This window comes from Motacilla alba, chromosome 5 (assembly GCF_015832195.1).
Source record: "Motacilla alba alba isolate MOTALB_02 chromosome 5, Motacilla_alba_V1.0_pri, whole genome shotgun sequence".
Lineage (NCBI taxonomy): Eukaryota > Metazoa > Chordata > Aves > Passeriformes > Motacillidae > Motacilla > Motacilla alba.
In genome coordinates, this window is record NC_052020.1 from 52,084,720 (window position 1) to 52,155,668 (window position 70,949).

General features: G+C 46.5%; 2 protein-coding genes across 9 annotated transcripts in view; one reads left to right on the plus strand and one right to left on the minus strand.

Annotated features, from left to right (window-relative positions):
* Positions 1–17,331: 17,331 nt before the first annotated feature.
* LOC119702071 (exocyst complex component 3-like protein 2) lies at positions 17,332–41,482 on the minus strand. Of its 4 annotated transcripts, none has more exons than XM_038139523.1 (12): positions 41,029–41,482; positions 39,086–39,680; positions 37,315–37,432; positions 33,697–33,771; positions 31,479–31,579; positions 30,423–30,515; positions 28,978–29,110; positions 27,929–28,039; positions 26,014–26,169; positions 22,919–23,040; positions 21,280–21,465; positions 17,332–19,380 (listed from the first exon to the last, which is right to left on the minus strand). In XM_038139523.1, exons 1-11 carry the CDS (start codon positions 41,312–41,314, stop codon positions 21,285–21,287), a joined length of 1,971 nt encoding a protein of 656 aa, XP_037995451.1. In that variant the 5' UTR covers positions 41,315–41,482; the 3' UTR covers positions 17,332–19,380; positions 21,280–21,284. The 4 variants fall into 4 exon arrangements, with proteins under 4 accessions (XP_037995451.1, XP_037995454.1, XP_037995452.1 ...); XM_038139526.1 differs by lacking the exon at positions 41,029–41,482 and adding an exon at positions 40,008–40,337; XM_038139524.1 differs by lacking the exon at positions 30,423–30,515.
* Positions 41,483–66,869: 25,387 nt separating this feature from the next.
* EIF5 (eukaryotic translation initiation factor 5) overlaps positions 66,870–70,949 on the plus strand; it is a 7,602-nt gene continuing 3,522 nt past the window's right edge. Inside the window, exons 1-7 of one of the 5 annotated variants that reach the window (XM_038138779.1) lie at positions 66,870–67,009; positions 67,177–67,369; positions 68,675–68,869; positions 69,396–69,675; positions 69,936–70,017; positions 70,249–70,421; positions 70,723–70,834. In XM_038138779.1, the coding sequence (XP_037994707.1) occupies positions 69,604–69,675; positions 69,936–70,017; positions 70,249–70,421; positions 70,723–70,834 (439 nt within the window). In that variant the 5' untranslated portion in view covers positions 66,870–67,009; positions 67,177–67,369; positions 68,675–68,869; positions 69,396–69,603. Of the gene's footprint in view, positions 67,010–67,068; positions 67,370–67,942; positions 68,253–68,674; positions 68,870–69,395; positions 69,676–69,935; positions 70,018–70,248; positions 70,422–70,722; positions 70,835–70,949 lie in introns of those variants that run through there. The other 4 variants (XM_038138777.1, XM_038138778.1, XM_038138776.1 and 1 more) reach the window with 4 other exon arrangements.

The following is a 70,949-nucleotide window of genomic DNA, read 5'->3' on the forward strand; positions in this document are numbered from 1 at the left end:
TGCATCACACATGCACACAGCGCCCCACACATGCCACTGCCATAACAGCTGTTTTTCTTACAGACACACTGTATCCAGCCTTTTGCCCAGTTTCAGCCCTTCAAATAACAGTTTTCTGGAAATTCAACACTTTTCCTCCACAGAAAGTGGGCTAATCAGAATATTTTGTTTGGCAACTCAAACCGTGAAGTCTGGGACCCAAGAGCTGGTTGTGCTGATGTGTGAAATCCCCTTTCTGTTCCCATGCTCTGCCACAGCGTGGCCTGAGATATCGGAGTCCCAGCATGGGCTTTGGTAGTACTCCTGCTGCTAACTTTCTCTGCAAGGAAAGTATCAGAAAATTCAGGCCATGAGAGCTCACAGCTCACAGTTTTGTAGGAGCTTTAACATATTATGGCAGAAATGCAAACAACATGCAGAAGAATTTTCTGTCCTGTCCAGGTCCATGAGCCACCAAGAACCTCAGTGATCTTGATGTGCAGCTCCTGCCTAACGTAAAAAATTACTCAAAACCCAGAAAACATGCTATCATCTTACAATCTCTACTATCACTACTCCCAGTATTCAGGACTGTCAAATGGGCAGTCCTGAAATTCTGAATTCCCTGCATTCTGAAGCTTTTGCTGTACAAATGCATGCAGGGTATGCCCAAAGGACAAGGTGGGTGTCAGTCACTTCACCTTGCAGGCTGAGGTGGCTGCTCTCTTGAGCCAGTGATGAGCTACGTGGTTGGTTTTTTAGATATTTCACCTGAGTGTCATTGGGGCAGCCTGTAAGGTCTGGTGCAAGAGGTGTTCTTCTTTAGGACAGGCTGAGAAGTCACTAGGGCCAGGGGCAATGTCACCTCTCTTATCAGCAGAGCTCTGTCAGAGAGGAGGAGGTGTAAGATGGGAAACAACCAGCACTGCAATCAAGTGGTTGTCCATCTCCTTACTAAGGAGGGAACTGGAAGAGTTCCCAGGAGAAAGGTGACACATGTCTGGACATCCTGGGAGGATGTCAGAGGAGGGTGGCCGTGCTGTGGAAGGGAAGGGTGACCTAGCATCAGCACCAGGAAGGGAACCCAGAGCTGGTCTCTGAGCAAAGCTCTTTAAATACTGCATCTGTCAGAGGTTCCTGATGGGTACAAACATAGGAGCAGGAAGAGGCAGGAAACCTTTCTGGTGGAACATTCGTGCGGGTTGTGAGTCAGGCAAGCCTTTTGTACCTTCATTTCCATCTCTCATGAGCACAAGCCATGGAGCTCTCAGGTGCAAGAACAGATTATGAACACCTAGCTGTGCTTGTGCTGACTTTCACCTGGCCTGGGTGGCTGCAGCATGAGGTGACTGGGTAGCAATGGGCTCTCCCAATCAGACCATGGCATTCCATCTCCAAAGACACGACGAAACCACACTCAGGGGCTGAAGCACTGTAACACAGTGACCCAGCTCCCCCAGACCCTCCTAGCCAAGGGCGTGACACATGAGGTCAGCAAAGGTATATCTCCTGGGAGCATGGGTGTGGGTCTCCAGTACACAACACAAGCTGGGGAAACTGTCCGGGAGAGCACAGGCAGAGCCACGGGAGGGACATCAGAACTGTGAGTGAAAGCCAGGGAAACACAGTCTGCAAGGTCAGATGATGACCAGCCTAGGACGTGTGGCTCTATATTTGGCAGCGATGCAATCAGCTGGAAGCATACACTCTTTCCCTTGAACCGTAGGCAAGGCAACAGCTGCCAGAGCTCACATGAGCACTGCCAGTGACAGATGATATGTTGTCAATGCTCAGACCATCTGACTCTCCAGTGTTTCTGTTCTCTTTAATGCATTTTCGTTTCTCTTGGAAAAACACAAGTGGAGAATGGGTTATTTCCCTCCCTCTATATAGTACCAAGCATGGCAAGAAATGGTGTGGTGTATCCACAATGTGAGGCAGAGGTTTCTTTCCCCAAAAAGTATTTCTTCATCAACCTACAAAGCTTCAGTGCTGTCAGCCACAGCTGTGCTGCACACAGAAGCCAGTCTGAGGCCAGAATTGTATTGAGGGTAAAGATTCAGGTAACAGTGTGTGACAAGCCAAAATTGAGCTACATAGCAGGAGAACATGGAGCAAGGAGTGCCCTAACCAGCCCTCCACTGCCCCTCTGCCACAGCAACCACAGCCCTGCAGATACACCTTCACCAATCTGTAAGTGATCAGTCCCACAAACAGAATCATGCCCTAAACTCAGCCCTGCCTTCAGTCACAGCATCCAGAAAACAGAGGCCCTTCTTGAGCTGCTTGGCCAGAGCTCTTTCCTAGCCCTGATTTTAGAGCAGTTTCTTTCAAGCAGAGGCATGTGTTTCTCAGCATAGGACTGCTCTCCCATCTGTCCTTCATGCAGTTGAATTAAAATAATGCCACTAATGAAGGTCATCAATCATCACTTATCACCTCCTATAGCCAGACCAAACTGTCTAAATGCTGCACATTTTGAAGATCAGTTGAGGGGGGAGCAGGAAGGAGATGACCACAGAACCAGAAGAGTGTTCACATGCACTGCACAATGCTGGGGCAGAAATGTCCCTGACTTACACCAAGCCAGAAAATGCTGAGCTGTGTCTGCTGGGGTCCCAAGGAACCCCTCCCAGTGGGCATTGATCCTGCTGGCACAGGATCAGCTGATGGACTGGTTATCATGGGGATCAGCAGCTTCCATCCCCATGGGGTCCTGATGGATGTTTCTACCTTGCTTACTTCTGACAACAACCCACCTAAGTCAAGAAGAAAAGGAAACAGAGGAATGAACTGTGTTTGTGCAGTGTGGAGGGTTGGCCGTGGGGAGCTTGGAGAGTGCCCTGTTTTGATCTGGGGCTCACTGAAAGAAGAAGTGAGCACCAAGCTCACTTGGTCATTGTGTCACAAGGTCATTGTGTCCTTGGTGCAGCAAGACCACAGCTCTGCCTCCTGAAGCCAGTGTCAGGGACACACAGTGTTGGGCCCAGAGGGGACCTGGTAGCTCTGGAAAGCAGACTGAACTTTCTCATTTATCACATGGAAAAAACAGATAATTCATCAGTGGTGTGAACTTTTGAAATCCCCAATGTGGCTGCTCAGCTGTGAAGAGGAGTAAACCTCTGCAGTCAAGAGTCCAGGTAGCAATTGCACATTTGGCTAAAAAACTCCTCCTAAGAGCTACCTAGAGAGATCATGACGGACAAACAAAGCTCAGAGGTGCACAGGGAGCCCATGGCAGCTGAACATCCCTCAGAACAGCGGCTGCACAATTGCTGTCCTCAGCCTCCTTGGCATTGTGGGCGCTGTGTTTACCCTGCAGAGAACCAAGACAGATGGCAATTTCATCAGCCCAGGAATGCACATGCCCTCTCAGCCCTTGGTCTCATGTTTCCTCTGCTCTCTCACTTTCCTTTCCTGCCCAACACACTCTCTAGCCTGTATCTCTGTGGGGAAGAGGCCATTTTGATCCCCAGCCAAGCCACCTTTCTTGGCACAAGCAGAGCTGTCCAGTGTCTCTGAGCAGTACACACATATATCATCATGTCCTGGTCCAGCTGACATCACAATGCGTGTCCAATAGGTCAGCCCACATCAAGCCAAAAATAAGGACATAAGCATTATTTTTATTGGCTTTTCTCCACACAGTTGAATTGTGTTTGCTTCACTTTGAGTTTGTTTGCTTTAACTTATCCCTCATTACAAGAAAACATTGTCAAGAGAACTTTGAGCAATCTCAAGTCTCCTTAACAATGGCTGGGAGAAACCAGATGCAAACAGCCTGTATAGTTCAGTCTAAAACCTGCAAGTTGGCTCAATATAATACAATCCATATTTCTATATCTATACTTGGTTTTAGCTACACAAGTGATTTTGAGTCATTTTTTTCTGCATAGATTTAGCACATAGATAATCTGGACAGGACTGGCCTTAAAAATCTTTGCTACAAGGTGCTGCCTGCTTTATATCTCCAGTGCAAAGCATTTGCCTGGTACCACTGAAACATGCTTCAACTGCCAATATAAATGGAATCAAGCTAAGCCAAAAAATTCTTCAAGAAGTGGACTACACTTTTTTTCAGACCAGATGCACAACAATATCCCTGCAGAAATCCACCCACTCAAACCCCACTGCTGTTTCAGTGGGAGAGGAGGTTCTTGCCCTCATCCCTCCTTGGACCAACTATCTACTGAGATGGTCCCTCGTGCCCAGGATCAGAGCTCAGCGATGAGTACTTATTCTCTCTGTGCACTGGGGAAAGGGGCTGTTCTGCATTTCACAGAGCAGGACATGAAACACAGATGTGGGCAGCCCCAGGACCAGTTGTGGTCTTACAGCTGGTTTTTGAGCCCTGGCCCAAAGGTCCCTAGGCACTCTTTGGCCACCAGACCAGCTTAGATTTTCAATCAGGCTAAGGCAACAAGTTTGGAAATGGAGAAAACTCTCCCACCACCCTCCTTTCTGATATCTACTGTGCAACACTTGGGGCATTATGATGCAAAAGGTGCCAGCAAGGAGATGCAAGATGTGACTTGGAAAGTCCCAGCGTTGCATGTTGCTGGGGTGTGGACATGGCAGAGAGCATCCCTGCGGGAATTCTGAGTCTCACATTCCTTCCCTGACCACCCTGAATGGCTGGGTTTTGTTTGCTTTTTTCTTCAACTGTTGCAAAACTAATGTGGCAGGGACAGCAGTGCAAATGAGGAACAGACAGCTCATGAATAGTGCCAAGCACTGTAATCACACTTCATGGATGGCTTCAGTTGTTCTGGACCATAGCCATTCCAGGACTCTCATCAGACAATGCTGTTACCATACACTGCCACCATCCCTGTTCATCTCCTCTCCTCCCAGCACCTCTATCATCATCCCTGACCAGATGCATGATGGGATCTGTGTGAAAAATGAAGAGTCAACCTGGAAGAGCTGTTCCAGCTCTAGCATGATGAAACACACCTCACCACCCTTGCAGAAGGACCTAGAGATAATATTTGCCTTCTGCTCTTGCTGGCCCACATGCCTCTGGTGCCAGTCTTCACCTTTAAAATCAGTCATATTCAGGGAATAACAGAAATTATGGACACAGGAATCAGAAAAGATGTAAAGATCCTGCAATATCTTGTTGGTGCAGCAAGACCACAGTTCTGCCACAACAGATCACTTCCCCCATACTTTCCCTGTTGCTCAGCGGATAACACCCAATTTTTCTCTTGTTTCATGCATTTCAGTTTCACTTTTCTATCTCAAAGTTTCCAGCCTTGAATAAAGTCAGTGAATTCTTACCACAGAATTTAACACAAAATTTTCCCTTCTCCCTCACCATGTCTGTTCATGCTGCCAAGCTGAACCTGCATCTCAATCAACACAGGCTAATTGGCCAGAAAATACAGGGCAACTATTTGTGCTGGGAAAAGACCAGGATATGGAAGGCTGTTAGGTCTTGAAACACTGTATTTTCCTACAGAAGGTTAGCTCCAGGAAGTCAATGCTTTGTGATAGAATTTTCTTCCTGGAACTCCTTGGTGTATTCCAGAAAGGTGTTGGCCTTGCTGAAGGCTGGATATCACAGCCCTAGAGGCTTTTACTTCATTTGTAAATTAGCTTTTGCAGGCTGGGACAAGCAAGTTTTTAACTCCCTTACAAAAAGGAAGGGATGTAGAAAGGTCATTGTGTCCTTGGCCAAGGAGAGCATCGCAGCCAAGCCAGCCTGGAGGAAATAATCCAAATTCCATCCCATGCCCCAGGGCAGCTGTCCACCTTCACTCCCATTCAGGGCCTCGGGACCCACATAAAGAAACTCTACAGCTTTGGAACAATTTTGTTTCTGGCAGCTCCTGGAAATCTGGCAATTTAAATCATTTTCCTATATTCAAAGCTGTCTGCATCTCACTCTGGAAGCTGTCTGCATCTCCTCCCTGGAACCCATGGGCTTTGCACTGCTGTAAGCCAACAGCAGGGGCCAGCCCCACATGGGACACACCAAGAGAGGGTGACTGTCACATGAACAGCAGCCCCAAACATGTGCACTCCCTCCCACTCACAAATGGGTCATTACCCCACCACAACAAAAAATACTGGTTTTATCATTAAGTAACCCCAGAAAATAATGTTTTCCTCAGCTATCATCTGTGTCATTTCCACAGATACGCTTACTCTCTGCCACAATGTTCCCCTCACATATTGATTTCCGAATTTGAAAAAAAGCATCTACAGGATCTAAAGCTGAGGACCCTCTCTGTACTCACAGCTTTAGCTTCAAAGCCTGTCTGCTTGAAACTGAGTGAACAACCTCCAGGATCATCAGAAGGAAGGAGGAGCGCCATTGTCATGGGTGCTGTGGGTTCTCCCCATGGGCTGTCCTCCAGACCACATCTGGGACATCCCTGGTGTAAGGCAGCAGCCTCACCAGCAAGTCCCCATCTGCTGCTCTGTGATTCTCATGAAACAAAATTCAAAACACTGGGCACGGCAAGGAGGCAACCATCTTCCCTGACATGCAGAGCTCAAATGTAATGTGTGGAAGAAAGAAGAGCAGGTCTGTGATATGCTTGGACAGACAGGTGTCAAAGACTTAGGAAACCTAGTAGATCTGTCTCCTTTTGGAGCAGATTCAAGTGGGAAGGGCCTCAATCTGTCGGTGAGCCTTGGAGGAGCACAAAGCACCAGTACCCCATTGCAGTGTGGCTCCATGCCCAGGAAGTGTCCTCCACTGGAGCAGGGACCAGCAAGCTCCTTCCAGAGCAGGGTCTGAGGCAGGCACAGACCCTGCAGCAAGGGCAGCTCTTGGATGCCCTCAAATAACCTGGAAGACACCCACAGAGTCTGGGCCCCTGTGTCAGGTGTCACCAGCACCTGGCAGCCAGCTTTCTGGCCTGTCTCATGGTGATTCACCAGGGAAGAACCAGCCCAGCTTGGCACTGCAGCAACCCCCAGGGGTTCGGGGTGGGGGAAAGGAGCACAAGGGAGAGGCTGTAGCCTACTGAGGCTTCCAAAAAGCATTTGGAAAGTTCTTGCCATAGGCTCAGAGAGAAACTAGGGAGCAATAGGTGAGTGAGAGGTTCTCAAAAAGACAAGTAACAGAGCAAAGACGGGAAATAAGGTGCAATTTTGATATTGGAGGGTATATTGCTCTTCTATGCAGGGTTGTGCTGGGATGTTTGGACAAGGTGGACAGGCAGGTGACAGCTGTTGCAGATGATACCAAATGGCTCATGGCAGTAAAGGTGACCTTATGATGCTTAGCAAACAGGTGTTCAAGTGGCAGAGGTGATTATGTAATGGGAAGCAAATTCTTGTTTTACATACAAAACAGGAGAGCCAAATGAGACCCTGGGCATTAGGTAACATTCCTAGCTCTGTAGAAATGTTACCTAATGCAAGGAAGAGAAAAGAAACCTCAAATTAAATGTGAGGAGTTACTAAAAGAGGGGGGAAAAGTGAACAAATCTGGAGCAGAAAATCATGTCATAACAAAAACTCATGGCAGCCCCAGCTCAGAAATTGTGCCATTTGGGTCCCTTCACCTTGAAGATGTGATAGCAGAGGAGAAAGTCCAGAGACACAGCAGAGCTTCTGTATGAGCAGGACAGGAATCCTCAGGCAGGAAATGGGCCAGCTGAGGATGGGAGGCTGCAGAATAGTGGAAGACTAAACAAGATGAAAAGAGGAAAACTGTCTCTTCCCACACAAGAGGTTTCAGATGAATGCAGTAGGTGCATAACCCAAAAACAGAAAACTGAAGCTTTTTTTGCACAAGGTGTAATTAGGCTGCAGCACCTCCTGCTGCAGGATGCTGTGGTTACTAAAAGCTCAGCTGAAAGCAGGAAACAGTCAGGGATGGAGAAGGAACAAAACAACATTGAGAGCTCTCAAACACAGACACTGCTCTGGCTCAGGAAATGTGTAAGCTGAAAAATGTTGGGGTATGGGAGAGTATAAGAGGGTGGATTATGCCTCTCCCACCCCTCCAGCTATCTCTGGGCACCTATTCTTGACACTGGCATGGAGAGGATGCTGGGCTGCTTGGCTTGAGCCATGCTGCCATCCTGCACCCGCTCCCAGATGCCCAATATGTTTGAGATTTGCAGATTGGATCATTTGGCTCCATACTATCTGAAATTTGTGTTTATTTTAATAATTTTGGTGTAGTGCCGAGATTCAAGAGAAGCAGAGAGTGACACTGCGAAAGGTCACCCTCAGACATTGCCAAACCTCATTTTCAATTCCAAAAGCAGTGTAAGAAGTCACATTGGTAAATCAGCCTTCCCATATTTCTCCACTGAAATTGTCTTCTGTTCTCTTTCTTCTTGTCACCCAGTAGAAAAACAAAACAAAGATGACGCTATGTTAAATATAGAAAATATCTTTACAAGAGACCCTTTATAAATTCCATAAATTGCATTTATTAATTCCAGTCAACTTTACCTCATAAAAAACTCCCAAATCTTTTGCTCTGGACTTAATGGGCGCCTGGAGCTCTGCCTCATGTCCTTGTGTGCAGCTGGGACATGTGTTTATTCTTCAGTCATGTCAACAAGAACAAACATTCCAAGCAAGCACCACTTCTTGGTTCAATGACTTAGAAAGCAGGGCCTTGTGGGAAATTCCAGCCTTGCCACAGCCTCTTGGGAGGCCCTGCTTCCCAGGAAGCAATACAAAAATGTAGGTCCTTGATGCGAGCATGCCTCAGACTGGGAAGGACCATTCAGTGACATAAGGAAATTCTTATCCTTCTATTCTGCTTTTATCTGGTCTCTGGTAGGGACTTGGTCTGTCCCACATGGTGTGAGGTGAAGAAAAACACTCCTGCCTTTGAGGAGATGCAAACTCCTCTAGTCTATTATGTTGTCCCTCTCCTTGTTTGCCCTTTCTCTTAGTACAACAGGTCAATGTTACAAAATTACAGATGTGTCCTTCACCCCAGACCTCTGCTCCATCCACCTCCCTGTTGCACTGTGCTTGGGAAGAAACTTGCCAAAAAACCCACAGAGCCCTCACCTCCTGTTTATTTTCAGTCAGGTGAGAAGTGATGCTCCATTACATATAAATACTCACACAAGCTCTAAGTCAGTTTGGCCTGGCCATGGGGCTCACAGGATGACACCACTGCTGGAAACGTGCTCTGGAGGCTCCACTCCACCTTCCCATTCAAAACAGGACCACTGCCAACACTGGCTCAGGTCATCCCATGTCTTTGCCTGGAGAAGTCTTGAACAACCTTTAGGCAGCAAGTCTGCCACCCCTCTGGGCTGAATCCTTTCCTAGGGAAGAAGTTTTTCCTTGATGTTGAACCTGAACTTTCTGAACTACAGCCTGTGCCCATTTTCTCTTCATGTATCACCTGCTGATACTGAGAAAATTTTGACCGTCACCATCATAAGCACCTTTTATGTGAGTTGCTGTCAATTTGTCCTTTGTCTTCCCTTTTGCCAGGTTAAGTAAGCCCAGCTTCTGCAACCTCTGTTCATGGTCTAGACTCATCTGCTGCACTCTTTACTGACCACACATTCATTACAGGGACATGTTTCTCCTGCACACAGGCACAGAGTGAAGACTTCAGTGGAGATCCTTCTGGCCAACAACAGTGCCTTCCCCAAGCCAGTGGCTGTCAGAGGACAGGCTGCTGGCCTTGTGTCCGAGCCCCCTGACACCAGCCCTGAGCACTGGGGGAGATGCTGGAGGTGTCAGCTCAGGCTGGGAACAGCCTTTGCTCTTGGTATCAAAGTCTCAGCACATCAGTGGCATGGCAGTGCTGCCCTGCCTGTGCTGGCAGAGCCTGAAAGTCCCAGGAGACCCTGGCCAGCACAGGAATTGTCCCCAGCCCTTACTTATGGCCAGGAGAGAGGCACCCACTCTCTGAGGTGAAAGGGAAATTTCATCAGTGCTGAAAACATAGCAGCCCAGCATTGTGCAAAACATTTGAGGCTAACATAAACATCTCTGCTTTTATGAAAATATAAATCAGATGGCATCTAAATGAACGCAGAGTGCTGTTCCTCCAGCGCAGTGTCACACACCCTCCAGGGCAGTGTTCTGTCATTTGTCCACAAATGGGAGAACTTGGATCTGGATTTTCCAAGCAAATGACTCAGGCCGCTCTCTGCGTTTGTTGGTAGCTACAGCCTTGCATCTGGCACGGTGCTTAAAGCATGCTGAAATCTGAGCTTGTGTCATGTCTGGCAGCCTGGACAGTTTCAAAATCCTTGAGACGCGTGATTTACCAGAATCGCTTCTTTTCCTGCATCCTTACAGCCCTTCAACAAAGCCCCAGCATTCTGCTGGTATTGGAGAGGGACAGCCCAAAACAAATAGCTTAACCCAGGGATTTGGCAGCTCAGAGTCTGCTGAAGACCAGGACACAAATGAGCCAGAAACCAGCTTACATTTGCCTGCAGGGCCTTGCAGTGAGACAGGACAGACAAACTCTTCCCACAGCGGGGACACACCTGACAAAACACAGCAGGACATGCAGCATCGGCACTGCAGCTTTAGAATGGAAACTGAGGCACAGCATTGATGTGTGACAGCTACGCCCAGGGCCACGTGCCTTAGTGTCTCCAGGGATCCTGCAGATTTTTCAGCCTGAAGCTCAGTTGCAGGAGTGGTTTATCTGGAGTTCACCCATTCAGGATAGTTCCCATTCCCAAAATAGCCCTGTGCCGGGCAGAGCCTGTCAGCATTGGAGGCACCCATGTGGGTGAGGCATGGCTGCCCTCAGCCTCTGTGCTATCCTCCTCCTCAGACTTCTAATATTCCCCCAGTCTGATGTTCTGGAGAGACCACACTTTCCTTCCAGGGTCCCCTGCTCTGCTGTTGTCCTCCCCACTCCTTCCACAGAAACTCGATTTAGCCGTACATTGGGGCTGCCCTGCTTTGACTCTAAGGATGCCCTGGGAAGTGCTCCTCACCCCTGCACTGAGTACACAGGGCTCAGTACTGCTTTTCTGATCCCACTCTTCATGGGTGGGAGAAAGGATCCAGATCAGGGCAGAGGGAAACAGGACCAGAGAAATGTGAATTCTCAGAACAGAAGGAACAGGAAAAATGAAGGAAGTGAGGGCAGATTACAGACACGGATAAAACAGGGAAGACCCTGGGGCATGTTGGTCTAAGAGGAAAGAGGAATTTAGATGAGCAGGCAACTCCTCAGAACATAATATTAAAGGCACGAAGAAACCTCCCAGTGCAGTAGGAGGATGTGCAGCATGTTGGGAATTCAGCTGAATCATAAATTCCTTAATCCCTTGAAGTTCAAGAAGGAATTACATGAAGAAAACAAGCTATTCAAATTCCAGGAGATGAATGTAAAACTGTGGCACAGGCATCTGGGGAGCAACTGGAAAGCTGAAGCACAGATGCTGGTACTGAGGCATGAGAAACACCACGGGAACACAAATTTTAAGTGCTCAGAGGTGCATCTGCTCCAGCAGCAGCCTTGGCTTAAGCAACCTCTGTCATCTCCCTCACCACTTGCCCCGTCCCCAAAAGCTGCACTAGCCCAGGGGAGGTCACACATGCAGAGGGGGCTGCTTATGCCAATGATGCTGCCAAAAAGTAAATTAAATTAGATAACACTAACAAATTGTGCCCCCATAGCAGCCTAAATAAACCAGAGGCTTACAGAAGTGGATGACACCTACCCAACTTGTCCCAGCACAGTGTATTTGGAAAAGCCCTCCTGCAGCCATCCACCTGAATGGATGAGAGGGAGGCAGCTCCCTAGGCAAGAGCAAGCAGCGCTGATCTTAAAAGACATTTCCTAGAAAAATATCAGTAGAAATAAAGAGTTTTAAGCATGAGAATGATACCAAGACTGTTTTAAATTAAATTTGTTCTGCGTAAATCTATTTGCTTTCCCTCCAGGGCAGGAGTTTCATTTCCCTGAAAGCAGAGCAGCTGTGGATTGCAGAATCATGGGATGGGTAATGTTGGAAGGCACCATGAAGGTCATCCATTCCAATCTGCCTCTCAAGCAGGACCTGGACCACGTTACTCAGGATCAGGTCCAGGCTCCTTTTGAAAATCAGTGCTTAGTCACCCTCACAGTGAGGAAGTTCTTGTTCGTGGTCAGGTGGAATGGTTGGGACTGTTGACTTTAACAAGGTTTTTAACACTGTCACAAGTACCATTCATGTAAATAAGTGAGGGCTGACTGTGGCTTGGCACAGGTCTGGGAAGCACCACACCTCTGGGCATAGAGACCTTGGGCTGGGGATCTGCTCTTGAAAGCTTTTGGGAAGCAGACACAAAACTGGATAGAGATCCATGATCAGAGCAAAACTGCAGGGGGTATTGAGTGCAAGTCCACAGAAGCCTTTTCTGAGCTGGACTCATTAATGATTTGAATGCTGAAATGCAGAGAATGCTTACAAGAGATCCAGGGACTGCAAGCACGGTGACCAGGAATAGGAGACAGAATCTGATCTCAGAATTATCCAGGAAAATAAAAAAACCAATAGGATGCAGCTCAAACACAACAAGAACAGCATATGGCAATGCAACAGAAGTAAACAACTGTACAAACACAGGGAGGAAATTGCCCATTCAGTAATAACTCTGCAAAAATTCAAACACATTCTGCAGTAATGACAGGTCATGAACTGGCTGTGTCAGCACACTGCTGTGAAAAAGGAAGCCTATAACTGGGAAATGCAAAAAGGAGGGACACCAGCACAACACAGAAAGAAACTCCCCTGCTCCAGCTGTTATTGCCAGAGCTTGGCTACTGTGCAGTGTTCACTCTTGGCATTCGAGTCCAAAAGGCAAAAGGGAGAATGACTGACAGACCAGAAATGTGATTTCTGAGAAAGTACTGAAGGAACCAATACAGCTTAATTTAGAAAAGAAAACAGGTCTAGACTACTTTGGCCTAGACAACTACTATGTTGGCCCTCAAAGAACTAAAAATTGCTTCTAGAAAGAAATGGGAAGTGGGAAGGGAAGGCAAGGCAAGGCAAAGCAGGGCAGGCAAAGCAGGGAAGGCAAAGCAGTCTTCAGGGAACTTCAGCTCCACAATGGCTTTGATACCAGGCCCTGTCCTGTGATGGCAGTTCTTCCCTGATCAGTCTCAGAAACCCCTCACTCAACTCCTCTTTATGTGTTGGGAATGCCAAAGGTTTGCTGGCAACTCCACATTCTGCCAGGGTCCTGTTTTTTAGGTAAGCTGTGGGGGAGACGATGCCAGAGCTCTGCTTCTTGAGCCTCGGTCTGCCTCACAGGACATGGGCACTTGGCAGTCACTGCCACTTCTCCTCCCTCCCTGCAACAAGTGTTGGGCATGCAGAGACACTTCCCACTGTGCCCACAGTAATCCCTGTCCATGTGGCTATCAGGCACTCTTGGGGAAAACATTTCAGGCATGACTATTTTTGATTACAATCCTGTGGCCTGAGCTCCACCAGCCTGGGCCTGTTTGGTTTAATAAGGAGCCAAGAAAGTGCCACTGACAGGGCAGTTACCAATGACCACACAGGACATGAAACAGCAGAAGGCTCATCCCCGTTAGCCCGGGACAACTTCTATAAAGAGACCACCACAGGTTTGAGCTATGACACAGTGCACCCTGTTCCTCATGGCATTCTCCCCTTGCAGCACAAACTGCTGTTCCAGGACTCCCCAGGACATGTGCTGTGCTCTGGGCACAGCCCGAGCCAGGGACAGCCAGGACAGCTGCAGCAGCCCCGGCGTGACCAAAGCCCATCGAGGCCAGGGACCTTGGCTGCAGGGCTTTCCCCACGGCAAGGAGGGAGGCAAAGCAAGGATGGGCACAGCACTTTTGCCAGGGCTGACATCTCAGGGAGGAAAGACAAGTAAATTGACGGGAATTTGTGGAAGATCTAAGTGTAAACACAACAGGAGAAGGAAGCTCCCCCAGGCTGAGGGACCAGGGAGCCACCCCAGGGCCCAGCTGGGTGTTAGGACAGAACTCACGATGGTCTGAAGAGGAGGCAAATTTCTCTACAGAAGCGAGTCCAGCTCCGCTGTCCTGAGTTTTTAAGCTGGAAGTCGGTGGGACAGGACTCGGGAATATCAGCTACCTTTTGCCAACGGGCAACAAGGGCGCTGGGCCATGTCCAGAAGGAGAACGCTCCCGGGCCAGCCCTGAGGGCCATGCCCCGCTCCGCGGCCCCACGCGTGGGCTCGGCCCTTCCCGCAGGTTTTACTCCCATCTAGCGGCGGATCCCGGCTCCACACGGCGCTCGGCAGCCCGGAGGAGGCACCCCGGGGTCCGCCGCTCGGCTCGGGCCGCGGCACTCAGAGCCCCTCGCTGCCGAGGGGACGAGGTGGCACAGGCAGGGCAGGGGCTGGGGCTGCCCTGAGCGCCGGCCCTCTGCCCGTAGCCTGCACGGCTGAGGGGCCATCCCGCAGCCTGCGGTCTGAAGGGATCGCCCCCCTCTCCCTCAGAGCTCTCAGTGAAAAACTCGTGTTTAACATCTACCCCAGGTTCTGCCCGAGCTGCAGCACCTCAGTTTGGGCTTATCCTCCCCCATCCCGGACCCTCCTCTCTCTCCAAAGTTTGGACCACGCTGGATGAGATCCCAGCAGACATGGGCACAATGGGCCATGGACCATGTGGCACCATCAGCAGCCAGCGTCTGGGAATGAAAATTTGGATCTTTCTCAGCACTGGGCAGCCTGAAAGGAAATGAAATTACATCATTCTTCACAGCACAAGCCCATTTTGTTAGGCACAAAAGACCAGTGTGGAGAAGTTCAGAGGGTAGAATCCAGTGAAGAAAAAAATCTAATACTCATCTGTGAACCAAGATAGGCTTTATAATTTTTCCAAAACCCTGCAAGGTTGTATGGTACAACAAACAGTTCCAGTCTGCTCTTGCAAGTACTTTGTCCCAGCCCTGAAACACAGGGGTTTTCCCAGCAGCTGCTTTAAACTCAGTCCATTTTTTTAAACTGCTGGCAGACTGGCACTGCTTTTAGAACAGCCCATTGGGGCAATAGGCAATGGTCCCACACAGGCTGTGTGAGCCAAGTTGGACAGCAGAGGCAACCACAGCCCCTGGAGCAGGGGGCAGCTCGGGGATGGCAGCTGGGACCAGGCTGAAAAGCAGGATAGCAATAGGATACAGGAGAGTTAGAAGGTGTGAAGCTGGCAGCTGGACCTCAGAGAGATGGAACCAGGGGTCCTAAAAAGCAAATAGCAAAGGCAAACACATGCAGGATTATTTCTTTTGGCTGCTAATTTGCTGTCAGTGGAGCCATATGATGAGGTGGTGTCATATGATGAGGAGTGAGGGCAGAAACCCATCTTGAGGTGCCCATATGGCCTTAGGTCAGATTAAGCCAATTATAACCTTATCCTAAAGCCCTTTACTGCAGCAGGAAGCCCAGCTGCTGTGGAGTGGGAAAAAAAAATCAGGTCCTTGTGTCCTGGCTCTGCAGCACTGCCTCTCAACCTCTCCTCTCCACACTCACAAGCTCCAGCTCTTTCTGTAAAGCACAGGGCACAGCCCACCTATCCTGATCATCACTGTCTTTCACAATCTTCCCATAAACCTGCTGGTTATTTGGCAGACAGACACATCTAAGTGCTCTGTGCATCCTACTTTACAGCAGAGTTGAGTTCCCAGTGCTTTGTTTTCCTGCAAGTCTCACTCTGGTAAGGGGCCCCTCACAGCCCACACAATTTATACATCACGTAGGCATATTTCCCTGTAATGCCCCATAATAATAACACAAATAATAAACATGAAAGAGCCACGGCCCTTTCCATGTCTCAGTGCCACTAGATGGCACCAGGAGTGTACCCTTCCCAGCCCGGGTGTTCCCAGGGCCACCGGGGAAAACTGGGGGAATCCAGCCCTTCCTTGCTGCAGAGTCAGAAACCTCAGCACTCGCGTCCTCCTCATCTTTTCTTCATGGACCGTGGGGTGCTGCGGTAAAGGCAGGCATTTCAGCCTTCAGTCATGTGCTGGGGGTAATAGCCTGTGGTGGCTTTTGCCATGTTGCCTGCCACACACATCCCCCCTTTCACCACCTGTGGACCAGGCATCGCTCCCAGCTGGGCACTGGAGAGGAAAGCCTCAAAGGTGGGTGCAAGTTCTTTTGATTAATATTGGGATTAATGTATGAGTTTCCCATCACTGACACGCTCCTCTTGGGAGGAACAGGAATAAAACACAATTTACTGTGTAATTTTGCAGTCAGAAAGTTTGCCTTCTCTGAGGTCTCACAGTTTTAGGGATTGATTCTCCTCATACACATTTGATATCCAACAGAGCTCAGCATGTCCCAGAGTATTACCTGTGTTTTTCACCATCAAGCCCTCCATTCCCTGTCACATCCTTGGCAAAGCCACTACATAAACCAGGGAAGCACAGGCAGCACCTCAGCAAATGTCAGGTCTTTCCTCAGACCTTGCAGCATAATTGAGGAGCATCTGCTTTCCGCTGCCCTTGGCATCAGGCCCTGAAGGTGACCCTCAGAGATGGCAGCTCAAATGAGGGGAATCTGGTGAGGCCCTGTAGCAACACTTCAAAGCAGCCAGCCAAACCCTGGCCCCGAGCAGTGTGGGGCATTTAGGTGACAAATCATTGCTCATCACACAACACTTCTGCCCAGAGCAGAGCTAGAGAGGTGATGGAGCACAGCTTCCAAAAGAGCCAGAGCAGCTTGTCACTCCTTCCTGCCCACATCCCAAGCTTAGTGTGTCTGGGTGATGGGTGAGCATGGCAGTGGCACAACTCTTGTGCCAAGGGGATCCCAGTATAACCTCAAGTGAAAAGGGAGCGAGAGAGAGACTTTGTGCAGGGAGCCTCTGAGTGATCCTGTCCTGCTCACAGAGGTGGAGTCACTGGAAGAAAGGCCAAGTGGGACATACATAGCACAACTCCATGGTGGCGCTGGCAGGCTGGTGGCAATGGCATGGCTGTCCCAGCCCACATCCCAAGGCCACAAGATAATCCTACAGGAGGATCCTGAGTGTGACCCTGATTCCCAGCCCTCTTCAGAGAGTGGCACAAATCCCACACAAGCGCTTTAACCCCAGGTTAGGGTGAAAGCTAGAAAGGAGGAGGCTGGATCACTTGGGAAGTTCAGGTCACACAATCAAGTGGGTTAAAACCCCTCATCCACTCCATCAAACAAGCCAAATCCCTCATCCTCCTTCCCTGTAGCCTCTCCTTCCCTCCCTGATCACCTCAGACAGTCCTAGGGAGTGACCCAGCATTCCCTTGCTACTGCCTCCCCTCCAGGGCTTCTCCCCACACACCATCTGCTCTCCGCAGGTGACTTCTGGGTACCCAAGGACATCCCTCCCACACCATCTTCCTCCACATCAGCCGGCCTCTCCCCATCACCCCTAGCCAACATCCCTGGGCCCTCTGGCTCTGGAAAATGTCATTAAACATCATGGACAAACTCAAGTCTTTATTTGGTCTCTCCATGAGTGGATGTTTCACACATGGTGCAAAAACTTGCTGCTACAAAACCTCATTGATCTGCACACAGCAATGGCAAGCCTGGTGCCCCTCAGGGCTCCCAGCTGCTGATTCTAAGCAGAACACACCCTTGGCTGGCTGAAGATGTCAAACAGCACAGACAGACATCGGCATTGACATGTGCATGGCCAGAGCTGTCCACATGCTGAAGGATTATTTTTAGCCCAACAGTGATGGAAATGTCAGGGAGGGTTTTATTTATTTTCTCTAGAAGGCTTGTTGCTTGAAATCCCCATTGGCAGAGGCTGACCCTGACCTTGCCATCACAATAGGGTCTGTCATCCAGGTCTGACATCCCTTCCCATCCTTGCAAAAATGTGCAATTCAGCAGGAGGGGAGGGTGGCTGGCCCACAGTGCCTGGCAGGGCTGACAACCTTCAGAAAGCAGGTGCTCATCCAGCCCCACAGCCCAACCCATGCCCACCCAGCCAGGTTGCAGCTCCCCCAGATTCCCCAGCCTTCCCATATCCCACAGAAGGTCTCACTGAAGCCACAATGGATGGCTATGAAATGTTAGGGATACCAACACTGGCCTTTTGAGCAGCCGGGCAGTCAGGAAGGCCAGGCAGGCCATGGGATGCTCTCACTGCCCTTCAGTGACAAGAGGGACGAAGTGTAACAGAGCCAAGGTCTCCTGGTGCCCTGAAAGCACACAGAGGACTCCATGGAGATGGAAGCAACCTGTTTCTTCTCCTCAGACACTCACCCTGCACTCAGCACAGCACCAGGAACAAAGCTAATGACAATTACAAATCTGCCCTGGCTCCTTTCCAGCTCACAGGACCCCATCTGCACTGAGGGCTTTGGGATGGGGCACCTGAGTCCCTGGGGTGATGGCACACCACTGTAGAATGTGGCAGCACCCAGATGGGTCTGCATTTCCCACGGTACCAGGGCATGACATGTCCCCTGCTACACACATTGACAGGTTATGCAGAAATTTCCTTCTCCTTGTTAGGGTAGCAGACTTGAGGGGGAATGGCTGCTCAGAAAAGCACTGGTGCATCTGAGGTAGAGTTTCTTGCTTGGTTGTGGTGTCAAAGGGGAGCAGTAATGGCCTATATTCATACAATACCAAAGGAGGGCCTTGAAGCACATCCCGCTTGTGGCCTGTGACCAGTCCATAGATAACCAGGAAGAAAAATCAGTGTTTTTCCTTCAGAACTGCCTATTTACATCTGAAAACTAGCAGAGACCTTGCCCAGAGGCTGGGACAAACAGCTCCTTTTACTGCCTGCTTCCCATGAGGTTTTCTCCTCTCTCTCCAAGAGGAAATTTCCAGTAACTGAGGTATAAAAATTAATGCAAGACTATGCTCCTGAGCCAGCTGTAAAACTCATACAGGAAGAGCTCCCCGTCCCACACCTCACCATGGCAGGCTGCCCCAAAAGAAGGTCACAGCCTTCACAAGAGAGGGAAGAGGCAGCTCTGTCTGCACCTTCGTGGTGCAGGCCAGGCTTTGGGGAGTAAACTGAGGTGCCCAGACCTGCAGGCATTGCCAGCACAATCAGCCAGGCAATATTCCCTAACAGAGGTCTTGGATCCCTCGGGAAGTTGCCGTGCTGGGACACCATGTGGTGCAGCAGTCCCTGGTTTCATTGGAGATTTCATGGAACAAAGGAGGAATTCAGAGAGGAATTCAGTGAGGGGAAACCCTCCTCCACACTTGCCACATCCTGGGAATAACCACCAGGACTTAGCTGAATGGCAATCTCTAGGAAATTTGGAAGAAATGTCTTTCAACCATATCTCATTCATCTTCCTCCTGGACTTTACATTTAAGATTAGGATTTGAGCCTCATGGTTTTCCTGCAAAAGCGCAGAAATTTTTTCTTCCGTGGCTGAAAGGCTTCTCCATGCATCCATCTGCATGAGAAGCTTTCAAGGAGTTGTGGTTGCAGACGCTGGCACAGCAGAGCAAGGCCTCATGTTTCTCCCAGCAGGCCTGAGGGAAGGCAAAAAAAAAGCTGGGTAATTAAATAGCACTCGTCAGAACATGTGCAAGAGTCAAACAGCAGAAACATCCCTCCTGTGCACACTCTTGCATGAAGCTGTAGCCACACTTACCTGCTGAAATCCTCCACTTCCTGGGCTAAGCGATCCATGGGCAGCACCCCCACTGCTGCCTGCCCTCCCCAGCCAAACCTTCTCACTCCTCTTCTGGAAGGACATTTCATGCTAACATGAAACAGCCAAAACCTGTGTTCTTCCAAAGTCCTGCCACCTCCATATACAGGAGGGAGAAATGTGTTTCTGACTAGGAGGAAGCAGCTGATTCTCAGAGAGCCTACAGGTCACACTCCAGAGCATGGCGGCAAAATCACAGGGCTGGGACGGAAGGAGGAAGGTGGCACATCTCATAACTGATTTCACCTTTACTGATGCCCCTGAACTTGAGTGAGGCCACCAAACTGTGCTAGGCATGTGTGTCCACCACACTGCTGACTCAGCTGGGTCTGCTGGGATTTGGGAGCCTATTTACCCAGAGAATTTCAGCAAACAGGAGATTCAGGGACTTACAATGCTTTAAAAACTTGTTCCTCGATACCTTAACTAAAACAAAAGTGACACTATGGGTAATTTCTTTAAAGCAGGGTATAAACATGGGTGGCTGACAGCCAGTTCACTATATCAGAATCAGTTTTCATTAGGAGGGGAAGCTTTTGTGCTTATTAATTGTTTCTCTTGCTTTCTCTCCCTGCTACCAGGGCAGCCTGCTGTCTGCCTGTGCCTGGAGGGCAGAGTCCTGCATACCTCACCCCTGATCTGCTAACATGAGTAACTATAAATAAATAGTGACACCTGAGAGGGGAGGAGGAAAGGGACTGTGCTTCTAAACGTCAGTCTAGTCAGCTTATGCAACAGAAGGTAACTGCTGACAATCTGTAGTTATTGACTGAGCAGGACTATTTCTCATGGCTGAGGGTTCTGACCTGGCCAACATAAAACAAAATTCTCCACCTCTGAGCTGGAGCTGGATAATTTTGGACTAACAAGAAATTGTCAGTTATTTCAAGTGAAGAAAATAGCTGCATATTTTCCACTAAGCAGTATTTTAAATTGGTGAGGAACTGCTTAGCTTTGAAATCTGCTGCAACTTAGCCCCCCCCCCCCCCCCCCCCAAAAAAAAAAAGCACCCAATTTTGATTATGAAGGAGTCCCTTGGGAGACTGAAAGTTGACTGCAAGTACCCCAAACGAGTCTTGGCAATCTCACCATTGGATTTAACTCCTTGCAGTGACAGTCATCCCTCTGTTTTTAACCCTCCTCCCTTCTGCCATCAACTGCTGTTTCTGCCATCACACAATGGGCACACTTGCCTCTGGTTCTCACAGCACAGTCATTTAAATGGGGCCAAGCCTGGTTTAATTAATGTAGCTGTCATGGAGGAGGCAGTGGTGGGCTCACATATCCCTCCCCTCAGCACCAGAGAAGCAGGAGGATCACTGAGAGGTTCCTCCTTGGCTTGTCCTGCTAGGAGGCAACAGCACCTGCCTGGGAAACCATGCCCAGGCAGAGGCAAGAGCTGGGAGGGAGGGAATGCTGCAGAGAGACCTTGCTGCAGGGACACACAGACAGGAGTGAAAAATGGGGAGGAAGAGCCAGCCCTGTCTTCCCCTTTGTCCCTGCTGTAACCTGAATCACTCATCTAAGTATTCAGCACCCTGCACTGCCTACAACAAGATCCTCCAGGGTGTGGAAGTCTGCAGGCGGAGAGAGGGAAGTAGAGCCAGTGCATGGAGCAATGAGGGCTTTGGGGAGGTGAGGCTACAGCTCCACCTCCCTGTAAGAAGTGTGCCTGGGCAGATACACGTTACACACAAGCACACTCACACACACCCACCTTTGCTAACAGCAGAGGCAGCCACAGATTCCGCATTTTCTAGGTTTTACTTCTATATCTGCAAAAAGCAAGTTTGCTTCTGTTTCTGATTCCCTGCAATTATCATGAAATGCCTTCAAGAGAGCAGCTCTGTCTTCTCGGCTGAGCGAATTTTTGATGTCCAGCACTGCACTCAGATGTTCCTTCCTTTCCAAAAGGACAAGAGGACAGTAAGTGAATGAGTCAAGGGGAAAAAAAAAAAAAAAGTTGTTTTCTATCCCTCAGTTTTGTTGGACCAGACCAAAGATCGGAAGCTGCTTTTTGACACCTTCTAGCTATCTAAGGAGGAAGCCATATCCCAAGAGCTGTGTGGGATAGGACTGATCTCATGAGTCCTAAGCCCAGAGCACTCAGCATCCCTCTGAAGTATTGAAAATGTTCAGCTTAGGTTATTCCTAGAAAAAGAGCTGTATCTATCATAATAGGTTTCAGATAACTCTGTATTTGACCATTTGGAGGCATTTTTTATATCTTTTCTCCCCTCAAATGGAGCTAATTCCTGTTCATCTGGAAGGTTACAAGATTTGTGTTCTACAGAGCACTGTTCCCCTGAGCAGGGAAATACTGTATTGGATAGGAGGCAAATAGATCCAAGCCAAACAGTTTGAAACAGAGAAATCTGTTGTAGTCAAGAACAATTCATCCACTCGCACCAGGATGACCTCCTCTGAGATCTGGGTCTTCTGAGAACTTTCTATACCCACTTCTTATACTATGTATATGCATATGTGTCATTGCTGTGCTGTATCAGATAAGGAGCTTTTTAGCTCAATATCACCTTCAAAAGTAGTAAAGTAAAAAAAAAAAAAAAAAAAAAAAGTAAGAAACCAGATGAAGCACAACATAATCTCTTTGTCTTTCTTTTTTTTTTTTCTTTGCCTGTAGCAGTCCTTCCTACAGAAGTCCAGAGACTTCCCTTGCTGCAGATTTATATGATGACTGTCATGTTGAATAGGCACTGAAGTAATTATCTGCCACAAATTGCCTGCCCCATATTTGAAGGTATTCACACTTTTGGCCTTCACAACATCCTGTGATAGAGAGCTTTACACTGCAATCATGTTAAGTTGGAAAAACACAGGCACAGCACATCCGAGCAAAAGACAGATGCAGTAAACCACAGGCTTTGGAAAAACCTGTGTTTCAATTCTGTTAAATTTTCTGTAAGAAATACAATGTATATTCTTGCTGAATACACCTAGAAACTTCTGAAAATATTTATATAAGGTTTGGTGAAGTGTTGAAGCCAAAAGCCAAGTGTTTGGAAGTTATGAAATGCCCAAATTAAGGATGTTCTTGAAACCTACATTTGACACATATGCTCCTGTAAGTTCTGCATTAAGGTAGTACTTTTCCATAGCATTTCTGCTTTGTTGACAGCAATTTCATCCATCCTCCACCTTTACAGAAGGACATCTCAACTTCAGCAGTTCGTGTCTGACAAGGATATAAACCAGGCACCAGTGAATACATTCAAAGGGTCACTGTGTCTGGCCCAACACACTGCAAAAGCATTACAGGACTAATACTGCTGTCGGTCTTCTGGTTTCAAGTAATCATGTAAGAAAGTACAGAAGTTCAAATCAACCAAAGATGTTACCTGAGGTCAGGAAATTCTTTTAGAATGGGCAGAAGTGCTATTTTCATCCCCTCAGGATCAGAAGTTTGAACAAGCTCTAAAATTGCTTTTATGGGATCCTTGAGAGAACCAGCTGCAGGACCCTGGGGAGAAAAGCAATGGTGTGTTCAGGGCAGGAGAAATGGCACAGCGCATTAGGAGCTAGACTCGTGTCAGACTGGGGATGTCTCCATATGGGTTAGGAGCTTTGCAGGAGTATGTATAGAAGTGCACGTATAGAAGTCTGATTTTCCCCCAGGGTAGCAGAAAAGAACCTGGGGAGCAGTCACAGACTGCTTCCAGGGTGGCTGGGCAGCCATCTTCAGCAGTGCAGAATCCCCTCCTGCACTTCCTTTGGCAAAGCTGGCAAATGTACCTCATTTTTCCCTAAACTGCCTTTCCTGTCAAGGCCATTTCACCTCGTGGGAGGTGGTTTGCTTCTGGAGGTAAGCACAGCCCTGTGCTTGACCTGTGTGAAAACAAGCTTTGTTGGCCAAACATGCTGGCATTTCTGCCACCCCAAAGCAAGCCCAGGGACAGAAAAGCAGCCTTAGGGAGAGGATGAGAGAACACAGATCCTCTAATAGAAAAAAAAGTGAAAAACAGACATGATTGGTAGATGTTGCACATGATGATCTCCCTCTAATCTGGAGCACACAGGAGAAAAAAGTCTCATCAGAAAACACACAGCATTTTTAGCAGAGCTGGAGAAGCAGGATGCAGATGAACCACCAGGAAGAGAGCTTCAGGTCTTGCTCACATTTTTCATCAGTGCAGTAATGCAATTTAATTGCTTCCCTGAATTATTGATGCCACCACGTCAACAGAGACTCTGTGACAAAGCAAACCTGGAGAACGGGCTGCCAAACTGGGGCAGGAGAAGCCCAGGTTCCCCTGATCTGCAGGGGGCATTAGAAACAGCAGGTCACATTCTCCATGTGGCACCTCTGTGATGAACATAAATTAAAAATAATAATAATATTTGAAGACAGCCTTCCCCCTCTCCCCCTGCACTGCAGGCACGCAGCATGTCTAGCTCTGCTCAGTGCACAAGCTGTACTCAGCTCCTGAGGCACTGGTACTGTACAGCTTCATACTTGGCAAGCTCACTATTACAAAATGCTAATTAATTTGAAGGCGTCAGATTTAGTTAAGCACTACATAGGCAGGCAAGGTCAGAGGTAAACAGCCTGCAGTCTAAGGGGAAAAAAAAGAGGTGTTTTGTCAGCAGTGTTTAAGTGCCTTTGACACATACTGCTCTTAGGAGAGAAGCAAGGTATTTCCTAATGTGTTTTGAGAGCAGAGGGGAAGGAAGAGCCCAAAGAGAGGGCAGAGCAGGGCAGGGAGCAGGTGCAGCCTGTGCAACAACTGCACGATAAATTCAGTCTGCAGCAGAGTTCATATTTGGCATGCATAACCCTGAGCCTCATGACTAAGGAGCAGGCTGTCCCCTGCAAATCTCTTGTGCATTTCACCTTCAAGGCTTTCAGTGCTCTCACATCAAGCAAGAAAGTGGGGACACTGGGGAAAATGTTCTAACCAGATGCAGCCTTTTTTCACCCAAGCTTAATGTAGGGTTTTAATAGATAATTAGATTTCCTCTTTTTCCTTTGCACTGCTCCATGCACGTTACATCCAAAGCTGATGCTGAGCACAGCATTTCTGGTAAACTTCAGAGTTAAGATTAGAGAACCTTCCTGCTATTCTCCATGTCTCAATTGCTGAAAGCATTAATTCATCTGTGATCGATCACTCCGAGAGAGGTGGGTCTTCAGCTAAAAGCACTGGAAGCTTCCAGCTTTCTGCTATGAATCTAATGCATTCATTATAATGAGTCTGAGAGGATTTAGAGAAGCCTACGGACAATCATTTTTATTTCATTTTATTCACTGGACAAGGTAACAGTTGTTGACATATATCTTGCAAGGGACTCATCTGTGAGAAAAGAGATTTTCAGTCCCTAGCACTTAAATAGGCAAGTTGTGAGAATGACTCAGCACTTGTGAAATCATTAAAACCAGTGTAGCCAAGCGGGTTTATGTGCTGTCACATCTGAGTCCTGTTTCCAAACTGACTTTGCAACCACTGCTGTGCTGCTCAGCCCAGCCCCTTATGAAGACCATGCCTGGGCACTCTCAGCCTGCCTCTGCTAATGAGCCATGCCAGGGACATTGCACAGCAGTGATTCTCCAGCTGAACCAGCTGAAGGAGGGGACACTCCTGCCAGTGCAATCCTGGCCCTTGGGTAACCAAGGGACTCATGTGACAGCCTGGTGGCACTCGCAGGTGCTGCGTGCAGCACTGCCAATTACACCAGATTATGAGGTGAGACTTTTTAAAGCTTCTAAAGTTGTTTCTGCATATCAGAACAAGCACTTCTGCACAAGTTTTCTTCAGAGGTGTGGCTCTGCTTTTACACCCAATCTTCTGCAATGTGCCTTCACTTCCTAATGGTGTGAGGTGTTTACCCCTGCAGGAAGACTCGTTCCTCCCCACAACCTTCAGCAACCACAACAGCATCAGCATGTTTTTGCCATGAGGAAATGCCACAGCACAGGGAAATGGCTCAGGCAGTCATCATCCCAGCTCTGGGGGGCTGGGCTGGGCCTGTGGGGAGGGAGGAGGCTCGACAGAGGGGTGGCAATGCACACCCCAGGTCCAGGGAGGAGCAGCCTTACAGGGCAATCCACAGAGCAGGTGGAGGTGTGGAGCAGCCTGTTTGCTTCATCACTCCAGAGGCTCAAGGGTAAGCACTGCCACCCCATGCCAGGTACCAGAGGCCTGATGGGGGGAGCTGGCAGCTTTGGAGCTGTCTCACCAGCTCAGAGGAGCGCATCTCATTCTTGTGTCAGTGGCAGCAGTGCAAAAGTTGCATCTTCCAGTCACACATTTCAAAACCAAGAACTAACAGCTCCTGACAGATCAGAAGGGCTGTCAGCACATCTGAATGTCACTTCAGTGAAGCTTGATACCCCTGTGGTAAAAACCTTAAGCTTTTTTGTAGCTTTCAGAGTCTCTCCCTCTGCTGGTACCGCTCTATGACAAAGTGCAAAACTGTAACCATATCAAAGACTTACTAAGCACTCTTTAAAGATGGTTTGCATCATCCTATGATCTTCTTCTATCTTGTTGACAATCCTCCTCCTCTGCATAGCAGATGGTTTCCTGGGAGTGGTCAGGAGGGCCTGCATGTATTCTGTAATAATGATGGCATTGACAGCCTTGACGAGGGCCTGTTCCAGAGCAAAGATAGCCAGATTAACTTCCCTGCACCAAGCAAGGCTCAGCCACACCCGTGCCAGGGCAGACAGCAGATATTCTGCCCATGGAGATGGCTGTCCCAACTCTTTGCTTAAGTATTAATTTAAAATGCTTGATCTAGCACTTGGACTATCTGCAAGCAGCATGTGGATCACAAACCTTGATGGTAAGTGTGGAGACATCAAATCAAAAGCAATGGGACCAGTTAGCTGAGCCAGAGGTCACTCACACTCCAGAGCTGCAGCGACTCTGGGCTTGGCTAACAAATACATCACCTGGGGAGATCTTGGGCTGCAGACACAGCCAGATGCAGCCTCCCTCGAGCATCTACACTTGACACAGGGCCCTTGGGCACACAGTTGTGGCTGGGCACAGAGAAGTCACCTGGGCAACTCCCTCTTAGCTCTCACTTCCTGCTGAGGAACCCCAGTGCAGAGGCTCTGCAGTGCCTGACAGGGACAGTGAGTGTTTCTGCTGCGGGGTGGGCTGCTGCACAGAAACCACACTTTGTTAGCAATTGAAATCAGAGCAGGGTTAGGCTGCAGTCCAAAGGTACAGGAAATCCTCAGCTCTGTCCAAAACAGACAAAGCAAGAGACAGAGAGCTCTGGCACAGCGATTCACCACTGAGTTGCTGCTTGCCCCAGCACTAATGTGACATAATGTCCAGTGACAGGCTTTGAACAACAGCAGAATAGATCCTACTTTTTTTTCTCTTCCATTACTTTTTCCATATTGCAAAATGTTAATTTAAATCATCACTGACAAAGAGTCTGCAGACCTGGGAGTCCCGTGCTTAGGAGGACACGTGGCACATGTAGCAGCAGCAAATCCAGCCTGCAGAGGTTTCCCCAGGTACCAACCTCATTGCTGAAGATAGACTCAAGGGTGCTGTAAGATCCTACACAAGTTGTTTAGGCTAATGTAAAGGTGAAAAACTTGGGTACTTTGTGAGGTTGTTTGCCAATTACTCTGCATGAGATGCTGTGTCCCTTAAGAATTTGGACTTTTCACTCCTCTGTGTCCACTCTACATCAAAGGGATCAATAATCCTTACAAATAAGGTCAAAACACATTAGAAGCTGAAAAGATTTCCAATATGATGGTGTTGGGGCAATGGTGGGAGAGGAGGGAGCCCAACATTCCCCTCTGTATTTGGGAGGTACATTCAGTTTCCACATTTCTTCATTTGTCGGTTTCTCTGCTGAAATTACAGAAAGGTCCCAGCTGTCACTACTCAACCCTGGTGGATAGAGGTACTGGACTGAGACCACTAGATACTTAAAAGTCCATTTGACTACAGGGAAAACTGCAGTTTAGATTAATTTTCTGGTACTGTGCCATCCAAATGTTCAATTACTAGTTTTAGTGATTTCACAGAACTGAATGGTTTGGATTGGAAGATACCTTAAAGATCATCTAGTCCAAACCCCCCTGCCATGGGCAGGGACACCTTCCACCAGAATGGGTTGCTCAGTACCCAACATGGCCTTGAACACTTCCAGAGATGAGGCATCCTCAGCTTCTCCGGGCAACTTCTTCCAGCACCTCAACATTCCCACAGCAAAGAACTTCCTCCTAAAATCTAGTGTAAACCTATTCTCTTTTAGTTTTAATCCATTCCCCCTTGTCCTTTTACTACATGCCCTTGGAAAAAAAATCCCTCTCCAGCTTTCTGGTAAGATGATTTCCTGAGTAACATATTGTTCTCACTTTCTTACTTATTTCTTACCTCATATATATCTGTTTTTTTCTTCCCAAAGGTCAAAAAGTTTTGCTTTAAGGACTCAAGGATGTGGTCAAAACCACTATCACACTTTTTGAAGTGGTCCTTCAGTGTTCCCTGAGGAAAAGAAACAGACAGAGTCAAAGGGTGCACATGTAGAGACACCAAACAAACAACAGACACAGATTATTGTGTCTTTGCTCTTTCTGCTCTTGGAAAAAGACTTCTCTACAAACTGCAGCATCCTGTGTTTTTATTTCAAAGAAAATCAAAACATGAAAGAAGGAAACAATTCCAACTCAGGAAGGATGTACTAAGTTCTTAAGCCCAAATCTGGAAGACTGAAAACCCGGGCCCTGGGCCTCCTGTTCCCCCTCAGGGTTGCTGGTGCTCTGTCAGAACCATCCCCAATTCCCACACAGATGTGTGGGCCCATGGGACAGGCTGCCAATGAGCTCTGGAGGCCAAAACTGCACAGTGTAGCCAGAGTTTCTCTTGTCATTTTCCTTTTGCTGCCTCCAGCGTGCCCGAGGGAGCCTGTGCAATGAGGCTGAAGATGCTCAGGGGAGCTTCCCAGGGAAGTGCACAGGATCACACACTGCCATGAGCCTGGAATTCTGGGTTTACCAGACACAAGGGTGAAAGGTGCCTGGGCTAATAGACTGATACTAGAAAGTGTGAAAGGAGGGGACTTTATCTCAAGGGAGGGACATATTTCTGGTCAGCCTTCTCTACATCCAGACTACCCAGCACAGCCCTGGGCTCTGTGAGCTATCACTATCCTGGGAAGATGCCCAGCTGCTGGGAATTAATAGGTACCAGGTGAAATTCAACTTTTTTGGGTCTGGGCAGCACAACAGCAAACACAGTGAAACTGGGGTCCCAAAACTGGACAATGTAAAGCTGTCCATATACACATTCTGACAAGGCAGAGGAGAATACTAGGCTTGAAGGCCAAACTATGCCTTCACCTTTTCCAAATCAGGACATGAGAGGGAAGCGTACAGCAGCCATATGGTCTGCAAATAGTCAGAATTAAAATGGGTCTTCCATACCTTGAGTTTCATAGTGATGGTCTGCAGAAAATGCTCCATAATGTCATCTTCCATCCTGTGTAGAAATCCATTTACCTTAACATTCTGGTCAGTGCTGACACTGCAAATGTATGTCAGCTTATGCCAGACAGTTCTGTTTAAAAAAATAAATGTGGAAAGTATTGATCAGATCAAATCACGCTATTCTCTCAGATCAAAACTCTTTTTACTGTAACCAACACAGCTGCCTGGGTCATTGAATGGACACATGCTCAGGTCCAAAGCTAGCTCAGTGACCTGCTGTGTGCTCTTTAAGACACTGCCACAAGGGCACAAAAGCTCAGTGCGTGCAAATGCCACTTGTACCCATCACTAGTGGGATCAGATCAATAAAAATTCTAGTATTTTCAAAAATGAGCAAGCACGAAGCAGCCTTGACAAACAGAGTCTGGGTGAGCATCCCATGTGCCTTTGACAATCTACAAATACAAGACAAACAATTATCTTCCATCAGAACAGTCTTCCAGTCAGTAAATCTGGTTAAAATTATCACCAGCTTGAAACCAGACATTCTACATTCTGGAAAGGCTCAGTGTACAACTTCATTCTAAGTAAAGCTGTGAAGGATTACATAAAAGAGCCTCATAAGTATTCAGTCTAGGATCCAGCATCAGCAGCATGCAAATAAAACAAACAAAGCAGCTACCTAGGCTCAACACAAGGCTCTGATGTCAAGTAATCACTGTGCATATGTTGGATTTTGACATTTTGCTGACTCCAGAGAGTCAGCAAAATGGATAACTTTACACAGGAAGAAGAGAAGCAACCTTGTTTTCCCCGATGCTGCAAGTGCTTCTGAAATTAGCTTGTAGGTGCAAACATCCTCCTCCACCCTTCTGTGCTTTACTGCTTCCCTCCTTCCTAGCAACCCCAGGGAGAGCCTGGCATATTCCATGGGGTTTCATTCAGCAAAGCACTCAAGACTGCACCTACCAAGTGCAGTAGCACACACATCTCAGCATAACCTTCATGCAGCTTTCCTGCTGGAGGACGATCAGGCCAGGGCAAGGAAGGATATCACAACCCACAGTGGAGTTAGCCAGGATAGTGTCCCCACACATGACACAGCACTGCTGCCTGCCTCCTGCTCAGTGCAGGAAGGGGGAGATGGCTGCAACCCCTGCACCTGCAGGGCCTGGGAGCAGGCAAAAAGTGGCAGTACAGCCCCGTGGCCCTGGCCACAGTCACAGCCCCCATCTCAGCCTCCCTCTTGCTGGGGCAGCCATCGCAGCTCTAAAGGAGTCTTGCTGACAGCAGCTGGCTTCCATGTTTAAAGGCTGGTGTGCACAGTGCTGGATGACCATACCCAGCTGGAGGCAAGGTTGGCCTCCTACCAGAGTCAGAAGGAGATCAGACCAGCAGAAAACTCGTTTTGCTCCCCATGTCATGAGACTCTGTTTTCGAACCTGAGAAGGCAGCAATTCTCCAGGATTCGTAAGCTGCTGCAGATCTGCAGGCAGCCATCAAGCTGGATGAAACTTCTTACTTCATCTTCATAGCTAAATTAAAACAGGAAGAAGCACCTTTAATCTGGTGTGCTCCATAACACATCTAACATCAATAGCACACTGAGGAAATACTGTGGATTATTTGTCTTTTTATCTCACAGTTTCAATCCCCCCTACAACATGACAAAGTCTCTGTCCTGCCCAGCTGATGGAGAATAAAAACACAGGAACAGCAGGGAGAGCCCTGCAGCTGCCTGGGTTCCTTTGCCAGGGACCAAGAGGCAGAAGGTTGATTTGCAACACTTCCTTCTGGGAAGCAACTCAGGCTTTGTCAATAAAGCTGCAGAACAAAATCTCAGTGTATGTGAATAACCCACGAGGTCTCTGAACTGCTTTGTCAGTCTCAGTCTCACAAAGGGCTTCTACACAACTCCATTTTATAGGAATTTCTTTCCTCTCATCATGTGGAGGGCCAAGGATCTTAAATCAAATCTCCATCTGAAATACTACCTAAACCTGCAGTCCTGGCATTTTCTGCTGGGGGGGATACATGGGGAGAGAAATACCCAAGAACAAAAAGCAGATGAAGGGAGCCAGAGGAAGTGGGGAGAGGCCAGATGAGAAGACATTCATTCTGTTATGAGAACTAGGACAGAGCAGAGCTCCCCAGCCTGCCACAGAGCCAATGGAAAGCACTGTGCCTGGGATGCACAGCCAGGGTAGGAAGGGCCAGGCCTGGGCACTGGACACTTGGCTGCCCCTCTTCCCAGGTGTGTTTAAGGTCTGAGCCTCTCCAGACCTCCCCCAAAGGCTCTATCCTGTCCCAGCTACTCCAGATGTACTTTGTTCCCTCAGCTTTAGTCCAACAACAAACACTGAGCACACAAACAGAAGTGAAGTGCTGTCTCTCCAGTAACAGCTTAATGGGAAACAGCATCACCAGCTGCTTCATTGAGGTTTCTTTCTTTTGAACATTAAGAATGTTACCAAGGAGGAAAACAGCATCCTTCCTACCTCTCCAGGAACCTCAGGCACTCCTCCAGGCACTCAGCTTCCACCTTCTCACTCAGGCTCTCGCTGATTCGCCTGGCAGCCTCTGTCTTCTCTGTTAGAATCTGTGGATTTCAGTGTGTGAGCAGAGAACTGGCCAAAGTCATTTGTTCCCTATGCAGTGAACAGGAATACATCCCACTGTTCACCCTGCAGCAAATCCCTCTGCCCCAGGCACCAACTTCTGCTTCGGTTTTGAGAGTCCTCATGGAAAAAAATGTATTTTTCATCAGCCCCGTTGTAATGCTGATGACCCTACACCTTTGCTACCACTGTTTTTGTTGTGGTCAGCAGGCCCGTGCTTGGGTAAAAGCCTGTCCCTGCAGATGTTCTCTGCTGGCCACATCCAGCCTGGCAGCTCAGCTCATACACAGACCTGCCATCTGCAGAGCATCTGCGCTTCTACCTGACTCACCCTCGCAGATAAATTTGGGTGCAGCCACTTAAAAAAGGTTATGCAGAGCTATCTGTGCGCCCTGCACCTCTGCCAGGGTCTCTGCATGGGATGTCTGAAGAGGGCAGGTGTCACCTTCCCGGCCACCACCACTCACACGTGACACAGCTCGGTGTGTTAAACCCTAGAGCACATGTCCTGCCCCACTGACCCCAGCTGGGTGGCCCAGGTGTCCGCAGGAGGTGGGCTGTGCCAGACAGCTCAAAATTCACCCCATATCGGGCAGGCTTGAGCAGGTGGCAACTTAATGCTGCCCATTAGTTGCTCCGTGGAAACAAAAGCTTGCAAGGGGAGGAGAGCCAGATGGATAAAAGGAGACAGATGGACCCGTATGCTGTGCCCTCACAGTGCTCATCAGCCAGAGACAAAGGGTGACTCACATCATGAATGGGATTTTCCACTGTTCAGATGCAAAAGCTCACCCAAAGGGGATGGATAAAATAAGCCACCCCAAAGTGTAAGAAAACCACAGCTGATGAGTTTCCATGACACGTTGATCATTTTCTATCTGAAGTTTAAGTGTCAGCCTGAGAAAATTGAGGAGGTGGTGATTTCATAAGGCATTCCTATTAATCCAGGCTTTTCCATCACCCACCCCAGAGCATTCAAACCTCTCAGTTACATGCACAACGGAGTGAATCCACTCATGCTGAAGCATGGCCAGATGTTACAGATATGAGGACTATGGGATTCAAACCATGCTTTGTCCTAGTTCCTGTTAGAAAACTTTCCACTGTGAGCCAGGAGCAGGAAAAAAAAACCATCTTGATAGCTAAACATCATCCTAGCACAGGTACATCACTGCTCCATAGCTCCAGCAGGTGCAGGGCAAGGCAAGGAGGAAACAGTCCCTGATGTGAGCTCTGCATTTGGTGCCTGGGTCTGAGATGGGCCAGGAAAGCCTGTGCTTTCCTGCTAAAATTGTCTCCTCACAAGGAAAACTAGCTGCTGCTGATCTGCAATGCTTCCAATGCCTGACGTTTTCTGCCATCCCAAAGGACCATGGAGCTACTTCCCTCTCTCAGGGCCTGAAACGGGACTGCCACCGGGGTGGTGGAAGTGGAGAAGAAAGATACAGTCATGACAGCCCAGAGCCATGCCCCTGATCTCCAGCATCACTTAAGCCCACATATAAACTCCAGGATTTATTTTAATCCTTCTGCAGGTCGTGATCCACATGCCCTCTGCCCACAGTACATGCTGCTCACGAGTCAGCAGGGTGTGCTCCTGCCGTGCCCTTGGAGCACTCGCCTCTGCTGTGCTCTGCAGAACCCCCTGCACCGCCAGGGCAGCAGGGACAAGCAGGAGCAGCCTGCCTGCATTTGCACTGCCAGCCAAGGGCCCTGCCCCGGCTCAGCAGCTCTCCCTGCTTTTATAAAAGCGCTCTGCAGAGCTCACACAGAGCAGGCTGGGTAACACGCACCACGACTTTCCAAAAGGTTACATAAAGATCCAGGAGCGTGTATGAAAATGCAGATCAGCTTGGATCAGCTCAGGCTTATCCTTAGTTTAGTAAGGGGGTATTTTTTCTTTATGTGTGCCCAGGGCAAAAACAGGTTTGGGAGCAAACAGACCCAGCTTGAGTATGGCAGCCAGCCTGCAGGCTTTTACCACATTGAGCTTAGACTGAGACATGCAAAACTAGGTCTTGCCAAATACCCACATGCTTGTGTGCTAAAACATGACTGCCCCAAAGACTGGGAGCTTTTCAGTTCCCCCCCAGTTTACCTCAATGACTGCAGCGTCTGCACAGGGGGGTTTCCCAATATCAAAGGCTTCTTTCAGCGTTTTCCCCACTTCCTTCTAAATGACAAAAGGAAATCAAAAAGTACAGTTCAGATAAAATGGCACTCAGAATGACTTAGGTTTCCCAGCCTCTCATTATCCATTTGGGCTAGATGAATTTCTGCCTCCATTTTTTTGGCTGTCTCATTTAACCCAAAGTCTGGCTATTTTCCAGCTGACCTAATAACATTGTTCTGTTTTGTTCTACATTGTTTGTTTGAGTTTAAATGATTTGCAGCTTTCTTTCATCCCAGTGTCAGCTTGGGTTATCTAGAGTCTTCCCTAGTTAGCTTAGCTCAAATGAAGGCGCCCACACAGCAAAACAGTGCTTAGATACATCTCCATGCTGCCAGCTACTGTAGCTGAGATTTTCCACCCTTCCTCTCTCCAACCAGCATCCACAGAAACCAGCCAGCATTAATTAAAACCATTCCCTTGCTTGAGCCAGGAACTTGTGAGTGCAAAGAGGAGAGGGTTAGTGTTTAGAGCTACTGTCATGGTGAGATGGGCCCCATGAGGCTGCACGATGGGAAATTTCCCAAGACTTGGCTGGCTTATGCTAGTTTGAATGGCTGTAAAAACAAAACTAGCACTGCAAAGAAAGGGCTTGTTGCTTAAAACATGATCTGACCTTTATAGAAGCTTTAATCTCAAAAGTCTGGCTTGCTTATTTATTCTTTCATTTCTGAATCTTCCTCCAAGGAATAAAAAGTCTGATCTCCCATTTTGGTCTTTGTTCTTTTCTGCCTGATGAATTAGGAAATTTGTGGCTGTCAGCTGAAGAATTTCATCAAAAGTATATTCAAAACAACTTCTCTCCCATATTCACTGAAAAGTGTTAATCAAAGACAAATAAGCAGTTGTAAACAACCCAGAAAAATTTCTTTCCTCACAAGTGCCATCACCTGACTGTGAGCAAATGTGTGAACACTATGTGCTGAGATAGCACATCCCCGCTGAGCTGCACAAACACTTCAAGCCTGCCCCCCACAATGGGACAAAGCATGGCTTAGTGAGGAACTGCAAGGCAATTAATAACTTGTTGAGGACAGCACTTAGTTGTTTTGGATCAGATTATGTGTCTGCGTTAGAAACAGCCTGCTTGTCTGTAGCTCTTGTAGTGATACCAGCACGTCAGGCACCAAACCTCCATCGTGGAGGGGACCAAAACTTCTGCTGTAATAAACAGGCCCAATTCACTTCTTGTTTCTTCCTGTCTGACCAAAATGTTGCAAGGCTTCAGATCCACGGATGGTCAGTACACCTGTGCTGACTGCAGAACACAAACTTCTCAATCCTCCTTCTGTCCATTTGAAAAAATAGAGGGATGGTGGGGAGAAGACCCAGAGCCAAGTGATCCTTTGCAGGTCAGCGTAAATGAGCATGAGAATGAGCCCTGGCATCATGCTGGAAGGTCTGCCTTGCACTCTTGTCAAATTCCCCAGTACAGCAAGGGCAGAGGTGACAGACTGGCCACCCAAATGATGGCAGGAGCATTTTCAGTATTTTCAGTTCACCAACTTTGTAACCCCAAAGGTACAAAGCTCCCCAGCCCCCAGTGTGTCCAGACTAAGGGGAGTGCTGCCTGCATGCAGAGCTGACTGAGTTCCCCACACTGGAGTTTCAAAGTGGTTTTGAACCCCACGTGGCATCTGGGCTCTCAGCACCTTCAGATATGCTCACAGTTCTCACCACTCATGTCTGTTTAAAGTGCTTTTAGTTTGCGCAGATATCAGGCTGCCACACCTAAAGATAAGCCAGCTATTCATAAGCAAAGTAGACCATGGCTTATTCTGGTCAGGATCTTCTCATTCTGAACTTTTCATCATCCATTGAAGTGGCAAAACACACACCATGTGATTTAGACACAATAACATATGACAATTGTTCAGAGATAACAGCAGGATATTTGTTCAATAACAACTTCCTGTATATTAGCATAATGAAGGGCTGAATTACCCTAGAAGCAGAAATGGAGGGATAAAGCAGATTTTATAAACTGTGCCACTGAGCTGAAGAGACATGCATGATTTTTCCATATGGAGTCAGCTTATGTCCACTTAAGCTCATTAGCTTGAATCTGGAGTTGTTCCCAAGCTGGCTAGGTTTGAAGCTACACTGTCCAGCCCTTCCAGCTCTGTTCTTTCTGTTCAACTCAGCACCACATAGAGCTGTGATGCTTCCGGATCCAAGGTGGCATGAAAACTCAGGGCAGCATGGCACAAAAGCTCATAACCAGATTGAGCTGTTTTCCTGCTCAGCACACAGGAAAACAGAAAGCCCATGGTTAAGTGCAAGCATTCTTTAGCTATTACACTAGAGGGAACTAAAAAAAAGTTACATTTCCCATCACCGTTAGTCAGCATCTTTGAGGGCTTGTCAATGACTCAGGGACTTGCTCTAGGATAACCTCAGTGGCACTACCCTGAGTTAAGTCACTTCCTTCATTGAAACAAATGCTAAAAAAAGAGCTTGAGAACACATGGTCTTCCTCAGGATAATGATTAAAAACAGCCCATAAAGATACTTAAACACTGAAACCAGTAGGCTTTAAGCATATTGTCACCAGCTGGCACTTCTACTCCCATGTTTGTGACTACCTTCTTGTTCTTCAGGGAATAATTCTTGAGGAAAATCTCTGCAATTTAGAGTACTTTCCCAGGGATGATTCAGCAGTTTGCCATGGAATTTCCCCTCCTCTGCTCCCCAGGGGCTGGTGGAAATGGAAAGCAAGAGAGCTGAGTGTGGTAACTCCTGCTGTTGCATTTCAGCTTTAGCTGAATAAAAGAGGCCCCGCTGAGTTTTCCAAATAACGTGGTTTCCTCTGGAACTCCCCATTGCTACAGCACATCTTCCCTGCTTCATTTGTATTCCACATGTCTCAACAGAATTCTTCAAAGAGGGAACTTTGCTGAGAAAAGAAAGAGATGCTGCAGTCGCAGGGCTGGGGTCACCTGTGGGATCACAAGACAGGATTCTCTGAGGAGGGCTGCTGGGTGGGCACCAGCTGCACATTTTCTTGTGCTGAGCTCTGGAAATAATCATTGCTCTAACATCAGCAGTGTCAGTCCAACAGGCTGGAGAGGACTGTGAGGGGTCCACACGCAGGCAAACTTAGCAGCCTCAATATCCTGCACAGCTGAGGCAAAGGGGCTGTACAAAAACCCCAGCTTCACACACGATGGGATCATTAAGAGATGGAGAGAAGATGGACAACATTTTGAAATGGCCCTCAATAAGGAAGTGGGTTTCACCCATAGTCTCCCTTTCTTTCATCTGAGCAGAGCAGATTGCAGCTCTCTGAATTTACAGCAATGGGATGAAGAGAGATTTGCAGAAGTCCCAGCATTTCCTCGCTAAGGAGCAAGGACAGGCCAGCCTCCCTTTGGCAGCAGACAATGTGGATCTTCACACCTGGGCTCTGCAATGAAACTCGGTAAAGGTGGAGACCTTGGGACCCACACGTGCCTGAGCAGAGCTGAGTATTTAACCAGGGCACCCCTTTATTGAAAACCACGGGAATAAAACCGGCACATTGGGGTAAAACTCCTGAGTTCTTACCCGTGCAATTGCAAGTAACTTTTCCTCAGTCTTCAAAAGAATCCACACGAGGCACTGTGCACCAAGGGAAAGGCTGTGCTGGGGGCTGTGCCCGGGTCTCTCACATGCCTGGCTGCCTCTGTGTACAGAAACAAGAGCTCAGCCAGAGGGGCAGCTTCCCGCGGGTCCACGGCGTCGCCCGCCTGGCACCCCTGCTTGGCACCACAGCCTCACACTAAGCACACAGGGTGCCCTGCAAGAACCCAGCGGTGTTTGCCAAGCTTGGGCAGCCACAGCACAGTAGATGATCTTGGCAACAGCCTTTTGCCAGCTTTTCTTTTGTGCTGTTTCTTTTCCTTCTCCCCACATTTGCTGCCCGGGTTAAGGTTTTTGCTTGTTCCCCTCTCCCCTTCCCTCACTGCTGCTGCTCAATTCCTTCTCAAGCTTGGGGGAGAGTCTCCCAAGCACCCTTGCATGAATGCACAACTTTGCAAGTGTCGCATACTCTTTCTGAATGGAATAAGAAGCAGCTATATACCAAGACAACTGCATCTATGCATGAGCTTTTATAGGGGTTGTAACTGCATTTAGAGAGGAAAAAATCAAATGCTGAAGTCGGGCATCTCTGCTCTTCTCATTTCTACTTTTTTAACTACCATCTGTCTAATATAGTCACTGGCCTTACTTGTTTGGGTTTTTTTTCCCTGAAGGGATTCTGCATTTATATAATACATTTTTTCCTATATTCGACTTTTCTTTATATAATTAAATTACATTATTTTTCACCTCCACTTTTATTAAAGATTTCAATATTTAATAAACCCATTCCTCCAAATTTTTACCATTTTAAAAGCAGCAGTAAAAGGGATGCCTCCTGACCACATCTACCATGTGCCTGATGATGGCCAGTGTGTACCCACCACACAGCTTCCCTCCTTCAGGAGCTGCCTGGGGGAAGAGACCACCTGATGAACTGCTAATGAGCTAATCAAGGGTTTATAAGTATAATTAATACAAGGAACAGAGAAGCTGTGGGCTTGGATGAAAGCAATCAAATCATCCAAAAAGGCTGAGAACTATTAGGCATAAGAAGATTGAAGCAATTAAACCACGGACACAGAGAATCAAACTCCCCATCCACCATAAAAAAAAAAGAAATCACAAGAAAGTTTCAGGCTTTGATGACACCCACAGGCTTTGAATTCACATTGGGCCAAAGGACCCCAGATGTGCCGCTCTTCAGAAGGAAAGCCATGTCTGTTTCCCCAGACTTGAGCGGGAATTAATGATCTGTTACATGTTTTTCCTGTGATCTGAGCACTAATGAAGGAAATACAGAAACAACTGGGAAAACTACAAGCCAGATAAAGCAGTGGAAGGACCAAGGGCAGAACAAGAGAAATCCATAGAGCACCATGCTGACATAAAGGCCAGGGAAAATTACTCTGGGGTAATTGGAGTATTATGGACCTTGTTAAAAAAGGCTTGATACAAGGAAAGAAATTGTTCAATAAAGCAGAAAACTGTGCATGTCCAACAGCAGTCCAGCAGAAAAATACCTGCCCACCTCAGGTGAACCCCTGAATCTGGTATTAAAGATTTAGAAAGAGGCAGTACTGCAATGAAAAAAGGCTCTGGTTCTGAGAGCACAGAAGATAAAAGAGGCAGTGGGCAAACCTAAACTCAGCAAGAGTCCTGATCACCACTGTGTTATCAGGAAGCAGGGACTGTTCTCAGAAATAAAAAAATAGAGATATAGAAAAATGTAGGAAAAAATGCCCTTCAGACATACCTTTCGTACATTTTAATGCTCCATCCATAAATTAAAAGGCTTTGGCTGAAGCTGAAACAGTTACTGTCAGTAAGTGTGGCAAGGTGGGAACACAAAGAGGCATGACAGCAGCGGGCATAGGTGACGAGCAGTCCTGCTTCCTTGAAGACATCACTTCTGTGCTCCAGGCTGGGGAGAAACGTCCTTTCCAGGTGACTCAGGTGCTGGATTAGTGCAGTCTCATCTGTGTTGGTAGAGGAAGCAAACGGGGGAATCTGGGCGGTCATGTACTGCATTAGCTTTTCCTCCAGATCTTTTCTCCAGAAGTTTGGGCTCCAGGTGGAAACAGAATCTGTCTCTAGGCCGTTGCCAAGCCGCTCTGCTTCCTTCTGCTTCTCCCACTTCAGTGATTCCCCCACTGACTGCAATGGCTCCAGGAGCATCCTATCATTTCCACTGAGTGCTTCTCCCACCACAGTCCACATTCGTTCAGCCAGCAGTGCATAAAGTAATTCAGACTTTCCCATACCATCATTTCCAGAATGCTCCAGATTATGAATTTGATCACAAGCTTCCAAAAATTTTCCTTGCTCAATTAATCTGCAGATGGTTTCCTCTGCAATAAAAAAAGAATACAACTTGCTGTTTGTTCACTTGTCTATAGGGCCATCACTTTAATATCCAAGTTATGAAGTATCTAGTTTATATCTATTCCAGAATTCCTCAGGATCTACTAAAGATCAGCCCATTTAATGTCTAGCACTAGCACCTCTCAGTTTCCTCAGGGCAAGCACTTCTTTTTGTTTCTAAATTTCTTTCATCCTTTCTCCTCCAGGTTAACCAAGCCTGCAGATTAGTCTGCAGCTTTCTGCCATCATTCCAGACACCTCCTCATGTGAGCAACAAAGGTTCATTAATTACAATCTTTCCATAAGAAATGTACCTTCCGTCCAGAAGAAAAGCATTAAAGAAGGGACATCTTCTGAACAAGCCAACAGCTGAAAGCCAAACCTGGAAGGAATTCTCTGCCTCCTCTACAGAAACCGTGGCAGGACCATAGTGCTGCAAGCTCCCTCGGAGAGAAGATTTTCAGGGCTGCTTCCAATGTATCTTCCCTAGCACATCCAGTCAGCCAACAAGAGTTAAAGATACTCTCACAACAGATGCACGGAGCTGCAGGGTTTTCTCCATGTGTTTTATAGATTACGAGGTTGAGCAACGAAGGGTTAAAGTTTGCCAAAGGTATCTGGAGCAGAGCCCAGAGGACAAATCGAACTTGATGACAATGCAGGGGAAGTTAAGTAAAGCCAGAAGCAGTGGGACTTAAATAATTCAGGATAAAACTTAGGGGGTAGAGTGAAGAATGAAAGGAGTATGAACTTCCACTGTGTTTTGCCTATATCCTTCCTAGCTTTCCTCTATGAAAATATCTCATATGTGAAGTAAGAATTAAATCAAGAAGGACTGGAGGAAGGAACATGACATGAAATGGAGAAGGGTCGATGCAAGGATGTTCAGCAAAGCAATTGGCAAGTAATTCAGGAGGGGCCTACAAGCTGCACCCATCCTGCCTCGATGCATGCAACACATGGGAAGTGTTTAATTGGCACAACGGGCCTGTGTGCAACCCACCTCCCCCTCCCATCTGTGCAGGAGCAGCACAGTCACATGGTTGGGGTGTCAGCCACTCATACATCATCCTTCTCACAAGACACATCAGGAGTCTTTGCAGAGATAAAAATAAGAACAGTAAAGAGAAACATTTGTGAAGCAAATAAGAAGTGAAGTACAGAACTGCCCAGAGTAGCAAGCGTAGGGTTCAGAAGGGACAAGAATTCAGGTGAAGGATGGGGAGGAGGAGAGTGGAAAGCACCTAATCCAGAAGCTGATGAAAAACAAGAGCCTGTGGGATGGGAGGAGCAAAGAAGATCCAGGCCTGGACCCAGAGATAACTTCAAGGTTACCTGCAGGCGTCCCTCTCTCCACTCCTTTCCTACCGCTTGGCCTCTTCAGCAAATTCCCTGCCACATCCTCAGCACCAGCCTTCTCCACCATTTCCTTCCCACCAACCACAGTCTTCAGCAATTTGCCTGCCAAGGTTTTCAATTTCCCTTTCCTTTTTGCCTCCTGCTTCTTTCTCTCCTCATGTGTGGCCTTGGGCAGTATTCTTGCATTTTCCCCAGCCATTTTCTCCCCCTTCCTGTTGCCTCCTCCCACAAAGGCTGCCCAGGAATGCTTTCTCTTCTGCATGATCCAAGCAGATTCAGGTGCTTTCTGTCCAACTGGGAATACTATCAGAAGAAAACATGAGAAACAGTTCTATGCAAAGTAATCTTAGTGTCGATCTCCCAGGGAAGTTCTCTCTTCTTCTGATTTATTTTTTTTTTTCTGCGTAGCTGCAGGCTTCAGCTGCCTTTGAAAAAGTCTAACCTGCTATCCTGTCTGTGCCAAGTGAGGACACTTTTATAGGCTTCCAGCCTCTTATGTAATCCTTCCCTCTTCTGGGTAAATAAAGTCAAAAACCTCATGCATAATCTAACCACAACCACTGGGGGAAAGCCAGGGGGATTTTTGGGATTTTCTAAACTATTACAATATCCCTGCACTGCCAGTTATCTTGATGACAATCCTATCAGTTTAAGGGAGTTGATTAGTTACAACTTTTATGAAACACACATCCTTTTCTACCCACCCTGCATGCCCAGGCTGCACCTGAGTTTTCCTTTGGCAGGGAGATCACATCTGGGTTTGGAGCCAAGTTTTCCCTCACCTCCCAGCAAGCCTCGTGCGAGCCACTGGGGATGTAAAGGCCCAGAGAATGGGTGTTGGTTTCCATGTTCTAATAACACCATTCAGTGGAGATAAGAGTGATCTCAGCCTTCTGGAATGTGCAGTATTCCAGCAACTATGTACACTATTATGTGTTATTTTAAGTTTATAAACACACATATGGATATAAACGGCATGTCATTGCAGCAATCCAGCATATATGAGTGTGTCTGTGTCCATACATGTATGCACACTTGGATCAGTTCACCAGCCAATATCCACAAGGGAAGAAAAAGGAGGTGTATGTCTCCGTAGCATGAAGTCCATATTGGGCTGCTAAAGCTTCTGACCATAAACCACAGAAAAAATTCCTCCATAGAAAGTATCCTTTAAATCCAGGAGCTTGCATTTAAAATAGATTTTTTTTTCGTCCCTACTCTGCTGTGAGAACTTGGAGAGGAGTTGAAATGCTGTCCTTACCACACCCTTCTTGCAAGAGAATTACAAACTGGCCAAAATTCTCCATTCCATTATTATAAAGATTAAATCAAAAACTTGAGGATTTTCATCAGCTGAAGACAGCTTGTATTAATCATTACGAGCTGTATTCAAAACCATACACTATGCCACAATGATTTCAGAGGTATGAATTAAAGGGGTGATTTTTTCCACACATCGTCTAGATTGTTTCAAATATGTTAATTCCTATTTCTGAGTTTAATGCCTGCAGTTTCTTCCAAGATTTTCTACGTTTTCATGACAGTAAAATTCCACTAGTTTCCTTCTCGAAAACCAAGTAAATGTTATGTTGTTCTGGCTCTTTTATCAGTGCTTAATTCCACCAGCATGTTATCACTAAGCTGCTTGATTCATTACTAACAATAGGGAGGAGGAAATAAATACATTTCATTTGGAAAGAGAAACAGAAATTCCAGCAGTGGTCACACATTTGAGCTGCTGCCAGTAGGAAATACTGAGGTTGCAAAATACAGTGTTTTCCCAGCTCCTGAATAAAGTTGAAAATTGAGAGGCTTTATACACATTCCATGTTGACCTTAATTTTAAATTGGCTGAAGGTAAAATGTTTCATTTGGAATGTTACAGCTGCACAGTATATGAATACAAAATGGAGTAAGAGGGTCAGTACTGAGAGAAGCATTCCAGACACGCTGAAAACCCTTCAGCAATATTTTCCCATGAAAATTCCAACACAATATGTTTATGTTTCACTTCATCAGCATTTTTCCAAGCCTGTCTCTAACAAAAACCATTTCCCTAGACTTCTCTCTGAAAGGAAATTAGATGTCAAAGTGCCAGTCCTGAAGGCAAGACTCCCTGCAGTACACAGATTTTGAACACACTTACAATTGCAGATCATGCCCTAAACTGTGGCAGCATGATGTGTGGGAATTGCTGTGTTTTCCCAGAAAGCTTCTTTCAAGGGAATACAATACAAGCCTGTGGAAAGCAGGGAGTGACTGCAGAGATGGACTGACATCCTGAGGCTAGGACCAACTCTTATTCCGTGGACCACTTGACCCACTCAATCGAGGGAATGTCAGGCACTCCCAGGATGAGAGTGGCCTCAGGGCACAGTCCACCCAAGCCCTCCAGCACCAACAACCCACATGGCTCCTGTGTCCTGCCTTCCCTCACTCACAAACCAGGGCAAGCAGAGGCAGAGCAGGCCATGGCCTCCAGCAGCAGGCAGCCAGGAGCACCCTGTGAAGGGACAGCAGGGTGGGGATGGTCAGCCTGACCGAGGTCCTGAGCCCAGCAGCAGCAGGAGGTGATGCCCCAGCAATCCGTTGTCACCCACTCTGCACCCCTGCCCACAATGGCTTTGGGTTGAAGGATGTTGTCTTTGAGGAGAATGCTCTCTTGCAGGACGGGACGTGGCACAAGGGAGCTGCCCAGAGGCCACCAGCAGCCTGGTTTTCTGGGCCTGTGTGCCTTAACAGCACGCACAGGGTGTACAGGTCTCTCCCCTCTGTCTCTAATGCTATGTTACTGCTCAGGCTGAAATTCTGCAGTTAAAACATGGAGACAATTTGAGTCTCCAGGGACATCATCCAGCACAGGGCTCCCATGGATGCTGTTATGCCGAGACAGGCAAAGCTCACAGGGAAGCTACACCTTCACATAAAAATGTTGAGATCAAGCTAGAACAGAGGTTTTTCACAAAGAGTTTACATAATGCAAAGGGGATTGTTTGCTGTCCAAACCATTGGTTTGGGCAAAGGAACTGGTGCGCAGCCACGTTTTATCTGCTCCTTCCATGGGCTCCTGAGCTGCTCACCCATGGAAGCTATTCCAAGGAAAGAAGGGCAATAGGAAGCCAGAAGAACAGAGGATCAAGAACAAGGACACTTCTGCTTCTGAACAAACTCTTTTGTCAGGTGTACCAAATTACTTTCTTCTTCCTCCAAAGCCACTTCTTGGAAGCCAGCCCTCTCCTTCTTCCTGGTGTTTCAATGCCTCCATTTATCCACAGTGGAGGGGATTTTCCTAGCAGGGTCATTTTCCCTGCCATGACCCTTACTATGCTTACTGTGAAAGAGAAGCAATTTGTCTCCTAGGAACATCCCCAGCATTCAGGAGTTTCCCTCATTTCCTGGAGCTCCTAGAAAAGCCCACAGCCTCCCCACATCACTGAGACTCTGTCTTCCTATCTCAGAAAAACTGTAACTCCTTTGTCTTTGGGATTTTTCATTAAACAAGTGAATATCTTGTAGAAATTTTTATATTGTTTCCCTGTTGACTTAACTCTTTATCTTGCCATTTCCCAATTCTTCTGCCTATATAGATAAAATCTCTTCATAACAAGTGGATTGTGTGCCTGACTTGAACAATAGGTGTTTGATCTTCATGCTAATCGGATGAAGTCAGACTATTAGCGCTACAAATTAAATGACTTTGCAAGAGTCCAATTACATTCATATTCCAATTCCAGCAATGCAGTGATGCCCCTGCTTGCTTTGCAGGGACACTACATGAACACAGTCAGGCATAGGCAATGGAAACTTTGTGTTCACTAGCATCTGTTATGTGAAATGCACTTGGTCCTAAGAGGCAGGTGGATTGCAGTATCTGGAGAGGTTTTTCACCTCCCTCTTTTGTTTCCAAAACATGCTGGTGCTTTCCACCGCTTTGAATCAAAGGCATGAAACATGGCAGAAAGGAATATTAATTATGATGATAAAACGTGCAGAGTATGGCACAGAAAGATGTTGGCTTCCTAGGATATAAATCCATGCCAAAGCACTCTGTGAAGCTATATTGCAGTCAGACAATGTGTTCCTCCACTCACACACAGCACCTTTGATTTCATCAGCAATCAAAGAAGAGCAAGTCTCTATTCCAAGCAAGGTAGGGTTTTTTGAGAGATACAAAACAAACAAACCAACAAAGAAACACAAGTACCTTCCCCTCACATTCGACATTGCAGCTGGCGTTGCCATCACAGTTGTGTGCAAGAGGTGACTTTGCCTATTGTGCATAGTCAGATGTTTATCATCTGTGAAAAACGAACATTAATTCTTATTTCCTCGGGATAACTCCACTTCCTAAGGAAACAAGACAACACAGCCAGAGGTTGCATGTATCTCTGTATTCATGTGATCCCCTGCCCTAAAGCACAAGAGTGGATTGTAAGTCAGTTTTAACCAGCTTTAAAGCCAGTTTTAACAAAACTGAGAGAAGGTGGATCACACAAAATAGTTCATCCTTACTTCATAAACATACACATCTGAGGAGAGAATAGTCCTTCAGGGCCTCTGCTGAGGAAGAGAGCAGAGCCTGAACTCAGCCTTTATTTCATATCAGAGGATCCACCTGGCAGAGCAGTCTGAAGGTGCACAAACATGGTTTCCTTGCCTCTGGTGCTCACCAAATCCCCCGTACTCTCCAGATAACCTGTGTGCACGTGCAAATAAAGCAGCACAAATATTTAATACGGGCAGCCTCTCCTATAGCAACAGATGAAACAGAGTTGCTTTCCTAGAGTGATTCCCAGCCCCGAGCTGCAACCTCTCACTGCCTGACATCTGTGCTACCCCAAACATGCCAGACATTTTGGAGCAAAAAGGAAAGAAGAAAGCATCTTCTTTTCTCTTCCTAAGTGTGTTTGCTTGAGTAGCTTTTCTCTGCTCAGCCACTGATTTTTATCCCATTTTGGAAGAGTTAATCTGAAGCTTCTGCTCTTCTCTGGATTTGGCTGAAACTGGAGGAATTTGGTTTATGAGGAGAGGACAGGCAGATGGGTTGACAGAGACAATGCATGGTCCCAGCATTTTCAGCAGCCACACTAAAGTCCTAAGGATAAGTTCCCAAAAAAATTGGACTGCTCCTTCCCCTGCCCTGAACACTGAAACATAACATTCATTGGATGTGATATAAAATTTTGCACTGCCTCTGTTTTCCCTGTGATTATGAGGACCCCATTTTGAACTGACCTCAATTTTCACTTAATTAGTAACCTACTTTGCTGTTCCTTTAGAACATTTTTAGCTAATTCCTGGGGATTTTGCCTAATTCTGTTTTTTTCTTTTCAGAATGAAACAAGCACTGCTTTAAGGAAGATGCTCCCTCTTTTGACAAAAATGGCAATAGTAGTAATAATAAATAAAACACACAATCCCCAAAATTTTAAAGATGAACTATAGAGAGCCAAGCAATAGAAGTGTTTGGTGTGGCCCTAAAAATCCTTGCATTGGGAATATCTTAATCCACATAGCAAGAGAGGACTGAAACAATACTTTTCAGAGTAGCAGCTTAGTCCTCAGCAAAGTTTTCTGCCACATAAAACACCACAGCACTGCAGGCTGCCAGTCTGGTCCCGTTGAAGAGCTGTCACCCAACAGCTTGGTTTCTAATCTCATGAGTTATCTAAAGTTATCCAAGAAAAACTCCAAGGGCAGCTTTGCCAGAGGAAATCTACATCTTAAATGCTGCTTGATCTCCTAGGAATGGAAAGAGCTTTTAAAAAAATTAATCATGGGTATTGTTTGCTAGTGTGATTACCTCAACCACTACCATGTCTCATTTCAAGATGATCCATTATTTTTTCCAGAGGTTTTTTTTTTTTTGGGAAAATTTGTATTATGAATATTCCATCTATATTTGGACAGATAAGCCTAAAATTTTGAGTCTCTTCACTTGCCTGAGATCAACAAGATTCTTCTGTGCATTTTTGCATCAATTCTTTCCAGCAGTAAAAATTTTAAGTTCGACTTCAGAGGAAACTTCCTACACACATCTGTACCCACAGGCCTACACGGAGCAGCATATGCAGAGATTTGGGACTGAAAATCCACATGACATCATTTACATGCTTCTTCTGCTGCCACAAGAGGCCAGTGATTGTGTAGATTCCAGTCTTCAGTGTTTCACCCCCAGTGCACTGACATGGCTCCACAGGCACATCTGCCAGATACCATCTGGAGACTAAAAATCATATCTACAGATCAGCTGCCAGGACACCCCAAGACCTCTGACAGGAGCCAGGCACATTTCAATATTGACAAAATATCAAAACTCAACTGTTTCTCCCCTCAACATTCACTGCAAGTGTGTCTGGCTACAAACTAAGGCAGGTATGCCCCATGACCTTGCACTGACACAGGAGCTATGGTGTGGGACATATTGATATATTAATATATTTAAATAAATATGTATTCTTATATTACTACATTGACATATAATTATGAAATGTAGTAATATATCAATATAGTAATACATTTATTAGTGTGGGGTGGGGTATATTAACAACACTACTCAGGGCCCTCATCCTCATGGCTGAACAGGTTATTTAGGAGAGGAGGTAGAAGAAAAGAGATCAGCTTTTGTATAGACACCTAATCTTCAGAAATGCCCAGCACAAAGTGTCTCCTGTTGTCACTTCTGGACAACCTGAGCAAGAACTCCATTCCCACTCCACACTGAGCAGCAATCTGGTTTAGCCACTAGCCCTGGTAAAGCTCAGCATATCCAAGTTGCCAAATCACACTGTTAAAAGGTCTGTTTTGAAAGATTTTTACAATCGTAGCACTGCAGCTTGCTAGCTACAGTGAGGGATTTGCTGCAGCAAGAGGCACCCAAAAGGGTCCTAGGAGAAAACAAATCATCCTCTGAAACTACTTCAGAAAAATACCCTGGGGAGGAACTCTTCATGAGCACAAAGAGAAGCATTAAATTTTTATTAACATCAGTTCAGGCTGAATAAAGCAGGCTTCCCAAATACATGGTGATAAAACATTTACACTACATCACTGGGTTTTCTTCCAAAACCAGAAAAGCATTTAGAAGAGAAATGGCACTAGAAAATTCAGCCCTGTTTCATGACGTGGAAGCTGCCTGAGGGTCTTCAACATTTTCATACCCATTCCTGTCTTACAGGAATGAAAAAAATACCAAGAAAACAAGAGGTGGGCAAAACCTGGGCAGGGAAGCATCAGGAAAAGTCAAGGTACAGGAAAGGGAAGAGTATTTGTAATGCATCATCTGCTGTCAGTATCAGGATGTATCTCATCTTTCCAATGCCTCCCACGTCTCAGCAGAGTAGAGGCAGTGCTATATAAAGATCCAGAGACAGTCCCCAGCTCCTGAGAGCTGCACAGCACCAACTGTCAGCACTCTGGCACTGTTCCCCTGCCACCTCCTTCATTGCCACTCTGCCTCCTTCATCACTCACAGAAAGATTCTCCCTGCAAAGAAGGAAGATGTGGTCATCAAGGAACCAAAATTAGGTGACTTGGAAGGATGTTTCTAAATTATTGAGCAAATTAAAAAAGGAATGGCTATTTTTTCCCCATCATGAACAAGCGCATTATCTGCACTGTTAGGACCTTAGATCTCCTGCACCTGTTATTTACTGGTTGTCAAGAGCCAAGAGCCATTCTTGAAAATGAATAAGAAATGAGCATTAAGGCCACATTGCAACACAGGATTTAAGTAACTGACAATTTCCTTTTGTTTCAAAGAGAATATTCAGCCTCTTAACTGTACACATCTGTTTAGTGAGCAGGAAGTAGTGGTGGATCGTGGTGTTTGTACACTCCATGACTACAGGACAACAAATGCCTTGGAATCAATAACCTCACAAAAACTGCAAAAATCACACAAACTGCAAACCAAGTTAACACAGCTGATCTTGACACAGCACAGAATCGCTGGATTTTCAGGCAGCTGCCTTGGAGCTTGTCTGTTTGAATAGAGGGGTCGATAATGGTATTTTCTGCACAAGGTTTTAATGCGGAGCTTCCAAGCCCAGTAATGGTTGTGTGTTCACTGAGGTCTCCTTGGCTGCTACCCCACCCTTCACAGTTCAGTGTACTTTACACATGTGGGCAAAACATGTAAAATGGCAGCAAAAATATAAACTGTCACGCTCATAAACCTGTTTTACATCAGGAAAAAGATGACTGCACTGATTTGGTTGATGAGGACAAGAAGATGAACTGGGCACTCCCTATCCCTGGTTCCTATTAACCTTACCATGGGTAACAATTTAGTCTACACAAAAGCAAGGCCAAATAGCTGCTAAATATCTTCTGGATAAAAATGTCTATGGATCACACTTCATACTAGAGGGACCTGAGACTTTCATGTCTGCAACTGCCTTCCCCCGCCTTCTGCATACGTAAATAAAATGGAGAAAAGACATATTAGCATTTTCTTTCCTCTTCCTTCCCAGTCTCAAGGAGCCATCACAGCCAGATAAATCAGGAACTCCAAGATGGACTGCAATTTTATATAAAATATATTATACAACAGATCTTCTGCAACTGGTTCCAAGAAGAAGCAGATGCACCTTGTGATTATTAATTTATTCTAACATTTTTGAAAGGAAGAGATGGGGAGAGATATTAAGATATATGGCAGGTACTGACTCATATTTAAAACCTTTGGCATGACCATGTGTTTCTGGAAATAACTGCCAGTGCTATTAGTTGCTGTCATTAATGACAGCATGTAAATGACTGTCTAATCTGCATATACAATTAAACAATTAGATGCCATATGTAAGAGCAGTTATTTATAGGTGTGAAATCAGAGAAAAAGTTTGAACTCCATTTTTATTATATATGTTCTTGCAAATCAGATCCTCTAGACCATAGATACAGATCTTCATTACTGAGGGCCCTATCTTAGGTCAAAAAAATTTAAAATCACAATTAATACCTCACAGTATTAATTTTCCCCTATGATGCACTGATTCAGTAATGCTTGCATTGAGCCTGCTGGCAGGATGCTATAGCTGCTGTCCACAAAATGCCTGTCAACTTCTGGAGCTCACTATGAACAAAACAAGCCAGGGGAAAACCCATCCAACTGAAGGTCTGTCCACTGCATTCAATGAAGGCTTGATCTATTCTTATGAGCAGCTGACCTAGATTCTCTGCCTGAATGAGAGCATTTCCCAGCATCAAGGCTGCTCAGAGTCAGAAATTCATCTATCACTCATCATGAGAGATGGGAAAAATAAGGAAGAGGATATGATCTTAAGGGAAAATGACGGCGTCCGTTTGCCATAAAAACTTTATCCATATCCCCAGAGAACACTCCCTGACACACTTCTGCTCTCATTTCAGAGTCTGGAAAGGGCTACAGCCCTCCTTACAGCACAGATGACAGGCCAGGCAGACAGGCTCATGGACAAGCTGCCATGTGCCAAGGCAGTGGAGGACAGGAGCACACAGCAGGGTGGCCAGCTTGCTGCTCCCGAGGCACCTGCAGCTTCCCAGCAGCTCAGAGGCTGCGCTGGATCAGGGGCTGCTGGTTTACACCATGCCAGGAGGAAATGGGCCAGAGAGGGCTGCTGAGCCTACACTGGCAGGTGGTGGTAGGATCCAGCTGCAGACTCAGCACATCATCACCCCTGAGAACCTAGGGAGGCCTCAGTAAGGCAATGCCAAGTCCTGCTGGTGAGCCGTGCAGGACACTCCTCCTTCTGCCAGTTCTCCAACACAGGGGAAGCACATCCTGTGGCACTCAGTAATGTGAAGATAGTGGTAGGCTCAGGGGGATAGAATGGTGGGTCAGCCCTGGGGAAAGGACCTTTTCATCCAGCCTTTGCTGCTGATCCACTTTGCCCTCATCTCCCTGAGATCCTATCAGGCCTCTGCACATTCCCATCCCAGTAATCTTGCATATTAACCAATAATACCCAAAAGACCAGTGATCTCCTAGGGTGATTTCCAGGAAATCCAAGGGTGTCCATCACTGTGAGGGATGCTACCTTGATACCAGCCCTTGATGGCAGCTGTCACTGTTGTCACTAATGCTGAGCTGCCCACAGAGAGCAGTTCCAGGTCCAAGCCAGGACTTGAACAATATCCACTCAGAAGGGATGAGAAGGAGCTGGCAGACAGGGATGACTCTCTAATATGTCCCAAGGTGCAGTTCCTGCCCTAGGGCTGTGCTGCAGTGCTGGCCACAGGGACAAGGACAGGGGCACAGACTGAGTCTGTGGGGCGGGCAGGAGCTGGCCAGTCGAGGGTCATTTCCTTCAACACTAAAGTGTTTCAATCTGCGCCACAGACAAAGACAGAAAACTAAACGCACATACACAAATTCAGTCCACAGATTACAGAGATATCCTGCCCGTTCTCCAGACATGAACATCCCAGACTGAGGCTGCAGGAGAGAATTTCTGCTTATGTGGACACTCGCTGACTGTACCACAAGGGTGTAACTTACACATCCAGCCCACACAGAAGGCAAGTGACTGTGGGCTGTGCTGTCAGTGAGCATTTCCTGAGCCCCTCTCCTCTGAAACCTCCAGAGGGGCCACTAAGAATCACAGAATCATGGAATTTTGGAAGGGACCCACAAGGATCACCCTCCAAGGAGTCCAGCTTCTGGCCCTGCACAGGAAATCCTTCAGAGTCACACCATGTGCCCGAGAGTATTATCCAAAGCAGAGACTATAAGAGCTGTTTGACCACCTCTCAATTCAGATCTGGTTCAGCAAATGCAAAAATGCAAATACTCTGTCAGGCAATGGGTTTTCCTCACCAGTTTTTTTTTTTTTTTTTTTTTTTTTTTTTTTTTTTTTTTTTTTTGCATGTGGGCAACCAGCAAACTAGGTCAGTATTATTCCTACCATAACACTTGCTAAGGGTGTTATTTTTAGAAAAGCATGTGATTGTCTGACTTTTATTTATGAGCACACAGAAAGATCCACTGTATATTTTCCTGTCTGTCTTGTTTCTTGTTTGGGGTGGTTTGTTTTTTTAGTTCTTTGGGTAGTTGCTGAGATCTTGAGCCTCTTTTTAAAAGGCAAATTCAGACTTCTGAGAGACCTTGCAGGCTGCATGCCTTGGCCATCAGTGAAACAAAGCACAGGCAGCAATGAGCAAATGGAACCAGACAAGAGCACAGAGAGAATATGAAAAAGCAAGATAGTGACACAGGTGACAAGGGATGAGGATATGGAGCAGAAAAGATGCCGGGGATTATGGGAGGTGGGGAATCAGGCTGAGTTGGATGGATAATAGGAAATGCATAACTTCAAAACTCCTGAAAGGATATATCCAAGATCTCAGCAATCAGACAAAAGTCAGCAGGAGAGCCCAGTTCAGTGAACAGTGAACAGACAACCTGTCCAGAGATTCAAGTTTATTTTCTGAGGGCTTTTCTTATCTCCTTAGTGCAAACAAAACAAGTCAAAATCAAAATCCTGCACCAGCTTTTCATTTAGCAGGTTAGTGGTCACAACCCTTACAGATATCCATCAGAAAAACAAGGCAGGGGAGAGGGTCCCTATAGCCAGGACCTTCTGTGTCCAGATCTCTACTTGCCTGGCTTTCACCTGGCCTGCCTGGGGAATCCAGAGTTTGTGCCCAGTGCTTAAGCCATCAGACTATTCAAGTTCTGAGGAGGTGAGCCCTTCCACTAACTGCATGGCCAGTGTGAAGAAGTGTACATCTCTGTGGATAATCCAAATTGCTTCTATAAGCAGAAGAAATACACAGGAAAAGGCAGTGTCCTTCCTCTCAACTGAATGCAGATATCTAAAATAGGCCAGTCGAGCAGCACACCAGCACTGCCTCATTCTCTTCATCATAAGCAGAAGGGATTCAGAATGAGTAGCTCAGCACTGATATGCATATGTCAAAACAGATGAACCACAGCCTGATTTCCAGATACTAACCACAACAAAAAATGTCAGGAACCCATCTCCAGGCCCAAGGGTCTTCTGACTTTCCACTCCCATGAAAAAAACAGATGTATATGATCTGTGAGGGCACAGGGTCAGCTGTATGGCTGCTGGCTCATGGCCATGATGGGCTGCAGACTGTGCAATGGAACCAGCAAAGGTTGCTAGGGTGAGTCACCTCAGCAGGAGGGAAGTTCCACATAGAATCCTCTTTGTCAACCTCCCCCAGAGCACCACCACCAGTCCAGAGCTTCTGCACAGCTGGGAAACACCTCTGCTTCTTGGTTTCAAAGCTGCTCAAGGAACATCAGAATGTGCTGCTGAGAGGATGAAAGCGTGGGGATGATCTTCTCCTGCCACAGAAAAAGGGAAGAGGTTGAACTGGCTGGGAGAGTCTGGTGTTTGCTGACACCTTTTGTGCCTCTGTCTCTTGCCCAAGAGCTGCTACCCCAGAATAAGGGGGTCTCAAGTGCCTCTTTGGCAATTCACCAGCACATTGCAGACACTAAAATTCATTAAAGTTACTTTCATCTGTCCTTTGAAATTGATCTCAAGCCTGAGCTCCCTGCCCAAGCATCCTGCCTCCCTCAGGTAACAGCTGGTACCATCCAAGTACCTGCAAAAGGAAACAAGAACTTCAAAAGAGGCAGCACAGGCAAAGATAACTGGAGCAGATCCAACTCACCTTCCAAACCCTAAATAACATTTCTTTCTCCAGCAAAACCATGCTGCCACAGAGCATCAGGTACAGCCTGCAGATGGACATACACAAACTACATCTTCCCTGCAGGGCAGGCAGCAGCAGGTCCTCCTGCAAACAGAAGCAGCACAAATGAACAGGGAAAGGACAGGCCCTGTTACACATGGCATAGCATGGGAGCTCAACTCTGAGTCTAAGACACAGAAAGGAAAAATGACACTCTGGGATGCTCAGGGGTCTTTTAAGAACATGGGGCATATTCTGAAAGCTGGAATGGCCTGGTTAATACAAGCTGGTTGGAGGCTTAGCTTTGCTTTACTACCCCATCATCTAACATTAATATGCCTCATGTTTCTAATATTGCTCCCAGGGAAACCACTGGTTTGGGACAAACCTTACGAAGACAGCTTCTTACACCCCAAATTTTCCAATTTTTTTTTCCATCCCTCATATAATACTCACATATAGATGACTTCAGCTACCTATAACCTGCAATAGCTCGCATGTGATGTTGCACTGAATTTTCTGTAACCATATTTTGGAGGGGATCAGTTCATCCACATATACTTAATCAGTCACTGACACATGCATTCTCTATCTTATTATCTTGTCTTGAAAAAGAACTGAAAGCAGCAATTATTCACTGCACTCATTAGCAGCAAAACCAGATTTCCAGCCATTTCAGTCACACTCCTGAAATTACGCAGCTGGTGGTTGGTGCCAGAGTCCCATTTAGCTCAAGAGCCCTTTGTAACAACAACAACAAACAATAGCTTCTTCTTCATTTATCTGGCTTCCCTTAAGAGGAAGAACTCATGTTACAAAGGAAGGACTACATAATCATGTTTTACTAGCCCAAGGTACACAGGACTTTCAGGAGTATCTTAGAAATTTCAGTATTCACAACACCCATGAAAGCTACGAGTAGCCCAAAGGAAAACAGTCTGATCTTGGTAACAGAAGAAGTACTAATGAGTGCAGGACAATAGTCAAAGGCCAACAAAAAGCAGAAGGAAAGGTGCAATGGAAGCTGGGTTATCAGCTGTGCTGTAACAGGAGAGCTGGTGCAGGCCTGCTCTGTGTCCCACCAGCACTGTGCATGATGCCTCTGAAGATCACAGAGCCACCCCAGAAGCTGATGGTGTTGTAGAAGCGAGAAATGCAACTCCTCTATTCCTGCTAAACAGAAAACACCAGACGTCTCCTCCTCTCACCAAAGTGATGTTCCCCTCACTCTACCTTTCCTCATGGGAATGTTCATGTGTCATTCCAGTACAAAGCTGCTGGGAGAGCAAGTTCAAAATCACATCAGACTCATTCTTTAAATATCCCTTTTTCCTTTCTGTTTTTTTACAAGCATGAAATGAAGATGTGTTTTCCTCCAGAGAGGGTAATTATTTATTAAGAATGGAGTGCTAGCACCATGAATTTTACATGACAGAAGCTCCATCCCACAACATATTTAAACCTGTCCTCATTAGTCATCAGAACTCTGATCCTTCAGCCAGAAGATGTGGCCCATCTCACCAGGAGTCCTGGCACAGAGTCTAACTAATGTTGTTCATAGGCCTATTCCTTCTCCCTGCTGACCACCCCTGAAACACAGCCTGCCCTGAGGCATTGCCTTGGAGGAGACAGATCTGCTGCATCAGCTCCTGCCTGCCATGTGTCCCACTGAAATGCTCCCCCACACAGGCTGTTTGGAATACACAGATGTGAGCAGAGATTTGGCAGGTCTAGCAGAGCATCCTATCTGCTGCAAGGCCTCTGGAGGTCACAGATAAGCAAACCCAGGCAAGGGCAATGCTGGAGGCATAGATACACTACCAAAACAAGACAGGCAGCAGATCACACATGTCTTCCTTTCGTTCTAGATGATTTTGCTTCTAGTGCAGAACTCAGTTGATGACTGAGGAGTTAAACTTGGTAATGAGTGTCCAGAAAGCCCAAATTTTACGATAAATGAAATGTATTCAATTCTCAATTAGCTATGGAAGATTAGCTGGGTTGGGGATTAACCAGATAGTCCCTCCCCACAGCAACCACAGCTACAGCACCACAGCACCACACATGGAACTCGAGCCCCTGGGCTGTGCCCCACTTTCACACCAGCAGGTTAAAGCTGTCCCCACTCAGGACAGAAACTGCCAGGTTTCCTACAATCCTTTCACCTGTAGGTGAAAGATAAGGCCTGGATAAGTTCTTAATCCCTAAATAACATATAGCCTGTACAAGCCAGGATCTGTTTCACCTAGGTTTTATCTAGGTTACTCCATCCCACATTTTCTTCAATGGCTGAAGCTGACAACATTTACATGAACCAGCCAACATTGAAACAAGAACACACCACGGAGCCTGCAAAAGCTGTCCCAAGCATTAGGCAGCTGGTGTGCTGACACCGTTGCCTATGTGCTGAGTAATGATGTCTCACTATTTCTTTGTGCTCCCTTACCCATCTCTTTCCATCTGTTTTTCCTTGGCATCCATTTGGATCACATGCTGCTCAAAGCAGGGCTTTCTGTTAGCACCTAGGAGATAATCTGTGACAGGGCACTGTAAAAATCAGTCTGATTGATTCATGTGAGTAATTAGTGAACTGGAGTCAGTGCTGTACAAGGACATGTGTATGAATGGGTTAAGCATGGTGTGTCTGGATAGAAAACGTGACTCATAAGCGCTACTAACATTATTCTTTCTCATGTCCATAAACCTAAGTAAGAAATGGGGGAAATGGAGTGGGTAGAAAAAGACAGCAGGCTGGCGGGCAAGTATCTCTGAAATACACCTGCACTGAGTTACGGGCACGTAGATCAGATGCTGAGAAGAGCAGAGCATTTGCTACTCCTACACACAGCCCCATTTCTTCTCTCACAGCTATTAACTTCGCATGCTTCTCCGTTTTGTTTTTGCTTCATCTTTCACATGCACAGCCCAAGACTTGGATCTTATCTTCACGTATCCCAGTGACTTCCTGGCATGTCATGTGCATGCACAGCTACACCCACACGTCGAGGCGTCTCTTTCTTTGCCTTCTGTACATGATGATAGTGCAACTACACCGGTCACCAGGACAACAGTCACAGCCTGTCAAACTGATAAGAAGTTGGTTGGTTTGGTTCATGCTCTGAAAGAGAGCAAGACAGGAGCAATAAACGTAATACACAGCAGTGAACTGCAAATGACATTTGGTTTTCCCCTTGGGGAGATGAAATGGGAACGAACATGAGAGTTACAAAGAAAGAAGAGAGTCTAATTGCTGTTTAACTTTTAAAGCTCCTTAGTTAATGGGAAATGGGAATTTTCCTGTGTGAGACACAGGAAATTCAGATGTGGGGCTTATCTCAGCCTTCTCATAAAAAGGCAGAGGTTTTGAGCCCACATAGTCCCAAATTTCCAAAAGTGACCAAAGCTACTGTCAAGACAACGGGCTCAGAGGTTGTCACTACCAGACACCAAAGTAGGGGGCAACTAAAAGAAATAAACATTTACTTTGGTAGAATTTCCTTTCACTAACAGCAGCCAGGACTGCTATAGGACTTTGCTAACTCACCAAACGTGTATCTTGGCTGGATCTGAACTCACTGCAGGAACAGGAAGCTATTCCTGCAAAACATCCCCACCAAACAGTGCCAAGCTGCATACTGCTATGGGATGTGCCATTCAAGAAAAGTATTTTGCCAAACAGGCATTTGGTAGTTAAGGAAGTCAAGATGGATATCCAAATTTTTCAATGCTGTCAAAGCTCAGAGAAGCACAGAACTGGTATCCCTCACATTCAGCCTTACAGCTTCAAGGCCCACAGTCTGACCATTTTGTCAGTGCAGAAATAGATACGAAAGACAGTCTGAAAAGAAAACCAGTTGTAACTTGAAGTGAAATCTATTTTATCTTGTTATCTATAGCCTATGGCAGGAGTAATTTATCAAAGTGGTAAAGCCTTGTCACAACAAAAAGGAACTGCACATATCCAGGTGAAGTACAAGAACTTTGGTAAGACTATCTCTCTAAAACTGATAAGAAACACTCTCCTGTCTCTTTGGGAGATACTCATGGACACAGCAGGGCTTCAACCAAAGCAAGACTTGCGTTAGCTGTGTTTAAAATAAGGTCTGAAAATCCAGGTCACACTGGTCAAACTGTAATCTAAATGGGAAGAGGGAAACAATAAAAATACTGGCAGACAACAGCTGGTGATAAAGTGGTAGGTGATGGTTAAAGGTCTCCTCCCCACCTTTGCTCCTCACTCCTTCCTAAACACAGATGAAGAACTTGAGTATCTGTATCCTATCTCTCACCTGGTGGCCCAGCATTCAGACACCCTCTCCATCCCCTAGAATGTCTGTAAGGGAGAGGGGAACTTCAATCCAGCTGCACAAATATCTCTGTTTTGCCCGGGGATGAGATACACACATTCAAGGCCTTTCAAAGCACAACAAACCAATGCCAAGAAACAGAAGAATGTCATCAAGGCCATACCGTTTGCTTTCTTGCATTTGTTTTGCATCTCACTCAAAATGGGCAGGCTTAATGCAGGGAGACAAAGAGGCCTTTCTCGGCAAGGAAAGTGGGGAGCACTCCTGGGTCACCCCAGGCGGCTGTCTGCCTGCCGGGTGCCCTTTACCCTGTTTAGATTGTAGCTGCATCCTTTTAGTATCAAGATGTGGATACTTAATGCATGCTCACCTTTGCCCCCAGCCACACACTGTTTCTGCTTAGCTAATGCTTTTCTTGGCAGGCTCAGCCAGGCAAGTCAGAGTTCAGCTTGCACCCCGATCAGCTGAAGCACAGATGACTGGCTCTGGGAAATGCTGCAGAGGCACGGCCAAAATGAACTGAAGTTGCTTACAAGGAGCTGCAAATTACCCTGTGTTGGTTCTCAGCCAGTTTGATTCTGGCCCACGACTGGGCATCCAGCCACAGCCAAAGGACAAATCAAAATAAACAAACCAGAAATTTCTTCTACGGACATATTATGAAGAGATTTTCAAAGCAGGATTTAAGAACAGAATACTGTCTGTCCATGCCTTAGCAGCATGGACAGCACAATGACAGGCCCTCTAAAAAGATTAAATGCAGTCAGTGCCAGTGGGAAATGTGCAAGATAAAAGACACATAACACAAGTTGAGACATACACAGCTTTTCTCAGCTCTGGCACAGCTCTCCCATGCAAGCAATCCATGAGCTTTCAAAAGTTGTCAGAGCAAATGGCTGAAGCTTAACTGGTCCTGAATACAGGTTTAAGACTCTTTGTTTCATCTGATATTTTTATATACTTGTTGAGAAGAAGTCATCAGTTATCAGTTATGAAAGAGACCACTATGGGAAACCCATGATTACTGACTCTCCTTTGATTCATGTGTTCTCATTAACAGGTCTTTGGAAGAATACATTGCACAGCCTTTTGTGCAACAGCCCTGTGCAGAGTCCACAGATGTAGACAGACAGACCTCCCCAACACTCATAACGTCTCCCAAAGGTCTCTCAGGAGGGATTCTGAGCTAGGTTAGAACCAGTATGGGAAACACAACACTGTTTGCAGATCTGGAGCACGATAGGTAAACAGGTAAAAATCAGGTGAATCTGCTACAACCCAAAGTCAGCTACAGAGCTGCCTTTAAGACCTCTGCTAGGGTAAAAAAAGTCCTGAGTGGCTCACTCTATAGCAGGTTTGTGCTGACTTTCAAGCAACCTGGCCAGCAGGCTGAGATTTGGCAGCCCACCACTACTTTTCCTGATTCCCTGCTGCTCCAGGTTGTGAGTGAGCTGTGAGCAATCTGCCTGCACACATCCCAGCATATGCCTCCTGAGCACCAGAGGTAGCACAGAGCTGGACGAGGTGCAGGGGACAAGCTGTTCGCCCTCCTGCCCACCCAAATGTTTTTCAGGGAACTGAAAAACAGAACTCACTAGCTCAGGACTCTCTGCAAAGGAACTCAGTGGGACTCCATCACAGCTGTGAGAGAAGGAATTTCAAGCTTCATCTGTATGACTCAGCTGTTTACTGCAAATCTCTGTGGGAGCAGCGGTGGCACTGAGATTCACAATTCATTATCTATAAAATAAAAAGAAGTATTATCAACTGTCTACTAGTAAACATCCTTCAGAGCACACAGACCCACACAGAGACTTACTGTCAAAGCAGATAGACTAAACTATCAAAACCCCTTGTGCCAGTACTTCTCATCTCAGTGCACCAGGGAAAAAAACAGACAACAGGGAAAGTAAAGGCTTTCTTTAGCCTCATTAGGTTCAACCAATCAAAAGAACTGGATATCTGATTACAAAAAGTAACCTTTTAGAAGCATTTGTCTTTGAAGACAGAAGTATTATATCCATAACCAGGGGTAAGTGCACAAAGCTGGTACCAGGAAAGATGCTTCAGAAGTAAAGTCTGAGAGTTAAACCAGCACATTATGCACTGCTACAAATTGCTGCATCCGCACATACTTGAATGAGCTCACATGTATTTACACATGACCTTCAAGATCCCACCTGCACCCACACACCCTTCCTAACTTCTTCTAGAAGAGGCTATTCATCCATCATCTGGTCATGCATTCATCTGTCGAATGTCTCTGCTGGTTTCAGCTGGGGTAGAGTTAATTTTCTTCACAAGGGCTAGTACAAGGATACGTTTTAGATGTGCAAACAATCAGAAATGAGAGGAGCTGTGTATTTATTACACATTTCTGAATAAGTCATGCCAAGTATCTAGGACAAACAATACATTAAGCCGTAAAGAACCCTTTGAAAGCTTTTTGCCTGCTGGAGGCAACAATGAAAAAGTAACATGATAGAAAGGGAACAGTAAATCATTTATGAGAATGATTAAAAACTAACTGTGGGTGAGATGCAGCAAACAACACTGAAAGCAGCCAGAATATTTTTTGAGTATCCCATCTTTTAGAGTTTGGAGTGGTTCTGAGGAACTTTAGGAGGTCCTACTTTGTGTCCTTTATTGCAAAGAAGACATGCCAGATAAAAAATCCAAGGAGAACTGTACAACAAGTAGTTGCAGTTTACTCAGATGTCGCATGTCTACGTCAGGCACTGAAGCCAAAGTGCTTCTGGACTTCAAATTACTTGTGCAAATGAGGCTTAAAAATGCATCCTAAGGACACTGGTGAAATAAGTATAAAGTAGACTAAGTGCCAAATAGTGTTTTATACATGTGGTCGCACTTACATGCACACAATCATTTTGGAATCCTAAAATTAAGTTCTGAAAGAATTACGGTGTCAAAATATTCACAGCTACCACATAATGTAATCCAGTTGTGGGTGCCACAGTTTCCCAAATGAGTGTGGTAGCCACAAATCATGTTATCATTAGCATTTATTTGAGATCCCTTCAACTCTATGAAAAGGCCTGTTTCAGGAAAGCTTGTATCCTAAGACTATTCTGAGTAAAAAGCTCAAAAACAACCTCTAAGATTGGTTAAGATTTTTCTTCAAATAACACCCTTGAGCTTCAAGGGAAAATTCACCCTACATTATGCCTTTGAGCCTCCACTGGCCCAACTCTGTGTCTTAAGACTTTTGAAAAACTGATTTTGGAAACAATTTAATGCAGTAAAATCCTTGGAAAAATGTTTTCCCTTCAGTGTCCCCTGGGTCATTCTCAAAAACAGAAGTCTACATTAGGTCAATAAAATCACGCTAGACTTTACAGTCAACATCATGTTTGACCTGGATTCATATTCAAGGATATTTTTAGCCTCATTTCTTAAATAACCAAGATTTATGCAGTGGTGGTGAGTGTGTTTGTGTGTGAGCACGCACCTGCCTGTGTCTTCAGCACCATTTACCTGTTCCTGAACCCCCTGCGTAATTCCAAACACACTGACATTCACACGTAGAGACATTATTAGAGCTTCAAGTCAGCTTTTATTAGGTGTTCAAGAATCCCCACTGGCCAAAACCAGACTTAATTTATTACACTGCTCTTGGAAGCCATGTGTGTTATTAGCTGTTTTAATATTGCTACTACTCTGTGTAATATCCTAAGCATACGTAACACTTGGCGTATGCAAACCATAGGACAAAGATTTTGCCTCTATTTTCCTATTTAAGCACCACTCCCCCTGCTTTGTTTTGTAGTTTGGCAAACAATTTATTTTAGTAATATAAATATTTGAGCTGCAAACCACCAAAGCATTCAAAGGCTTTGGCACTGCATGGCAGTCATGTATTATTTGCTTCATTACAAAAGGTAATCCCTGTGTTTTTATTAAGAAGCTGGCACCAGCTGTAATCAAGCTGCTGGTTAAACATACCAAGCAAGCAACAAATTCTCAACCACAATGCACGAATTCAACATTATCCTCTAGGACCTGTAGTTCTCTGAAAAATACCTTCAACACTGCAAGAGAGGCAACTCTTAGGAATTTAAAATCAGATTTAGGAGAAAAAAACATTTTCTGTGATGTGTCTGTTTCCAAATGCACAGCACCAGCCAAGCAGCACCTTCAAAGGTTTTGTTTTGGAGAACATAACATTTTCCTTTGCCTTCAAAACTGGCTTTTCCTTTTCAGCCCAAGCATCTGGGATGCCTTATCCACTTCCTAGATCTGCCAGCAGGAACACAAGCTTAATTCCTACATGGGCCTCAGTACTGCCTCCAAAGCTCAGCTCTCCCAGCAATGCCCTTGAATTGTTTTACAGCAAAGAAACTCCTCTGTGCTCGGATGGGCAAGAGAAATGAAGAAAACTTGCTGCACCCAGCAGTGCAGACCCCTGGAAACAAGATCAGCAGCCACCTTTTGGCTCATGGAGAGAAGGGCTGTGAGAGCACTTAAGATCTCCAGGGTGTCCCCAGACTGGGAGGAGGTTTGGAGTTAGGCTGTCAGTACCAGGGGCTACCATACATTTCCCTTAGGAAAAGTAGAAAGCTGAAAGGTAACTCTAAGTACTCATTACTCTTTTTTTACTACTTAGAATTAAATCTGCTGGAAAATCTATAATGATAATCACAGTACTGGTGGCCATCAGAAGCCAAAGAAAAAGGATTAAAGGGGATTAATCTGTGGAGGTGTTGGCAAAGCACAACAGCTGCAGAGGGCCTGAGCAATTCCTTTAATGAAATAGAAGTGCAGATTGCTAAAATGGTACTGGAAGAGAGATTTAGCCTAACACACAGGCAGATCTTGATGTCTGAAGCTTGGCTATGACAAGAAGCAGGGAAATGTAAATGCAGTGGTTACTAAAGGGCATTATGAACAGGCAGGTAGCTTCGACAGCATGTTCTCAGCTGGAAGCTGTATTCCCAGGGACTCCTTATCTTCCACATCCACTTCTTTCAGCAACCATATAAATGTAGCAGGCAGATTTGCCAACCACAGGCATGCAACTGCTGGATAATGGTAGTGGTTGCCAGCTAGGCCCATAGCCAAAGCTGCTGCCTAGACAAACTGAGAAAGCCTGGCTTCCCTGATTCCTATCACCAGCATTTCCACTTACTGCTGAGGCACACAGAGAAAAGATAGGTTTCCAAGGCAGGGACTTCACTGCTATCAAACACATGTTTGTGTTCTGCAGAGAAGCTGCTTGCCTCTCCTTGCTGTGGTGACTCCCTTGTACAGGCAGACATACACTGGAAGGGAAAGAGGGAGGGTACAGGGAACCTCACTGGTGACAAGACCAGATCTGGGGCAGAGCTCATGCTGCCAGCTGACCCTGGGCCCTTTCAGAGCACTCAGACCCAAACACTAGCTGGGAGATTTTAGCATTTCTGCATAGTAATAGAAGCAACAAAAATACCTACCATAAATAATGGCTATATGTTTGTCTAACATCACACACTTGCTCTCATGTCTTTCTCTGTTTACTAATTCCTGAGCTACTAATAATAGCTAACAGGAATGATGGTGCTACAGAGTGTGGAAAGAAAAGCATTCAACAAACTGAACCTCCCCAAGATGGCCAGTGAGGTGCTGGACAGAAATGACTCTGAAGCCCCTGAACAGTAAAACCAGAATTAACCTCTGCCCTTGTGACTGATCAATGTCTAGTGTCAATCCCGATGGATTTCGGACCCACCCTTCCCTAAAGGTTACCTATTCCAACCTGATATGTAAATAATTAAACTTTCTCTACACATTGCCAAGATAGGAGGAAGAAAGGCTATTGCTATTCCACATAACTATAGATAAGCTTGGCCTTCCTTCCATCTCCTGAAATTACAGCCAAAGCCGCGAAGACAGCACCAGGAGGAATCCCTTACACAGGTGCTAATGTTCCTGCCTGCACTGGAAGAAACAAGAGCTCTGAGCCAGCCACTGGGAGAAAACACAGCAGAGACAAAACATTCTTCAAGGCCAAGGTTACCAGGAGGGCGTTGAATTAGGGTTATGATTGCAGCCAGCCGCACCACTGAGAGAGGACAAACTCACTGAATAAACCACGGAAGGACATCAAGATGCCAATCAGGGATTAAAAGGGCACATTGTAACTGTTCAGATTACAAACCTGATTCTGAAGATGGTAAATACGTTAAGAATTTCAATAGAGTTTTGATTTTGCTGCATTGTCACAGTCATTGACTCTTGGTTATTTCTAATAAAAACCAGCTAAGGCAACATGGAACAAACTCGGTTTGTTCAAGGCTGAACTCAGCAATAATAATACATTTCTGTGATAAGGAAATGCACCCTAAATTCAACTGTGGAAAATTTTCTGTTCTTAGATGCGAAACCATTTGCAAAACCTGACTTACTAATGTCGTTTAAAATGTCATATCTATAAAAGCACATATAAAACCTGCAGTTTCTGTCAATAAAATGCAAAGTACACAAGCAGTCTGTATTTTGAAGGTCACACAAGCAATGTGAACTATGAACTTCAGGATTCATGAAACTGGGATGTTTTAAAGTGGGAGAAAATATTTTTCTGTCTTGTCCATACCATGAAATACTAAAATGATCAAACTGTAAATATTAAGATTCAGTAAAAAAATATTTGGAATCCAACATTTAATGTTAATGAACTTTCTGCTGAGGAAAAAAATCAACAACGAGGCACCATGAAGTCAATAATCCACAATTTTAGTGTGTTTTGCATAATCCAGGAGAATGTCATGTGACTTCACCTGGATGAAACCCGCTTTTTGCAGAAGAAACACCATCTTAAAAGGCACCTCTTTAACTTTTGTCAATTTATATACTATATTTTAAAACCATATTTCTTTATGCTATTTATTGTAAGGTTCAGAGTTATTCATAATGTGGGATAGTATAGTGCCAAATCCAGGGTCTCTTTCCCAGCAGCTCACTAAGTGGTGTTGGCAACAGTATACTTTAACACTTGTAATTTATTAACCCCCTAGGTGTTGTAATAGGGAGCTAAAGCCACAGACAGGAGGCATTTAGCAAGTTATATGTGCCACATAGTTTCCCAGCAAAGGATTTTCTGCTGCGCTTTTCTTGCCTCACACTTTTTTATGACTATTTTCCCCTCGTGGTAGCTGCCAAGCCTCACATACCTTATTTTGCTTCCTTATTTTGCCCTAACACACTCTCTCACTTCAGAAAGTGTTGGCGTGCATTTCTCAAGGAGACATTTAACATATCCTGAAGTATTTTTACCTTTTTCAAATGCTGATAGTGAAGTCCAAGACAAACTGACATGACGGACCCTCCACCCCTGGAAGTGTCCAAGGCTGGGTTGGATGTGGCTGATCTGGTGGAAGGTGTCCCTGCCCATGGTGAGGGGTTAGAACTAGACCATCTTTAAGGTCCCTTCCAACCCAAACCATTCCATGATGCTTTACAGGACAGTGCCCTGGCTAGAAGGAGCAGCTGTTCCATATGCTGAAAGGAGATATATAGCAAGGACAGCTGCCACAATGAGGGTTTTGATAGAAAGCACCAAGATGTGCACATTTTTCTCTGGTTGCTCTAGCTGAGGAATCAAGCTTGTTTATTGTCACTGTGTGCTACTGGAAGTGGCAGTAGTCCTGCTTTCCTGACTGCTAAGAAAACATCATTTATCAGCCACCTTCCTGAGTGCAGTTCTTCTGCATATCAGACCAAAAATGTTCAACATGTACTTAAAGGTTCAACCGGAGGGATGTCTCCTTTGACCACATCAATGTGATATCAAAGTCAGGCAGGAAAACTACATGTCAAAACTAACTTTAGGCAGGAAGAGATTTAGAGTACGTAACATTATATAATGTCACTACTAGTTTTACTGTCGCTCCCTCTCTTTTCCTCTACACTCCCACAGAGCCATCACGAAGCTTTACAACATTGCTCAGTAAGACAGTGACAGGAACTGAGGAGCATTGCTCTGCTGGGGGGTGTTTATAGGGGTAACAGAGCTGGTTGCCCACTCAATTCACAAAGTCAGGAAAAATATTCTTTGCCACTTGAATATTATTGACGCTCTAAAATATCCAAAGCATATCATTCTTGTGATACTGGAAGAGTGTAGATGGAAGAAGATGGGAAAGAACAAGAAACAGGGAAGAAAGGATGCAAGCTTTCTGCTTTTTTCGTGAAAATAAATCGAGACATGCATTTCATTCAGGGTCCCAATTCATCTACATAGGGCTGGTAACATTTTCCACTAAGAACAGAGTACATGCATATGACACTTGTGTCATCCTTTGTAAGGCAGCCCGGGCCCCCAGAGCCACCCAACGCTGAGCCTTTATGACACCGGAGTTAATTAACAGGCTCTTCCCCGCACCCCGAAAGCCGGCTGTGCAGGAAAAACACAACTTATTCAGCAACTTAATTGCTTCGAATTCTTTGTATTATTACTTGTAACATAGTTGCTGAGATGTCAAGCACTGGGTCACTACCCTCCAGGGAGTAGCTCGCCCCCCTCCTCCCCCTGGGGCAGAGTCTGGGCACACCGGGCAGGACGGAGGGGCCGGGGAAAGCTGGGAGCGCCCTCAGCCCCCGGGAGAGCCCCCAGCCCCCGGGAGCGCCCTCAGCCCCCGGGAGAGCCCCCAGCCCCCGGGAGCGCCCTCAGCCCCCGGGAGCGCCCTCAGCCCCCGCCGGCCCCTCAGCGCCGGCCCCTCAGCGCCGGCCCGGCCTCGGCCCCCCCGCCCCGCGCTCTCTCGCGAGACTCGGTCGCTGTAGACGCGATGTCCTTTGGGGCACCGGCGGGGGGAGGGCACGGGGGAGGGACGCAATGCTTTGATTGATAGCGGCTTTCACCAATAGGCGAGGGGAGCGGAGAGGTCTTAGCCAATAGCTTCGCTGCGAGGCGAGCGGTGAGCCAATGGCGATGGTGGGGGGCGGGGCGCACCGCCGGCTGATTGATCCCAGCTCTGGCGTTGTTCAGTCGGAGCGAGAACATTCTAGAGGTGAGTACGGGGCAGCCATTGCCGGGTCCCGTCCGCCGGCCCCTCCTGCCTCAGCTGCGCGCCTCTCGCCGCCTCTCCCTCCCCCCTTCCCTCTTCTCCCCCCTCCTCTTCCCTCTCCCTCACAGGTGCCGCCGCTAACGATGCTCCTGATTGTGTCTTGCCCGCAGATATCCCGGCACTGCTCTCCCTGGTGATACCGCCCGCCCCAGGACGCCGGGACCCGGAGGCTGCGGCGTCCGCCTCCGCCTCCCTCTCCGTCTGGATATAAGCGCCCCCTCGGCCCTGTTCTCCTCTCACAATCGGCTTCGTCGCAGCCCGGGGCGAGCAGCGTTGGGTTTATGTCTTTATTGGACGAAAACGGTGAGTGTTAATAGTGGGCTAGGGCGGGTGAGAGCGGTGGAGCGGGGGCACGGGCGGGCGGTTTGTGCCGGGGCCTCAGGCTGTCGGTGAACGGTGGATATTTGCGGAGGTTTTGTGTAACGAAGCGTCCGGGACTTTGACGGGAGGGGGAAGACAAGCAATGCGGGGCGGGAGGGGGGGCGGGGGAGCAAACAACATAAAAACGCACAACAAAATTGAACTCTAAAAGCAACAAACCTTCAGCTGTGGGGTTATTGTTTGGGGTTTTTTTGGGGGGGCGAGGCTTTCCTTTTTTTATTATTATTTATTTATATTCATTTCGCCGCCGCCATGCGACGAGACAAGATGGCGGCGGCGGGGCCGCGCCTCCCGCGCCGTGGCCGGGGGCAGTGGCGCAGTTCCCCCCGGCCGCGGGCGGGGGCGCTCGGCCGCGCTCCCGAGGGGCGGCCCCGGGGGACACTCGGGGGGCGGCCCGGGCTGGGGAGGGGGGGGGCGGTGAAGCTCCCCGGTCCCGCGGCGCATGCGCGGCCGGGGCCGACTCCCCCGTGGCTCCCGGCGCTGACTCAGGGCTTAATTGCTGCATTTATGACTCACCGCGAGCGGGGCGGGGACGCGGCGCTGTGCGGCGGGCAGTCGGTGTGCCTTCCCGCTCTTTCCTCCGTCTACGGCATATGGGGGGGTGGTGCTTGGGATGAGGTGTCGTAGGGACCAGGAGAGGGAGCTTCAGCCTGCAGCAGACAAGTGCTGCGCTCTGGAAGGAGGGAAAAACGGGTACGCTCCTTCTGGGAACGCGGTCACCGAGAGAGCTGCTTCCTCAGCGTTTCTTCAAACACGTGGCCGGGTTACGCGGTGGCTCTTTTTAGCCGTCCTGGGGAAGGAAATGGTGTGTTTTAAACGGAGTCCGCGGTGTATTTTTTGCTGAGGAAGGGTAAAATTGTATCGGGGCTAATGTATAACACAAGGCACGTAGAGATCTGTGTTCTTATTGTGTAAAGAAGTTGTAAACCTGACCAGAGGGACTCGGATCGTGTTGCACCATAGGCACGCTCTTCCACATAAATGCTAAGAAGGCTTTTTAAATGTGTCAGCGCTTCTGTAATTAACGATAACAACATGATGACGTGTCGGAATAGCCATGCTCTGTAGTCATGGTTGCCTGTGTAGTCAACCAATTGTGGTTTAAGTACTCCTAGATCTGATTATAGAGGCACGTGTTAATTTAAATATGTAAATACTGCTGAAGGCAACTTTAATAATAGGATTCATCCTCCTTCCCCTTCCTCCCCCTCCTCCCTTTCCCCCAAGAAAAAATCAACTGGAAAAGCTGCTGCACTGCTCTGTACCTCTGCATTGCTAGGCTTTCTACAGTGAAGCAACTTCTGTCAGACTTTATCAGGCTTATTGTTAAGTCAGAACTCAACAGAAGCTGCTATGAGAATCCATAAGTGAGAGGGAGAATTACGTAATTTTCAACTCTTTTCCACTCCGATTCAAAAACTGGTAAGCCATGTAGAAACTATGTTGGGCTACAGATTGCTGCTGCTTCATCTTACTTAGATTTTGCAACATTTTGGCAAACTTCAGTTTGTGATAGGCTCATGCTATGGTGTGGAACTTGAAATGGATTTCCAAATCTTTCTCCTGGTTTCCTGTGCCCTTCAGCCTGAAACCGTTCCACATGACCCTTATGGTGCGAGTCACTGGTCTGCATAATAAATCGAGGAGTGTGCCCTTCCTTAGTGATCCCAGAACTCCTGCTGGAGTTAATTGTATAGAAAAGTAGTTGTAATCTCTTCAGTGGTTTTAGGGTGGTAAGAGAGGGTGGAAAGCTCTGTGGTGCAGGTAAAGTTCCTTAGCAGTACAAGCCAAGGATGGAATTCAGTTCCATAGGCTGAAGAAAGCTGTAGTGCAACAAATGTGCTTTTCCCTTTTTCTCGTCCTATATTTCATCCCTTATATAGCTTTATAGCAAGAGTGGATCGAGGAATATTAAGCTAAACCAACTTTTTTGTGTTAACACTTGCAGAGCTGTTGCGCAGCCACTGGTACCTGTATTGGGGAAACATAGCGTGCAAGCAAGAACCTTACAGCCTCAGTGGCGAAAATTTTTTCATGTCAGAGACCGAGAACTCTTGCAGTCGTTTATGTCATCCCGTCTTCTCCAGACAGAAGATACCAAAAAACTGCAATCAAAGATCTCTTCATCTTATTGATAAAGCTACTAATAAGGCAAAATGTCTGTCAACGTCAACCGCAGTGTTTCAGATCAGTTCTATCGCTACAAAATGCCCCGTCTGATTGCCAAGGTAACTTCCCAAGCAGCAGCTGGAAGCAGGGAGTGTTCTCCCACAGCTGCTTCTCCCAGGAGGGGAAGGAGAGGTCATGGTAACGCTTGGCCACTCAGGGCAGGGAGGGGGTTCACTCCTTCTGTCCACACTAAGTGCACATGAGGTCTTGGAAGGAGATGCACTTCTAAGCAGAATTTTGGTGTAGTTCAGTGGGAAATGCACACTGGGGTTTGGCTGTTGCAAGCATTTAACCTTAAAATATTGTTTGTTTTCTTTAGGTGGAGGGCAAAGGAAATGGAATAAAGACGGTTATAGTCAACATGGTTGACGTTGCAAAGGCGCTTAATCGGCCTCCAACGTGTAAGTAGTATTGTGGAATGACACAGCATTTTTTAAAGCTTTTCTGTTTGAAGTGGTAGTGTTAATTAGTTAGTAAAGCATTAATAATGTTCTTTAAAGATTTGTAAGAAAGAAATGTGATTATCTCAGGATTAAATTATGGACAGAAAGGAACAGTAGCTTGTTTACTTGCTGTTTAAGAATCACAACAAAGATTTGAACGTGGTAGTGACTATAATTCTTCCTTTACAGATCCTACCAAATTTTTTGGTTGTGAGCTGGGAGCACAGACCCAGTTTGATGTTAAGAATGACCGTTACATTGTCAATGGATCTCATGAGGCGAATAAGCTGCAAGACATGTTGGATGGATTCATTAAAAAATTTGTTCTCTGTCCTGAGTGTGAGAATCCTGAAACTGATCTGGTGAGTGCTCTGTCTGTGTTACCAGTGACACCATGGAAACACTGTGTTAGATGTTTGTGGAAGTGGTGCAAGTTAAAAGACTTCAGTATCTGAACAGAAAATGAAGTACACATTCTTGCACCCTTTGGGAAGGTTTTACGTTTCTGACAGTTCATAACTTCTGGGATAAATTGATACTTGTAAACTTTGTCTTTAGAGGGGGATACAAATTACTTAAATCTCTGGCTTTAAAGGTAGACATCAGGCTTTGATGCAGTTGTTCTGTAAGTAGTGAATGAACTTGTGGTTGTTCTCTTTACAGCATGTCAATCCTAAGAAACAAACTATAGGTAACTCTTGCAAAGCCTGTGGCTATCGAGGCATGCTTGACACAAACCATAAACTCTGCACGTTCATTCTCAAAAACCCACCTGGTAAGCGCCTTTCCTTACTTCTGGGGATAAAGAGAACTTCTGTATTAGTGGTGCTATGGAAGTAGAAAAGTAGCTCACATCTAATTGAAATATTAAAAGGCACCAGCATATTCCT

Bases quoted from the DNA above. Each gene is read 5' to 3' on its own strand.
- LOC119702071 (XM_038139523.1), bottom strand. From the start codon at position 41,314: ATGCAGAAGAGAAAGCATTCCTGGGCAGCCTTTGTGGGAGGAGGCAAC. The intron at 30,516-31,478 runs GTAGGAAGGATG...GTTTTAATTTAG, and splicing joins TGCCTGAGGTTCCTGGAGAG to CTATGAAGATGAAGTAAGAA. The intron at 21,466-22,918 runs GTAACATCTTTG...CCTTTTGGAAAG, and splicing joins AAAGAATTTCCTGACCTCAG to GAAGGAACATCTGAGTGCAG.